At 50.5% G+C, this 57,172-nt stretch overlaps 1 protein-coding gene across 1 annotated transcript; it reads right to left on the bottom strand.

Moving 5' to 3' along the window:
* Nucleotides 1-5,962: 5,962 nt before the first annotated feature.
* On the bottom strand, nt 5,963-53,370 carry PKP1 (plakophilin 1). Its single transcript, XM_038162776.1, has 14 exons — nt 53,022-53,370; nt 45,277-45,377; nt 34,115-34,536; nt 25,835-25,979; nt 23,933-24,140; nt 23,064-23,241; nt 20,840-20,954; nt 19,561-19,716; nt 19,281-19,457; nt 16,788-16,941; nt 16,163-16,349; nt 11,118-11,202; nt 9,651-9,750; nt 5,963-8,647 (listed from the first exon to the last, which is right to left on the bottom strand). The coding sequence occupies exons 1-13, from the start codon at nt 53,221-53,223 to the stop codon at nt 9,679-9,681; spliced, it is 2,202 nt and encodes a 733-aa protein (XP_038018704.1). The 5' UTR covers nt 53,224-53,370; the 3' UTR covers nt 5,963-8,647; nt 9,651-9,678.
* Nucleotides 53,371-57,172: the final 3,802 nt, after the last annotated feature.

The following is a 57,172-nucleotide window of genomic DNA, read 5'->3' as shown; positions in this document are numbered from 1 at the left end:
CGCGCAGGGCGGGGCAGTGTCTCAGCCCCCGGGGGGCTCGCAGGGGCTCGCAGGGGCCCTGCTGCTGCTGCTGCTGCTGCTCTCGGGAGCCTGGGGCGGGCTCCAAGGCCAGAGGGTGCTGGGTGTGGGATCTGCTCCGTGTACCGGGCTGCCACCGCTGCAAATACCGTAAACACTCCCTGAGACATCTCCTCCTGCTCCCTCTCACCTGGCTCCTCTTCTGCTTTGGCACGTCCTGCGGGAAATAATTTGTGTGACTTCTGGCTTACCCTTGGGAAAAAAAAAAAGAAAGATATTTGGGAGAGGCACAGCTAGTTTCTCATTGCACAGCCAAGAATGACTGAAGCCATTTAAGAGATGTGCTGCTGCCTGGGAAATCCAAGGTCCCACTGAAATCCTGCCAGTGACCCTGCTCCAATGATCCTTTCCAGTGTCTTTCTCCCTCCTGGCTGCGTCTCCTCCCCTGGAGGGAAACAGGAATCAATTTTCAACTCAAAGGCGCCCAGAAAATCTCCAATTTTTCCCTTTACATTTTTTGAGCATTTCTTTCAGCCCTGGGAAAATCAGTGGGACTGATTTTCCTGTTCTGCTGGGAGAGATCCTCGTTGATTGAAGCAGGAGTTACTTGTACTGGGAGAGAAGGAGGCTTCCTGGAGAAAGAGTAAAAAACATTGGGAAGAAGGCACTGAGATGCACAAAGCAAATCTCTGCTTCCCTTCACTAGACAGCAAAGGCTGGGACATCTACCACACTGAAACTTGGCCTGGGGACCCAAAAGCAGTGACAGGGACTGCCTGAGCTCAGCTCTCTCAGTAAGATTCTTACCTTGTGAGGCTCTCTGTGGAGACAAGTGCCAGGGAATGTCAGGAGCAACTCTCCTTCTCTGGAAAAGTATTTGGGTTTTGCAGTGCCAGGAACATCCAATAGATTTATGACCTTTGAAAATTTACGCCTGCTTTTTTTCCCATGGCATTCCCTTGTGAGGCCAAACCCACCTTGGACATGAGAGGATTCTTCCCTGCTGCCTGGCCCAGGGGTTTTGGCTGCTTTGCTCCTCCTCTGCAGAAATGCAGCCAGTGCAGGGCCCCTGCAGGCTCTGCACCCCCACAGTACTGAACTCTGCCACTGCTGCAGGACCTGTACTCAGCTCTGGCCTCCTCCCACCTTTGGGATACCCCAGGTCTCATCCAGGAGCTGAAATATTTGCTTCCTAAAGATGCCTGTCAGCAGTTCTAGCTTCCCAATGGTAATATCCCTGGTATCCTGTAAGGATTCCTGCAGTGCTCTTTTTGTGCTGAAACACTTTCTTGGTCTCCATCAGCTGGGATGATGAGGCTGGGAGCACCACGGATCTCATTTCTGCACCAGGGATCTCATCTCATTTCTGCCACCACATCCAGGAGGGGTTAAGAGGGAGGTAATTACATCAAAACCTCTCATCAAAGCCTTTTCTGCATGAGAGGATCAAGCTGCAGAGGGTTGGGATGAGAGTCTTGAGAAGCATTCCTGGGGCTTGGGAGTAGATGCTGCATCCTGACAAACTGCTCTTAGTTTTTTTTATCTGGGAAATGTTGCTCTGGGTGTCACTGCTGCCCCCACCCTGATGGAGACTCAGGCTCAGTTTTCCACATCCCAGCAATGCAGAGGAGAGATTTCCTGCTGCTGGAGGAAAGGGACATGGCCCTGTGCTTGGGATACTTCCTGGAGCTCCCTCAAAAGGCTCTCCTGAGACAAAGACAAGCTTAGGAAACACCAAAAAAGCACCCAAGACCAATCTGGGATCTGTAACACCTTCTGTGCAAGATCCAGTCTGCAAGGCTGGGTGACTGTGGGAGAGGCACAACTGGGGTTGTACAGAGGAGCCCAAAGTCCTGCCTGTTCCAGGGCAGGCAAGCAGGGATTGAGTCCCTGTGGGGCTGCTGCCCTCTCCTGAGCCAGAGGAGCTGCCCTGGGGCTGGGGGTTCTGTGTGCCTGTGCCAAACTCTGGTGCACAGGCACTGTATGGGGCAGGGCCTCCTGCCATGGGCTGCCCGTGGGGCTGTGGCACTGCCATCAGCAGTGTCTGTGTCTGGCCATGGGGCCACAGCACAGCCTGAGCTCAGCGTGATCCCTCCCAGCAGCTGGGGAATGCAGAGGGACTTTACTGATCCACTTTGTCCCAGCAGGAGCTCTGTGTGTCCCTGCAGGGGCTGCTGGTGCTGTGGGGCCCTTGGGGCTGCTCGGGTTTCTGCCCTGGGCTCGGTGCTTCCTGCAGGTGCCCTGCACCGTCCGGGGTGGAATCTGGGCCGTGGAATTCTCTTCCCATGGGAAGCTGGGAAAGTCAGGAGGTTCTGGTGCCTGGGGCCCATGGGATAGAATCCCATGGACCTGAAAATGAAGAGTGGGGTCTGTCCTGAAGCATCACAGGCAGAGAAAAGGATTCAGACTTTGTGCTGTGGGGTGGGAAGGGGCTGTGCCAGGGGCTGCCTGGCTGGTGGGATGAGGCTTTGCTGGTGGAACCCCATGGATTATTTGGGATCCTGGGGCTGTAGGACCTATATGGTTTCCAAGGATTTAGTGCCTGCTCTCTTTGGGATAACAAGTGCTCTGCACCCTGTAGCATCCATTTCATCCCCTGAATCCTGCTGCAAGTCCCGTTACCCGTGAGCTAAATCTCTGTGACTGTCGGACCCAGGATCTGAAGGGACAGCACAGCACAGCTGAATCCCACCTTGCAACCTCCCTGTGCTCTTTGTGTGTGTCCAAAGACTTCCCTATCCAAAAGTGGGCTTTTGTCATGTGTCCACACACAGGATGCAGACCCCAAAAAGACCCAGGGATTTCTTCGGATTCATTTCACCTGCTGCACATCGACACAGATCCAAGCATGTGGTGGTGTGTTGGCTCCACTGCCCTTCTCCAGTGTCCAGGGAGCTACTCAGGAATGGTCAGGAAGACTCACCTGCGTTCCTTGTAGACACTCCAGATTGGGTAGAAGGCAACTCCCAGCCTGTCATTGATCTGACCTTAGATGTGACTTCAGGTGGGATTCATGCCTGAAGAAGCTGCAGACTGGATATCCCCAGCTGGTGATGTTTGTGATGTCAAATTTAATCCTCCCTAGGACTGCTGGATGTGCTGCTCCCTAATGGGCTTTTATAAAACAATTACTTATGTACCACATCCAAGGCCAGTTACAAACACTGCTGCTGTGCCAGGGCCAGGAGCAGTCTGAGTGATCGCAGCTGAAATGCAATTAGGCTTTGAAGGGCTGTTGGGTCCACCCAAAGCTGGTTTGGACATTTGAGTTGGGGTGCTTCCTTTGTGCTTAATCCTTTAGTGCTCACCCTTCAGCAGTCTGAGCAGAGCAGCAGAGGGTGCTCCTGGAAAGCAGCTCTGAGCCATGTGCAGGGAGTGGCACCTGTCCCTTGTCCCTTGCATGGGCTCATAGAATGTGCCCAGCCTGTCTGATGTGCTGCAAATCCTCTGTTCATGAGATCCTGGCAGTGGTAGAGGATTATTCCTCAGCCTTGCCTTGAGTAAATACCAAACACAGCTCAGAGCTGAGCTCATTCCCCTTTGCCAGGTGTCTGCTTTGAAAAGTCTCCTGAAGGAGATCAAGAGGTGCTGCTTCCTTATTCCATGTGTGAGGCTGTTCCAGTGCTTGCACACCCCAGTGCTCCTCAGCCCTGGGAGTACAAAGTCCTTTGTTCAGCCTGCACTTCAACTCTCCCCGTGTGCGCTGGGCTCTTGTTCCTGCAGGGCCTGATGGAAAGACCAAATCCTTTGAGGTTGTCACTAGCAATTCCATGGAGCAGGCTGGCAGTCCCTAAAGGGTGCAGATGCATCTTCCAGTTTGGTCCTGATTAGCAGGAAAAGTCTGGGCTCAACAAAAACCACTTTATATCCACCAGCACGGGCTCATCCTCCAAAACAGGAACTTAGAGGGAGATGCTTTTAAAGGGAAAAGGAAAGGGAGAGTTAAAGTTTCAGGCAAGGTGGGCTGCATTCATCATCCTGAAGCTCAGTCCAGCACATCCCAGCAGTGAGGAATTCCCTGAGGAACAGAGTCCAGCACATCCCAGCAGTGAGGAATTCCCTGAGGAACAGGAGAAGGCAGCTGGCCTGGGTAAGCAGCAAGAGAAGGAAGTACTAGCAGGTGTTTTTCAAACAGCTGAAGACAAAAATAGGAAAGGCTTCAAAAGCTCTTCCAAGTTCAACATAAACTACAGTAAACCTGCCAAAAGCAGTTGAAGGAACAACCAGCTGGAGTCAGAAGAATGAGCTAAAAAGTCAGAGCATCTCCCAGTAGAGGGGAAGGACCTGCCAGGAGATTGGGGGATCAGTGGGTATCAGAAGAAGGAGCACTCAGGAAGGAGAGGAGCAGAGAGGAGCAGATATTTACCTTTTCCAGTTTGTGATGCCTGTGAAAAATGGGGAGGATTCCTACAAGCTGCCATACCTGATACATCAGTGACATTCCTGAGGGTGGAGGAATGTCTGTGGAATTTTGGGGAGCTAGAGACCAGGAAAGAAAGGGAGGTAAATGACAGACAAACATCAGCACAGTGAAATGTTGTGATACAGTGGGGTGAAATAATCTTTTCTTTTGAGAGATGGGTGTGGAGGTGACTCCATGGACCATTCATGGCCAGCCCATCCCAATGACAGCTCAACAAAAGCTTCCAAGGGAATCAGGTATGGGTAGGGATGGAGCAGAGATCAGGAAGGGCTGTGATGTCCCAACACAAGCCTGGGCTCCTCAGCTCAGGAAGGCAATCATTCCATGGGGAAGGGTCCAGAGGAGGTCACTGACTGCCATGAGCTGCTGGCTCTGTGTGAGGAACTTCTCTGAGCTGGGCCTGCCCAGCCTGGCCCAGAGAGAAACTGGGGAGGATCCCCTCACCCTCACCACACCTTTTAAATATCAGAACCACAGAGCTTCAACCACAGCTCAGGTGGGGCAGGTCTAGAAAAAGCGGAGGGGTTTTCCTGGCTACAGCCTTTGGATCCTTTCAGCAATGACACAAATTACACTAATGGTAACTAATTTTCCATGGACTGAAGTCGTGGCTGTGAAAGCGCTTGGGAGAGAAATTCACTGAGGATGAAATAATGGAATCATAGAAGATCCTGGGCTGGGAGGGACCCACAGGGATTGCTGAGTCCAGCTCCTGTCCCTGCACAGACACCCCAACAGTCCCACCCTGTGCATCCCTGGCTGCGCTGTCCAAACACTCCTGGAGCTCTGGCAGCCTCGGGGCCGTGCCCATTCCTGGGGAGCCTGGGCAGGAAATGGGATTTACAGCTTCCTTCCTCCTGTTGGATAAGGCAGATCAGTCCAAGCTGATTCCTCATGCAGGGTAACAGGGTTTTTTCAGACCTTTCAGATCTTTCTTCTTTCCCAATACTGGCAAAACAACCAAAATAAAACCATCCAAACCAGAAAGCTTGAAGAAATTTTAGCAATTTTTATTGATTTGAACTTTTCCAATGAAGCAAATACATACAGTACAGCCAAAACAAAACTCCGAGACATTTTTCTCACATACCTATATCTTACAGAATACACTGTAGAGCTATGGACTGGTAAGGCTGAGTTGGTCTCACACTGGTGTGTGTTCAGAAAGGAATGAAACTGCCTTTGACTTGTCCATGAGGCTTCTGAAATGCTGGGGTGGGATTGTACACACACAAAATAAACAAAGCATTTATAAGGAAATAGACCAAAAAAGCTCTGCTGTGCCCAGGATAGTTAGGGTGGTGTTTATTTACATGGCTGGGTGTCCAACTGCTCCTGCTGCTGGCCACACTCCTTCCTCCTCAGGAATTCTCCATCCCTGTGCCACAGACCTGCCCTGTCCCTGTCCTGGGGGTGTGCCCTACCCTGGCTCTTCAAGGAGCAAGGAACAGGAAACCAGCTCATCAGAGAGGATGTCACAGTTAAAATCATGCCTTAAAAAACCCCTCCCCAGAATGAAAACAGCATTAATTTATGTTGGAGAGAACCTCACTGGGCTCCCAGAATAGCTGGTTATGAGCAACACCAGTTACTCCAATGTCTGAATTTCCCTTCACTTCTCAGAGTTGGGCATCAAAGTCACTTCACTGACTTGGGTGGAGTCTGGTGTCCAGATTTTAAAGAGAGACTGGGAGGAAAATAGAGGGTATCAGAGAATTTCCCAGGGAAGATCCAGCTGAAGAACAGCCCTGGAATGGCAGAATGGTTGTAATTTCTGCAGCCCAGGCTCTCCTGAGTGGGCTCTGCCCTGAGGTTTGCAAGCAGTGACAAACTGCATCCTAAAAACAGCTCAGTGGGAGGAACCTCTCAGGTGTGCCCAGCTCAGGGCAGGGACAACATCCCAGCCAGGTGAGGTTGCTCAGGGCTGAAGTTGCCCAGTCACGTTTGGAAGAGCTTTGAGAAAGGAGACAGATTTTATTTTTAGCATTTGTTAGCTTTTAAAAAACCCCTGTAATAAAAAAAAAAACCTGTAACAATGTTTTTTTGTAATAAAATTTATGTGAATGATGAATCTGTCTCCTGGAGTCCAATACTCACTAATGAAATCTCCAGCACCTGTAAATTTAATTGTGAGTTGATGATCATAATGTTGTGGCTCTTTGTGTCTTGCATTAGGGGAGAAAGCAGCCGCACTGTTTTAAAATAAAGCCTAAATCAAAGCCAAATTAGAGTGAATTTCCTCAATATTTCATAATTCCATGTTGTAGTTCTGTTTCCCCAATTAGTTTTCCAGAGGAAAACAATTGCTCCCAGGACTTGTGTTGGATATGTCATTACAGATTAAACCTGAATGCAAAATTGCACAGAACCCTTTACACCCAAACTGAACCAACCCTGTGGTTGCTGCAGCCCTTGGGGACATCCACAGATGGGTCTTGCCTAAAGCATTTCCAACATTTTGCATCTGGGAATCCACATGCAGCAAGGAAACTGCTGGAAGGGCTTTGCCCACAGACTGGGGCTCTTTGCTCTGCTTAAACCCTGCTGGAACACTTCTGTCCAACTGGATTCTCCTGGTTCTGCCTCTCCACTTCAAAGGGGCTTTTTTTCCTTTCTCATTTGGCTGCAGCTCAGCACAGAAAGCTCCTGCCTGAACGCGGGCAAAGAGTGGCTGCTCAGTAAAGTGCACAAGATGAAGCCACCCTTTGTAGCCCAAGAGGAAAACCAGCTGGAAATGACCTCTCCCTGTGGGCAGGAGCTCCCTGTGCTCCAAAGGGGGACCAGCAAGTGCCACCTGCAGCAAAGCAAACCTGAACTTCACAGGGGGTTCTTTAGTGGGCACAGATCACCCCATGGATGTGAACTGAATATCCTGAGTCCCACCAATTTATGAGCCTGACACTTAAAATGAGACTACTTTTCTATTTCCAGGCTCATAATCCATCCTTGCCAAGCACCTCCTGTGTCCCTGATGTTTGAAAAAGAGGGCCCTGTGCCCCTGCACCCTTTGAGGAATAATAACCAGCACAGGCAGCAAAGACAGCCTCAGCTGCTCCTTCCCTGTGAGTCTGAGCTGTGTCCCCTCCATGGGAAGGATATTTTTCTTCTGGAGAGAGGAAGGTTGTGAGAATTGGGTTGCTCTGAAATGAGCTCAGCAGTCCCTCATCACAGCCTCAGCATCACAGGCAGATGAATGCAATTCAAGAACCCGAGAAATAAAACATTTCCAAACCTGACATCACACAAGTGCTCACATTCCTTTGCACATCAGTACCAGTTCTTTACATTGATCAATAAAAACAAAATATTATTTAAGAGGACACATCCATCCCTTCTTTCATTCCTGTGGCAGTCAATGATTCCAGGGGGAAAACACCTGCCACGTCCTGCTCAGCTTCTCAAATGCCACCTGTGTTCAGGCACAGTCAGGAACTGGAATTGCTTTGGTGCTCAGAATGGACCAGGAGCTGGGAATGTTCAAGCTCTGCAGCTGTGTCCCAATTGTCCTCTCACAAACAGCTTCAGGGAAGGGTGATGGAGGCCTAGGAGTGAATCTGCAGGTATCAATTTGCTTCTTGAGATAAAGAGTTCATGTGACAGGAAAGAAAACGTTAACAGTTATCAGAGAAAAATCCTAAGCAGAGAAGAAGACCTTGTTCATAACTGTTAGGAATAACCAGCCTTGGAAAGAAGAGTATCCTTGTGTGTATCTGTTAATAATGGACAGATGCAAAGGGGGAACTTGACCTAAATTGACTTTTTATGTGTTTGTGGGTAAAACCACGTTGTGACAAATTTTTAGCATGGCAGTATTTGGTGCATGGATAGGGTGAAGTTGGAATAAAATCCTGCAAGGGGTTAAACTGCACAATCACCCTGACTTTGGGTGGAAAACAGGGGACTAAGCTGGAGGAAGATCCTGCTCCCCACGTGTGCTCTGTGTGCTGCCTGCACATACCTCTACATCACACCCAGAGTTACACAGACACACTCTTGGCAAAAAAATAATTATTGACATCGAGAAAGTATATAAAAGTCCCTTCTCCCCCCTAAAAAGAAGAAAATGCTTAAAAATATCAGTGTCATCCACATGAAATCCACGTTTGGTTTGCTTTACAGTTGAGTTGAACTCAGAAACTCTCTACATCTTTAACATCCTCAGGAATCAAAGTGTTGCTCTTCCTGGACATGAACCAACTCCAAATTCTGAAATGGAAAAAACATAAAACAAAGAAAAAGCAAAACCCCAGATAATTAAAGCGTTCAAGAGATCTTTTCATTACAGTAAATCCCAACTTTTAATCTTTTCTCTGAACCTGGCTGCAGTTTCTCAGCTGCACATAGCTTTTCACCCTGGACTTCCACCCTCCTCAGAGTCCCAGTGAAAATATCCCCACAGAGCAAGAAGTGAAATCCATTCCTGGGCAGAGGGAAGGAGGGGCTTTGGCACTGTTTTCTCTTGGTTTGATCACAAGGACCATGCAGGGGAAGGGAGCAAGTAATTCCCTCTGCATAATCTCAGACACTATCCAAGAGACCTCTGGTATTTTCAAAGTGCTTAAAGCTTTTCCCTTCAGTGGGAATCATGAGTGAAAAGTGCCTGATGGGTTAAATCCTCATTCCTCCCTGAATACAAACCCGTACCGAGGCCCTGGAAATTCTGCCCATGGTTTCTCTTCCCTGGATTCTCTATTGGGATTTTTGGTTGACAGAACGTGGTTCTCAACTCTGACCTGAGGCTGACAGGCAGGTTAAGGGCTCAAACAATTGCTAAGGCTAATGGCTGAAGCCATGGATGTGCTGGAATTCACTGCACTTTACTGGCACTGTCTGGATAACACTGCTCAAAGTTCAGGAATGAGGGCAGTGCCAGGGAGAACCCCAGGAAGAGCCTCACCTGTGAGGGTTTGGAAAAATGCACTGAATCAGTGATTGCTTGGCAAAGGAAGGAGAGGCACATTCGAGCCCAGCAGCTTTGTCTGTCCTGTGACATCTGTGCTGAGCATCTCCAAAATCCACAGCTGGGCAGTGGGGGCAACATCTGCCCTGGGCCCAGGGACAGCACAGCCTCTGACCTCTCACAGAAACAGACTGGGCTGGGAAAATTTGGGATGAAAATCTCACAAACACACTTTTAGGGTGATCAAAAGTAGCAACAATCTCAAAGGATTCTTGTGTCCCAAATCCACCACAGGGGCCATGTTCTCACCTGCAGGCTGAATGTGCATGGAGAGGCTCTAAAATCTGGAGGAGAGCGTCCTGAAGGTCGTTCCAGCTAAAGATCCCATCATGTTCTTGTCAAACCCTTGCTAAAAAAGCAGAAACATGAAGTGCAGTGAGTACATATCAGTTTCTACACTGAGAGCAGTAACTGAGCAAAGTGTGCTTCATCCTCAGCCAACCTCCTCTGTCAGCCCTCTGGGTACCTTTGTCACCTTTACTGATGAACTCCACAGAATCATAGAACTATGGGATAGTTTGGGTTAAAGGGACCTTAAAGCTCATCTCATTCCACCCCATGCCATGGGCAGGGACTCCTTCCTCTAGACCAGGTTGCTTTTCCTTGCATTGCCTTCCATCAACCCAGAGCTGGACTCCTCCAGGTTTTTGGAGGAAACTTTTATTGAATCATTCACTGACTATTGTTTCATTGGGTTCCTCATCCTGAAAAAAGAGCAGAAGTCTTCACATGGTGCACGTACCCCTGCAGACTCCCATCCTTTTCCCCTGACAGGTACCTATGGAACAAAGGTGTATGTGAACACCAGAGTGACTCAGTCACACCAAAATGAGCTGGCACGGGCCGTGAGCAGAGCCTGGCACAAAACTACCCCAGCTCCTGTGCAGAAAGCCCTCACTGTCAATATGGGAACAGACTTAGGATGCTCTGCTTTTGCCTCCAGGTGCTCCCCTTTGTAGGGCTCCCTTCTTCTCTTTAATTTGGCCCTGTACTCTCTGCAGGTGCTGCTGCTTTTGAGTTGGAAAAACCCAGCTTGTTTAAAGAAAGTCACTGGGAGCAGGAGCTGAGAATTTGGAGCAGCTGGAGCTAGGGGCTGGAGTGGGGAGCTGGAGCTGGGAATTGGGAGCAGCTGGAGCTGGGAATTGGGAGCAGCTGGAGCTAGGAGGTGGAGCTGGGAGGTGGAGTTGGCTCAGTGCCTGTTAGGCTCTGCACTTTCCCAGCTTCTGTTGCAGGGAGTAAAACAAATCCCAAATACTCCTTTCTTGGTTTGAAAGCTTACTCTGACTGCAGGGGGATGTAACCACAGGGCAGGCCTATGGACACAGAAGAAAACGGGGGGAAAGAGAGGAGGGACCTTGCCAGGCACCTGCTGGGACCCGATGGACTGCAGTGAAGGGAATCCCCTAAATGAGGGTGAGACACCCAGCGTGTCCCAGCCCAGAGGGAGGGGGCTGTGCTGGGGAGCATTCCAGCACCATCTCCAGGGAGGAAGGTGTCTAACACAGGCATGACACCATCTGCTTTGTCCCCAGAGTGAGTCCCAGCAGTGTCCCCCTGCCACCTGCTCAGATCCCAGGCAGGTGCCCACGTGCCCCAGGCTCCTCCTGGGCCCTGCCCTGCTCGCTGCTGGATCAGGGCCTTTACCAGCTCCCCACTTCAGCAGGTGAACAACCCAGGGCTTTTCCTGAATCCCAGAAGCAGAAGTGTTGTCTTTACCTGCTTGAGCACACTCTGGAGCTCCCTGTTGGACCAAAGGTCTGTCAGGAGAAGTCGAGCAGCTTCAGCTGCTTTTGGACAGGAGCTGGGAAGGTGAAAGCAACAGGAGGATTATGGCAGGCACAGAGCAGCATCCCACAGACACGGCTGACCAGCTGGGACAAACCCAACTCCAACTGGGAGCCTGGCTAGCCATGAACAGACTGTCAGTAACACCCTCCTGCTCTCTCAGCAATGTCGTGTGACAACTGTCACCAGAGCAGGGCAATTGAAAGAGAGGGGAGGATCTGAGTGGGCAAATGAGCATAAAACTGAGCTGAGTCTGAAATTTGAGAGAGGGAAAGAGAAGGGAAATAGTGCCAGCCCTTTGCTGGAGTCTGCAGGGACAGCATGGGTGGATCTCCTGGAAGGGGGCAGAGCAGCGGGCTTGGAGCTGCCTGGAGAGGACGAGGGATGGGAGCCTTTGCAATAACAACATCTGCAAACAGCCCAGAGCCCTTACTCAGCACAAGGAAACAGATACCTGCTCACGTAACAGCTCGAAACCGTGAGTCATTGCAGGACCTTTTATAATTTTGGAACATTTCATACCTAGATATCCCCTCCCTTCTGGCTCCCATTGCTGCTCCTGATCTCCTGGGCCTCCTTCTGGCTGTGGGAGACTCCTGCTCTGGGTTCAGGGCAGCAGCCCCAGCCTGTCCCACCCAGGATGATAGAGAGGAACAGGACCAAGCTCAGGGCCCTTCCTGTCTGATACAGCTCCACAAAACCTTGTGCCCTCAAAAACAGTACTCAAAACAGTCCCCAAAAGTCTAAAAGAAATGGAAACAATCGATCATGAGGGACCTGGGACATCAACTCCACACTTGGAGTGTGGGAGGACAGAGATGGAACCACATCCAGTAAATTTTGAGGCATTTCTCTGACATACACAGCAGCAGTTACCAAAGAAATGATGGAGTTTAACTTGGTCATAAATTTCAAAGGTGTTGTGCAGCTCCTAGTGTTGTGTGGAGGGCTGGAGAACAGCTAGTAATTCCTGAGCAGTGCTTTGGGACAGAAAAAACAGGTATTACTGCCAAATCTCTTCTGTAGTTATAAGCACACTGTGCTCTGTCACCAGAATGACAATGTTTTAAAACACTTTGCCTGAAATGTTGTCTGTGGCTGAAAAGCCATTAAATCCCTACAAACCCAAGGGTAGCTGTGATCAGACAGGCAGAGCACAAACTGAACTCTCAAGGATTTGTAGTTTCAAGTAGTTTCTCTCTTCCTAAGCCAGAGTAATTCTCTCTTATTTTTGAAAAAAAAAATTACTTCTAATGATGTTAAATATGTACTTTTTGCCACCATGTCTCCAGAGAACACCTCAGAAGTTTTGTATTTTCAAGCCAAATTTACCAGCATCAGTATCTGGGTCATTTATGAATTCAGGCAAAAGAAGTTCTGAACTCTTCATTTGAAGAACTGGCACTGTTTCTTACAGCATTGACTACTATAATTTAGGTATAAAAAGCTCAGTATGGGCTGGTGGAGCTGTGATGCCAACTTCAGTAGGTAAAGCAGCATATCCCAAACAAAATAGTGTGAATGTAGTAGTGGGTAACACAGAGCAGAATATCAAGGACAGCTGATTTGGGGGGAAAATTGCTTAGTAACAAATTGCCTGAAAATCAAAGTTGATTTTAAGTACCATCTGTCTTTTACAAATAGAATTATTCATGAAAAACTGTGGGAAGGCAATGAGGGAGATGTCCCCTGGTGGCAGTGGTAGGAGTCATCCAAAAAGCTACAGACTCAACGAAACAGAAACAAGACACAATCAGAAGGAGATGGTGGGGAATGGGGAGAAACAGAATGGGGACAAAAAAGATAAGAATCTTGTCCACAGATATCAAATAATGGGGAGAAATAATCCTTCCTCAAAGGACAAATGTACAAAGAACTTAAGGTGTGTCACAGAGAATGCCAAGGAATTCCCAGAACAAGTGTTTCTTCAGGATGTAAGAGATTATGAAATTGATATCAAGGTGCAATCTTTGGCAGAAATGGGAAATTGGAAATGTGTGGATAAGAAGAACTCTCTGGCACAGGGAATAATCAAGGGAAGAGCTGAGTTTCTTGAAAGATTAATTTAGGTGAAAGGCTGTGGTGCGATTGAACTGGAAAATAAAACTGAAATAGCAAAAGTGTGAAAAGTGAAGGAACAAAGAGAAACATAAATAAATCCATGATAAAGGGAAAACTGCAAATGTGATGCTCTAAAGCACAAGGAAAGATTTTGGGAAAAGCTTTGAGTGCAGCCAGTAGAATTAATGAGGAGAATTTTAATTTAATAAGTGAAATAATGTTGCTTGAAAATTAGCAGAGAAATGTTTTTCAGACAGCTGGAGAAGAAAAATGAAAAGGAAACCAAACACCCCAATAAATCAGGTCCAGTGGCTTGATTTCCAGAACCATCACCAGAAACTGAAGGAAATATTCAATATTTGGGCAACTTGGATTAAAAATAATGAAGAGTGAAGGAACCCCATTTGACCATGAACTCCATGTCACAGAGGACAGCATCTGCAGGAAACACAGACAATTACTTAATTGGGATGCTCCAGGAAGAAGAAGAAACCACATCCATCAGATAAACTGCTGAACCCTTTCTGCCTTTCTGTCAGAACCCAGCTATGAGAAACATGAGTAGAAAGAAACATGGGAAGGGAGGAGAACGTGGGAAAGGGCAAGATGCATAACTCACTGGTCTGGAACCTGGAGTCTCTTTCTAAAATATTACTCTGAAGCTCTTTGAGCAGGTGGAGCTCCTGGTTTGCAGCTGGTAATGCAGTGAGAGCCCAGCTCAGAAACACAGGGCAGGATCTGTGGGTGGCAGAGGAGACACAGGGAGGGAGCACCCAGACACCAACCCCAGCCTGGGGGTCAGGGAATGTCCACAGAGACCTGAGGCAGATTAACAGTGAAAACTGCAAAGTCCTGACAGGGAGCAGGGTGTCCCTGGGTCCTCCCTGGCGACTGGGGCACCCCTGAGCCCCCTGTGCCCCTCATTTCTGCTGCCTGTGGTGCTGGGAAGGAGGAGGTTGATGATGTGGGACTCACCACATTCAGAACCACAGTGGGGACCTGGGGGCTTCAGCCAGCCCCCAGGAGAGGTGGAGATTTATTGATTTCCACTGGGGAGGGGGAGGCTCTTTCTGATGTAGGACTGGACAAATTCCACCCTTACTTTTCTTGTTTATCTTCACAGGCAACATGTGACACTGGGAAAATTTCACCTTGGGACCCAGCAAGAGTCAAAAGTCCCTCCAACATCTGCTCTCCTGGAACAGCCTGAAATAATACAGCTTGGACAAGTCAGATTAGTCCTGGGTGGAAATCGTTCTCTTTTTCTTTTTCCCTAGGAAGTGAACAGCATAAAAATCTTTGGGGACAAAAATGAATAATGGAGGCAAAGGAAAAACTCAAGTTTTGGACATTGTAAGAACTGGGGAGTTTCTCAGGAGGACTTTGTGATCCAGGCAGGAGTGGAGACATCTCCAGAGTTTGGTAACTCCTCACAGTCCAGTGACTCACCTCCAAGAAAGCTCATCCCCAGCAGCCAAGGCAATTAAAGTGTTCCCAGCCCAGGTTGTGCAAGGCTGTGCTGGAGCAGCAAATTACTGAGCACTGGTCTGAGGAGCCACAGCAGGCCTTCAGCACGAGTAAATACCGTTCAAAATAACGAGGGTTTAGAAGAGGGCTGGGTTTAATGGTAATTGGGCTCCTTGGAGAGTGGAAGCAAGCAAAAGCAGCAAATAGAGCAATGCTACTTGGCCCAGGCTCAAACTAAACAAGGAGGCCCCGTGTAATGACAGAGAGTGTCTCTGCCATGGAACAAGAGGTGGATTGGAATAACTTTATCGAAGGATGATGAAGGCATGCAAATGGATTTTCACAACAGAAAACAATGGGTTACTTGTCTAAGGAATTTTAAAACAAAGACAGATGGCAGGAGAAATGAAAGCCTAGGAAGGAGAGAACATGGTCAAAGATAAGGGAAGTTTAACACCAGTTTGGCCAGAAATGGACACAGAACTTGGCAAGGCTTGACAGGCTTGTGCTGCAGGGAATATGGATAACAGGACAGAATTCCTACCACCAAACCCCAAACCAAGTCCTAAAATAGAAAGAGGTAAAATATGATCAGCTGGTGTAAAATACAGGAGTAGACCAGGGAGGTACCTAAAATAATTCCTGTCTATGTTCCCCCAGAGTTGCATCTTGAGGAAGATGTTTCAACTAAAAGAAGAACAGATTTGCGCATAAAAGTTAAGCACAATCCTTGTGTATCTGCAGTGTTGAACCTCAGACCTGACCTTCATGACAAGGTTTGAGGGAAGCCCAGGAATCAGGAAGTCACTGACATCCCCTGTTCTGAGGGCTGGAATTTTTCAGAGATCAGAGAACCCCAGATGAGTTTGAGTTGGAAGGGACCTTAAATATCATCCAGTCCCACCCCCTGCCATGGCAGGGACACCTTCCACCAGCCCAGGTTGCTCCAAGCCCCATCCAACTTGGCTTTGGACACTTCCAGGGATGGAGCAGCCGCAGCTTCCCTGGACAACCTGTGCCAGGGCCTCCCCACTGTCATGGGGAAGAATTTATTAATAATATCCAGTATAAATGTCTCCTCTTTTAGTTGAAAACCATTCCTGCTTGTCCTATCTGCTTGTCACTATCTGCTTGTATAAAAACTCACTTCTTTTTCTCATAAGCTCTGTAAGTACTATTTTAAAAAGGCTTTAGGATGTTGGTGCTTCAGTTCTTTTTAGAATTTCCTAAAATTCAGCCAGAAAGTCTCCAGAGGCCCTTTTGCAAATCCCACCCTGGATGGCTCCTGCCTGTTTCCAAGAAAACAGCGCTGAGGATTTCTGCCCACCAACACACCCAGTTCCTTTATTAGGAAGGAATAATGCTCTACTCTGGCTCCAAAGGGTGCTGGGAAGGCTTTGGGGTCAGTCTGGCTCTGTCCCTGACCCTACCTCATGCCCCACACTCACCCATTCCGGCACAGGCTCACTACATTATTTAGCAAGTTGCTGGACAGGTAAGACTTTCCCAGGTGGGGGTTGGACATGATGAGGTTCCTCAGAGTGTAACAAGCTGATGTCATGATCTCCCCATAGCTGCTGGTGTTTCCAGACTGGAACGACAGGAGACGGGACACATCTGGGAGCACCTGGTGAGCTAAAGAGGTGGAGGAATGTTCCAATCAACAATTAAACACAATCTGGCACAAGTGAATGATGCTGTATGTGTTAACACCAAGCAGAGTTATCTCTGCAGGGAGGCACTGGAAGTGTTGGACAGCAATGGCATCATTGTCATGAGTGGATCTTCCCAAGACAAAACAAGGTCTGCAGGCCTTTGGAAGGGCAGTGTTGTTGGCCACAGACACCGAAGTCCAACTCAGTTCCCAAAACACTGTCACCCTCATGGTCCTGCAGGTTTGTCACTGTCCATAAAGCACAGCATGTGTCACACAGCACTGGTGCCTGTCCTTGGGGCCAGTGGGAATGACACTGCTCTGCCCAGTTCTGGAGCATGGCTAAGTCTCCTTATGGGGCTTACTGGGCAGATCCCACAGAGCAGAAAGCTGCAATCCAGCACGGGGGAAGGACTTACCCATGGTTTTGTGGAGCACAGGATGCCTGGACATGTTGCTCAGCAGAGAGGCCCCAGAGCGAACAACCTCGGAGCTGTTGGACTGGAGCAGCCGAGCGATGCGGGGCAGCCCCTTCTCCTTCAGCCCAATCAACTGGCTCATGGCATTGGACATCTGAGGGACAACAGAGGTGTCCATGACTTACAGTGCCAGGGGGAAACAGCTGGGATGATGGTCAGGCCTGGAGGAATGTGACTGTACCAGAAAATGAGCACTGTACAATCCTTTCTCCTGCTGCCATAATCCTCCTTACTTCTGTGAGTTTTACCTCTCTTCCCCACAGTTATGGGAGCCTGGAGAAAAGGAGGCTCTGAGAGGACCTTCTGGCTCCCCTCAACTCCCTGACAGGAGGGTACAGCCAGCAGGGGGTTGGGCCCTGTTCCCAGAGAACAAGGGACAGAACAAGGGGAAATGATCTCAAGCTACCCCAGGAGAGGTTTAGATTGGATACTGGGGAAAATTCTTCACTAAAGCAGTTGCCAAGCAGTGGCACAACTGGCCAGGGCAGTGGTGGAGTCACCATCCCTGGCAATGTTCAAAAAGTACATGGATGGGGCACTTGGGGACATGGGTCAGTGGTGAACATGGGTGAACAGCTGGACTTAGTGATATTAGCGGGCTTTTCCAAGCTTAATGATTCCATTATTCTGTGATATTTGAAAAGTCAGCTTCTCATCTGCTGTGATGCAGCTGGTGCTGTTCTCAGGAGTCCCAGTGGAGCAGCTGATCACACAACTGACATTCCAAAATCTGGAGAAGCTTTGCTTTCATGTCCACATTGTCCTTGCCCTTCACAACTCCCTGGCTGCTCCCTGTCCTGGCACTTCACAGCTCCCTGCCATGCCACAATGGGCTGTTGGGGAGCAGAAACAGATAATGGATGCCTTTAAGAAACAGTCTGAGGACCAAAAATACTCATCTCAGATGTGATCTTGTGCTTGTAAATGCAGGAGGTCTCAGGATGCAGCCAGAGCAGAGGAGCTCAAGCACATCTCCTGAGTAAACTGCCCTTATTGAGAGAGCTTAAACTGAACTTCTCAGCTGCCCCGCCAGAAAGGCTGCTGGAGACACATGTCCATCAGCAGTGAGATGGGAGTGGAGAGAAGGGTCTGGAAAACATGTGCCCTGTTCCTCATTCATACCAGCAGGAGTGGGGTGTGTAAAGCAGTTGAAGGATATTCAGAGCCATCCTCTATCAGCTAAATGATTACAGCAAGCTCCATAAGCTCATCCCCAGATTCACTTTCCATCAAATGACAGCAAACTCAGCAACTCCAGCTCTGAGCTGGAATGAGACCCTTGAGGGGAGGAGCCACTTCTGCACACCCAGACAAATTTCAGCCATTCCATGCCAGGAGGCTGAATTAAGTTGCTCCAGCACTGTCAGAGATGGGTTTCTTTGTTTGTCCCTTGTGCAATATTGTTGATTGCTGAAATTTTGTTTCCCTTGGAGCACAGAACTCCAGCCTCATTTCCCTGACCAGCTCTGCCCATACGTGACAGCCTCTCTCCACCTTCTGGTTCGTGGCACTGCTTAGTTAAATTGCCAAAAGTCAAGGTTCCCAATTATTTAGCATGGAAATCGTTGTGACAAAAGAAGATCAGAGCTGGCGCACGTTAATGCCATCCCAGCAGGGAAGGCTCTGAGTGAATCACCCGTGTCTCTGGGTGGGACACTCCCCACACGTGACACGCCTCTCCTACCTATGGAATCATTATCTCTTTATCTCCCCATCCATCTTATTCAAATTGGGATTGATGGAGTTGGGCACAAACAGACAAGTCAAGGGCTGTCCCAGGGGAGGCAGCCTGCGAGGACGTGCCCAGGGCAGTGACGTGGGCCTGCAGAGCCGCGGTTGTGACGCGTCCCTCAGGGTGCCACGGCATCACCCAGCCCCTGGCACCACCTCGCTGCCGTGCCCACGGGTCAGGACATCTGTCACAGCTATTTTACAGGTAGCTCTGAGGTGTGGACAAGCCACAATCCACAGCACAACCCACCCTGTCATTAGAGCCACCTCCCCTTGAAGCACATGCACGGGCAGTGGCTCAGCCCTTCTCCCATCGCTCGTCACATCTGGCTACAGGTGCACATCTGGGCTCACCCTCACTCCTGCCCTGGGGGAGGGTGCCAAGACCAGCAGCTGCTGGCAGTGTGACCAACAGACTGGGGAAACTTGGAAACCCAGTGTATGGGTCTGGGATAGATCCCTGGGATGCTGGCTGTAGCTCCCCATGAGACCCTGAGTTTGGAGTTAGTATCGCACTGGATCAAACACTATGGAGAGACTGGCTGTGGTGCCCTGAGGTTTAAGGAGGACATTTTCCTTTTTGGCTGAGAAGTGATGATGATCAGTGACCTTAGAGGTCTTCCCAACCTTACTGACTCTCTGATTCCATGGAAGTGCTGACACATTTGGGTGCACACATGTGGAGGGGCGGGAAGCTCTTACCAGCCCTCGGCTCGCAGTGAGGTTCTGCAGAGCTCCAGCACAAGCTTCCAGGGTGGCATCCTTCTTGCTCTGATCCATCAGGGACAGGTAGGTGCGGATGGCATCTGAGTGGTAGAGCCAGCTGGGGCCTTTGGGTTTGAAATCCTCCTCGGGAAGGGGAACCCCGTACTCATCATTCTGCAAAGACATGAGAAACAGGGACTTCAGATCCTGCTCTTCCTTTGCAGCCCCTGCCTGGGGCTGAACATCACATTCCCAATCCCTTTGCAGCACATCCTACCTCCATTTTCCCACTCCTGCTGTTGAAGCAGCCTGTGAGAGTTTTGTCCATGTAAACACTCCGGGCCATGTGGTTGAGCTGGGTGTATTTGTTGGGAACTTCAGCATCCAGGCGGTAGGAGAGGTTGTGCAGGATGCAGATGCAGTTCTCCACAGACTGCATCACCCCCAGAAGACAAATGCAAACATCACATTAGGCAGAAAACTATGGAGCACCAGAGAGGACATGGACTGGGCCCTAATTAGCTTTTTAGCACTACAGATGGTCTTTAGCCTTGTTCAGGGAGCAAGGGATTGGAGGGAAGGAGGGGGAATAGATGTGAAGGAAGGATCTCAGTGAGCTGCTGACCCAGAAAACCTTGGGAGGTCTCACTTGCCACAGACAAGTTGGAAAACAGGAAAAGAGAGTGTGAGAGTGGTTGGATCAAACCATGAAATTTCGAACCTTGAAATGCCCCTCTCACCAGGGGTAACTTCCAATGACTCTCTCTGAGTCACAGCTACAGATCAGGTGACACTTTTTACCAAGAACAGGCTTTAAGCCTCCTTTCCCTGGATGCCGTAGTGCCCAATGGGAAGAGCAAGAGAGAATTTTGGTTGGATACCCATAACCAACACCAGAACCTGTGACTACCTTTCCAAAGAGCTGTGTTTTGTGTGTGCTGCTTGAAAGGGGCTTCCTGCAAAAGCCATCCTCAAAAGAGGGTTTGCTCAATCCAGAGAGAATTCAAAATAACTTAGGTAACTTTGAGGGTTACATCTGAAAGGTGTCTACAAACACTTTTTTGTCCAAGGCAAGTGCTGTTCACACACAGCCATCAGTTACAATCAGGGGACTGGCAGAGAGATGCCAACTCCTGGTTTCCTGCTGAACATGGTGCCAAGCTGGGGATTATACACTTGAGTCCTGCTGGACGGCAAGATGTGGGGGTAAAGAGCAAGAGATGGAGATTAGGATGCTGGAAGGGGGAAGGGGAAGGGGAAGGGGAAGGGGAAGGGGAAGGGGAAGGGGAAGGGAAGTATTCTGGGGGCTCAGGAGCCAAAGTATTTTCCTCTGTTCCTCTGTGTTTGTTAAAAGAAAATTTTAAAGCCCAGCTCTACTTCAGGCTCAGAGGCCCAAGGACTTACAACCTTCCACCAGATCCCACTGGGGCTTGGAAGGACAAGAGCAGCCAGAGAGGCTACCTGCCTCTTGCGTTTGTTGGAAAAGAATTTTGAGGCATTCCCAGGGTTGCAGTTGTTAACTGTGGGGCTGGACAGCCCAGGGCAGCAGCTGGTACCTTGTCATCAGGGCGGCTGGAGGCCACACAGTTCTGGGTGTAAGTCATGACAGAGTCGATCAGGCCAGGGTAATTCCTCATGGTCTGGCGCCCCATGTCTGCAGAGCTCAGGTTCCTGAGGAAGCAATCGAGGAGCATGGCAGGGGACAAAGAGGAGAGAGGGTGAGTTGGGCTCTGTTCTGGCTATGGTTGTCACTGAATTGGGGGATTTTTTGGCAGGTTCAGCAAGGCTGAAGAACTGCTCCTGTTCTGGAGGCCTTTGGTGGAACTGCACAGCTCTCTTGTTGCTCCTTGGGACTGATTTCGTCTGGAACATGTCCTGCAAGGAGCTCTGCACAGAAGACACCCTCCTAGGTGTCTTCTATGTCCTAGTCACCAGCAGGAGGTTGCCTCAGAGGCTCTGCATGTGCCACTACACAGACACTGTCTCCTGAGCGGAGTTTCCAAAGGGAAGACTGGCTAAAGACTATCTGGGCTTGTTGTGATCATCAGGAAGGTGCATAGGGTTGTAAGCACAGACCTACCCAGGGTCAGCAGCAATGCCTGTGTGGGAAATGGGCTGGAAATGCTGGAGAGCAGCAATGAGAGCAGTCCCTTTTGCCAGAGGGACTGACCCATCTGTGAGGTCAAAATGGGTTCCTGGACACCAGCAGCTGTCAGGACAGGGGAGTTTTTTCCAGTAACAGGATATGGGTTTTGTTGTTTTGCTCTGGTTTTTTCCCCCCTTTTTATTGCCTTATAGCTTGCAAATGAAAAACAAAGAGAGGTTGGCAGTGGTTGTGAGATATTCACTGCAGGCGTTCCAGAACTGGATCTGATGTTCACTGTGATTTGCAGCCTCCTCATTAACATGTATTCATCTGCAATCCAGAAATGCTTGAGCAGCAATGGCTCAGGCCCAGGGCAAACCCAGGGCTGTTCTCATCCCTGTGTTCTGATGTGGCAGGGCAGTGACTCAGAGTAGTCGTGGCTCAGCCCTTGGAGCAGGGGCTCTGGATCCAACTCCCAGCTTCCCTCACTCTCCCTGCTCCCCAGTCCTGCTCCCTCAGGCCTCTGGAGCTCCCTTGCTGACCTGCAGCTGCCAGTCTTCCTTGGGATGTTGGGCACTGCTGCCACAGGCTGGGATCAGTTTCAGAAGGTACAGCCTACCTCCAATTAAACTCCACAGGGCTTTTACAAGCTGTTGCCATTGTCTTTCCCTCATTTTAATGGAATATTTTATGGTGTTGGTAGGCTGGGATGGCTTTAAAGAAGAGCAGCTCATACCCACCATACCCCACACATCCCGAGCCACAGCTGCTTGTGGAGCTGCCTTCCAGGACAGGCAAGGAGGGAGCAGCACTCCCTATCTCCCAGACACGGTTCCCAGCCACAGAAGCTGATGGTATCAGGTCTCCAAAGGCCCTGCCATGATCAGCCTCTCGTTTCATAAGCAGCTCCAGCTCCTGCGAGCTGCATGTCTGGGAAGGGCGCGGCTGGTGCTGCCTCCCTCGGGGAGAGCTTCCCTTGATGAAAGCACCTCATTATACAGGGCAGGTTTTTTGCCCCACTTGTTCCCATTGAGACAAGGAGTTCATATCCAACTGGAGGAGGAAAGTAGGAGAAACAGCAAGTCGGGGCGAAGATCCTCTACAAAAGGACTCTGGTTTCCCGTGAACAAAATAAACTACTCTGGGCTCAGTCTGCGCCTCCTGTTTCATAGCTGAGTCTCCAGATGAAATGAGTTACAAAAAGTCCAGGAAAATGGGACTGTTCTGCACTAAAACAGTTATCAAAAGAAGTGGGAAAATGCTTGTTTTCCCTACATACAGAATTCTGTCTTTTTGTCACCTAAACCCTAAATCTGTTTGTTATCTCTGGAAGCGTCAAAACTCTAAAGGCAAAGTCTGTCCAGTTTCCTGATCTGAGCTAAACACTGATGGGTTTCATTAGTGCACAAAACAACTTCCATTTTTTTTGAGAAGAAACTCAGTAAGAACAAAATTATTAAAATAAAGAAAACTACTAGAAAATCTACTAGAAAAGCTACTAGAAAGCTACTAGAAAAGTATTTTACATGAAATTTTTTCTGCACCTTCTCTTAGTCAAGAAAACTTTCTCAAGGAGAATTTTTCATTAACGCAATTGTAATGAGCATGAATTCAGCTCATTGTGAGAGGATTTAGATGGCTTCAGCTTTTGCCCACAGACACAAGCTACAGTCAGTCCCTGCCTGGTGACTCACCTCAAACACCCTGTGGCATTGAAGAACACTTCTGGGTCGATAATTTCTCGTGTCCTGTTGCAGCTGCCATCAGACCAGCCCGAGAAAGGGATGATAACACAGTCTGTCAGCACAGGCAGAGCCTCCTGTATCAACTCTTCTTTTAGTTCATCAGTGGAGGAGAGGTTCCAGAGCAGTCCTAGGAAGGACATGGGACACAAACTCAAGCACAAGGTCATGTGCATTAGGAACTTTGTTTAGCTTGGGTGATTCCAGCACCAAAATCCTTCTTCCCTTCACCACTCTGAGCTGAGGGCGCAGAGGCTGCCTGAAACCTCGGTCCCTGTCCACCTCTATGGGAGACAGGCAGGATGGGTCCACATGGAGGTGGGCATTTAAGCATCCTTCCTCCTCCTAAAATTGCTGTTTATTGCTATTAGGTTGCAGGGGACAGCATCTCTCCAGGGATCTTGGAAAGGGTTGCACATAAAATTTGGGACACAGCTGAGGGTGACCTGCACCAAAAAACTCCTATCAACTCCTCAGGCAAAGGTGAGGCACCAAGGAGAGAACCCAGCCAACCCCCTACTGCTGGGGTTGGCAGCTCCCTTGGCCCTCCCTGGTAACAGCACAGAGGCCACGGTGCAGGGCGGCGTGGGAATGGCAGGGTAACCATAACTGGGAGGGATCTGGGGCAGGTGCTTCGCCAACAGGCACTGATGAAGTGAGGAATCCTTATAGAACATGGAAGGGCCAGGACCTCCTCTGCTTTCTGATTTAGGTCACCCTTTGGTGCAAGAGGAGCAGAAGACCCCCTCTCTGTGCTAGGGTAGCACCAGGGCTGCGGACCCCAGGCAAGGGAACTTCATGGCTGAGTGGACTCAGGGTACCTGTGAGCTGTTTCTGAATTTCAGTGTTCCCTGTCCTGCGGAGGAGGCTCACACACTCCCTGATCCCGTTCTGCCGCCGGGTTTCAATCTTGTTGGTGGGGTTCTTGAACACCAGGTTCCGGAGGGCTCCGGCTGCTGCCCGCTGCACGTTCTGGTTCTGGCTGCGGAGCAGCTCCACAAGCTTGGCAATGCCCCCCAGCCGATAGACCTGGACAGGAGAGACATGGGACAGACAGAGGACATGAGCATGGGGCACCAGGAGAGACATGGGACAGACATGGGACATAAGCATGTCACCAGAACAGACACAGGCCATCAGCACAGAGCACAGGACTCTGTTGGGACAGGGACACCCAGCACTGCCCCAGCAGTGCCAGGGGTCAGCCCATCCTGGGGGACCTGAAGAAGCAGAGCTGCCAGGGAACGAGGACCAGAGATGACAAGTCTGGTTCAGGCTGTGGGTCACGAGCACAGAGCTCCTGGACTGGAGGTTGGAGCCAAAAGCCTAAACTGCAGGAGTGGCTGTCTGTGAATAATGGCCATGGACAGAGTCCTTTGCTGATGGAAATGTGCTCCTGCAAACTTTCACCCACCTTCACAGTCTGCACCGAGTGGAAATGCTGCCTTGCCTATGTGCAGAGGCCATTTATAGCCATCTAATGACATGCTGCGGTCATTTATCTGCATCATGAGATCACAGGCTGAGCTCAGAGGGATGGTCATGGCCAGTGTCACCACCCTCGAGGTCAGCCACAGGCAGTGGAGGGAGCCCAGCCCTGCAGGACACCACGCACAGCACACGGAACTTTGAAGGCGAATCCCTGCAGCTGAGCTCGCTAAATGCTGAGCGTTCCCTCTGTGGGATGTGCTCTGCAGGGCCGTGATCCCGCCCGGAGCCCGTCCTGCCACAAACACCCCCTCGGCTGAGGGCTGCTGACAATGGGCAATGAACGAGCACCTTTTGGGAGGGAAGGAAAACAAGCGTGTGCTGGGATGAGTCACCGACCTGCTCTGGCATATCTTCCTGGGAAGGATGGGATGGCCCAGTGCTCAGAGAGGGTTTGCAACGGTAACAAAGGGTGTGGCCACCCCACAATGGGCCACCTGAACGTGGGCTGGGCACCTGCACTCATCCAGGCACAACCAGGGCACAGGGGCACAGCCCCACACCAGGCCAGCGCTTCCAGCTCCACTGTTGTGCCAGGACAGGGAAAGCCACTTCTAAAGGGTTGGCATGTCAGTAAATCCAGGGTGGGGATAAACTTTGGTGACATCCTTGCCGCAGCAGATCCATCCTTCAGTCTGCCTCCTTTGCTGTATGTTGGCAAAGGAATTGAGGAGTAAGAGCATCAGAAAAATAACCTGTGCTATAAGAAGGGCTTCTCTGTGGTCAGGTATTACAAAATCACAGAGGGGTTTGGGTGGGAAAGGACCTTAAAACTCATCCTGTCCCACACCCTGCCATGGGCACGGACACCTTCCACTATCCCAGGGTGCTCCAAGCGCTGCCCAACCTGCCTTGGACACTTCCAGGATGGGGCAGCCAGCATTATGGATGTGGAACTGGGTGCAGTTGTCCCCAGGAGAGGACATTGGACGGCAGCTTCCACACTGTCAAACCCTATCACCCTGTGCCAGGGCAGCTCGTGGTGACAACAGGAACAGTCTCCCTATTACCCAGAAACTATTCCAGGCGCTAAATCCCGACCAACTGCTGTTGTGAGAAAGTGGCCATCGATAGCTGAAATATCTAATTAATTTATACCTGAGCCTGACTAAAGAGGTATAGAACACCCTCATGAAAACCAAGGGAACCTATGAATCCTTGGCACTAAGGAAAACCAGTCCCATTCCTCTCTTGTGCCATCAGGCCCGGTGTGGCCCTGGTAGGAGTCTGCTCACCTCTTGCTTGGCAGACTCATCCTGGAAGCAGGTGTGCTGCAGGTAGTAAGCCCCCATGGCCTGGTACTTGTCATCAGAGGAGCACAGGAGCTGGATGGCCTTCTGGATGGTCATGGTGCCAGCATCAATCTCGTCACCACAGATCCTGTGTCAAAGAGAAACACGAAACTGTGTGGGTGCTCAGCCAAGTCAGCACTGGGAGTTATTGGGAAGGAATCAATGATAAAATGTTATCACATTGCAACACAGACCACACAGTGCACCTCTAGTGGATTTCTCTGTCTCAAAAAAAGATGGTAAAAGATGGAAAAGACACAGTGAAGAGCATTAAGGGTAATAAATGCCAGATCCAGTCTATCCACAAGCAAAGGAGACAGAAAATGAAAGCTGGGCTGAGGTAGTGGATGTCTGATCATGTCTGATCATAGAAGTTTAATGAACAGAGACCCAGTTCACTGTTCCCCAAAAAAAGGAGTGAGTGGACTGGAGTGAAACCATCTGCCAGGTCATGAGAACAAGGTAGCACAGGCAGGTGGTTTTCCCATAGCATGGGATTCTTTGATGTGAGAGGTGGTGGAAGCAGAAATATGAGCGCAGTTGATGGTCTTGGGAAGCTCAAGCAGATCCCTCAGGAAAAGGCCTGTCTGGAGTGATGGGATGGACAAATAGGTAGTTTATAAAATGCTAATAATAGCTCTGAGACATCCTGCTCCCAGGGGATGTTCACACTGGCTGTCTCCAAGCTCTTATAAAAGCTGAGCACTGTCATTGTCCCTGTTAGAGGTAAAGAATGTGCCTGCAACTCAAGAGGAAGGATATGAATTCTTCTGGCTTGTGGCAGGACTGGACCCTCAGGAGAAATACAAACATCAGGATGTTCTCCCACTTGTTTAGAAATGTGAAGGTCCTGCTCTTCTTGGCTTGTTCTTATTCAGTACCATCTGTGATGTTTTAACCACATAGAATCAGAAAAGGGTCCAAACTTTCAGGGGGGTTTGAACTGCAAAGCTTGTTTGTGCTTCCAGTCATAGAAATTAATGTAATTAATCTCAGCACCCTTGCAGCTGAATCCTGCAAAGGCTGCACAGGGATCTCAGCTCATGGCAGTAGTGGCTGCATTAATTTGCAAAGTCCAGGACTGAGGAGAGTCAAACCCAAACTCCTGCTTGGTTTTACTGTCAGCAGTGACAGGATACAAATGAGAAAGGCTTCATTAGCAGTGGATGGAATCCAAAAGTATGAGGGCTTTCCCAGGCCAGTGAATTTGTGGCTGTGCCTGGCTGATGATGTTCCCTGGGACTGATGGGGAGTTTCACCTGGAGGTCAGGAAATCAGTCCCTGATTGAACCACATTTATTTATACACATTTTTGCTACATGTCATACCAGGAGTGACTCTGTAGAGGGGCTGCTCATCTTCAGACAGTGCCACAGATCAACAGAACAGTGATTTTTTATAAGTTCTTTAAATGAGCCCATTACATTTGAAGTGTTAAATTTCACCAAAGACCGTAGCACTTCCAGGCATGGGATGGACAGAGTTGCTTTGACTGTGCCAAAGGAATGTAAAGAATAAAGGTCTGGAAAGGACATCTGGTCACCACCAGCAGCACTTACAGTGAGGTAAAACATTTATCCTTATGAATCTAAGGGCTCCCTTCCACACAGCAGAGCAGGGAATAATATGCACAGTTCAACAGGGAATTTCACACAAAAGGCAGCATGAAGGACTTTGGTCTCCACTGCCCTCACTGCCATAAAGTTACACTCAGCCTGCATCACTCATTCAAGCACCTGGAGTCAGTGGAGTCAGTGGAAAGAAATCAGTGCTTCCAAAAACCACCTTTCCTTTGTGTCTTGGACATTTTTCCTAGGAAAGGAAGTCCTGCCCTCTGGAGACACCTCTGTCTCTCTTGGTATGCAGGAATGAAAGACAACAGTCTTGGGTTGGACCTTAAGCATTCCATGTCTAAGACTGGGTAAACCTCATTCCACTTTTATTTCTACACTGCAATAAAACATCACTTCTTCATAAGACTTGTCATCAGTTTGAACCTCTGTCAAAACCTGGCACCAAGGAACTTCCATTGAACTTGCAACAAGGAGACGCAAAACTGGAAGGACTAAGTAAACTAGAAATTAAGAAGCCCCAGAAACCCTGGTTGGATCCAGGATGTGATTTTTTCTCAGGTTTTTTTTCACGCTCCTGAGATGATTGAGCTGAGAACTGATGGATCCTACACCAGGGAGAGGCTTCTCCTTTGGAAACTGGGACCTGGACTGGAGGTATGGGAAGAGAGGCAGAATGGTAAAAATACCAGGTCAGTGGCCATGTAATCATAGTGATCTACTTTGCTTTATAATTATTGAATCAAATGCACTTTTTCTGAGACAGAAGGATGTCCACTTGGTCCAGCTGCTCAAGGAAGGCAATTTTCTTCACATCCACTCCATAGAGGGACAAATCCTCCTTCAGCTGGGAAAAAACTGCAGATGCAGGTGCAGTTCTGTGGGAGAAAATGGGGAAGGTTCCCTTTTCTCTGCTGTCTCCTCAGCAGAAATTCACATCATGTCAGCAGTCAGGCTCAGTCACACTGCCTGGGAAGCAGCAGGGATTTCTCCTACCTGAGAATAAAATCACCCTGGCAAAGTCCAGCAAAGGGGAGATTGTTCCTCAGCCAGTCAGGAACAAGGATTGTTCCTCAGCCAGTGGAACAGCCAGTGTTGTTCCCCTGTGGGAACAACAATCTGCTTCAAGACAAACTCTTGAACTGGAGAACTGGATGGACTGAGCCATCTCCAGCCTGGGCAATGTGACTGGTAGGAAGAGCTCCAAAGGTTGGTCTTCCACAAGAAAGAAGCAGACTAGGAAGAGACCTCAGCTAGAAATCATTCAATGGAGACAAAGAAGATCAGATTCTGGAATGGAAGGCAAACAAATACTGAAGAGGATCAGTATCAGAGAAAGGCAATTTCCCTCACATTTCATGAACAGGTTGTTTTGTGTTAATTCCCATCTAAGTTTCCGTCCTGCTTATTAGGGCTACAGGTCCCGAGAGAGGAGGAATGAACAAATTCAATTGTTCATTAATAAAATCAGAGTAGAGACTCTCAAAATTGTGTTCAGCACATCCCAGCATTCTATCCCAAAAAAACCAAACCAAAATGAAGGTGCCTTTCATCGTACTCGGTTCTGCTTTTAACTGTGTGGCTTAACCCTGAAAAATTAATGTTTTGATATTGATCAGCTTTAATTATCCCAAAAGACAAGAAATAGATCAGAAAACACCCTCAGGACCTTTCCTGACTATTTCAACAACTCCTGTTCTTCTCTCTGTTTGCAGTACTGCCAGAGAAGCTGAGCCCAGGAGGGAATGGTTGTTGGGGACACACTGTCCCTGAGCTTCAGGCACAGCACAGAGACTGCAGCAGCTCAGCTGGGCCCAGGTTGGTGTCACCAGAGCCAAATGTGGCACTAAGAAATCCCAAAGGGTTGTCCCGGTCTGTACTGCCCCCTGCACAGCTGTCAGATTCAAGACCTCTGACAGAGCAACTCCAAGATGTTACAGATTCCCAAGTGCCTGGAGAGACACTCACATGGTCTCTAATGAGGTGTTTCAGCCTCCTTTGCCACACTCAGAGAACTCCAAAGGGAAGAGCATCCGCATCTCCCAGTGGGGCAAAGGTAAGTGTGGGTTTGCAGGTGGCCATTAAAGGCTCCTGATCCAGATCAGCAAACAGACAGCCAGGGACTGTCTGCAGACACCCAGCTCACCATTCCATGCTCCTAGAGGAGAACCCCCCCCGCTCTCCAGGGGTGGGATGAGTCTGGGCTCTCAGCCATGTCTCCAGCTCAGACATGTGGCATTCCCTGAGAACAGCAAGAGGTGTTGGCTTTGTTAAAAGGGTAACTCAGGGACCAGTCTCCAATTCCACCCCGTTGGCACTGGGCACCTCAGCTCAGAGAGAGGCATCTCCTGAAGTGGTGTGACCAGCTCAGACCACTGCAGGGCCACAGACACCATGGCCACCACCTTGTCCTGTCTGTGCCATGAGGCCCCTGAAACACAAAGTACAACAGCTCTAAGCAGAACTAATACAATGTCAGTCCTTGGTGGACACAGATTTCTTGTACTTCAGGTTCCAGTTGGAGGGGCACAGAGACTCCAAATTTCCCAGGAGAATTAAACATCCCATTGTTTGTTACTGCTTCTGACCATTGTTCCCTGATGACCAAGCAGGATGTAGAAACTTTAATCCTGAGTGGGCATAAACAGTATCAATAACATCAATAACATTGCAACATGTAATTTAGCCAAAAGCTGCCTGCTCAGGGTGCTACCCTGTCACCTGGAGCATGCTGCAAGTGCCATCCAGCAGACAAAATGGTTAAAAGTGGGCAGATGTGGGTGGTCCCCACCAGCTGCTGAAATCACCAGTGCTGCAGCTTCTAGGGTGAAATACTGCAGCCCTGGGGGATGTCACAAGAGATCAGGAAGGAGAAGGGTTCTGTGAAGAACAGGGACTCCTGAACACCAAGAAAATTCCTCCACTTTTACCAGGCTCCAGAGAGCTGCATTTTGGCAAAACGTGAGTCCTGCTCATTGAGAGCAGCCTTTGGGCAGGAGCCACTGGAACACCCTGAACAGCCCAGGCCAGAGATGCTGAGCTTGGAAATGTTGATCCAGATATGACATAATGATTACCAAGGCTCAAGTCTCTGAGTGAAGAGAAGTATGTCTGGAATCCCAGAATCACTGAGGTTGGAAAAGAGCTCTAAGACCATCGGGTCCACCTGTGGCCAATCCTCACCTTGTCACACAGCCCAGAGCACTCAGTGCCACATCCAAGGTGTTCCTTGGGCACCTCTAGTGATGGGCATTCCTCCACTTCCCTGGGCAGCTCCATCCAATGTTAAACAACACTTTCAGTGAAGAAATTTTTTATGGAAGAAATGGAACAGACATGAGAAGGTCCCTCTCTGCTCACTGAGGCAGGATCATGACAACAGAGCTGGTGGAGAAGAATAAACTGCGTGAGGAGTTTTAAATAGTGTTCAACCTCCCTATCTGGCAAACAGTGCAGAACTCAGATTTCATCACCAGGACCAACAGCATGGGGTGAGTAAACCCTGTGTCATGATTTACTTCATAAGGGAATCATAGAATGGCTTTTCCTGACAAACAGTTCAGTGTTACACTGCTCAGCAGGCAGTTGGAAGAAAGGGGCTTTGGTCAGAGCTGCTGCTGTAAGAGGGAGGACTCTGAGGGATATCAGTCATCAGAGACAGCTCTTCCCTGTCTCATTCATGTCAAAGCCAGTTCAATAAATGGCAGCAATCACATAATCAAGAAGAGTGGAAATTAAATAACTTTGTCAGCAAATGCAGAGGGACTGCTCAGCACAGTTTGACAGTTATTGCACACTCAGAATTTTGATACCTGCACACTGCTCCTGCCACCTCAGTGACCCATTTTTCCTCTCACATCATCCAGGGAGACCAGATCCACAGCAGAGGATGACTGAGAAGCACCACTCTGGAGCCAGTCCATGGGTATTACAGAGTTTTGTATCACAGACAGACCCAGTGGAGCACAGGTCCCACTGCAATCCCTCTCACAACAATGGAAATCTCCCCATGGATCACCTCAGAAAACATGGAAAACATCCAGCCCTCCCCTAGCTCTTGCAGGCTGTTGGCAAACCTGCGACAAGACATCCAACAGATCCCAAAACAGGAGATCTGCAGCACAAAAACTGAACACAGTATTATCCATGGCACAAGGGCACAAATTGCACCTGGAGAATGACCAGAATGGAAGGACAGAGCCCCAAACTGGGAACTGGCAGCAGCTGTGACCCAGCTGAGCCCTGTCCCTGCATGTGGAGGTTGATAATGGGGTACCTACAAGCAAAGCTCTCTTTACTCATCATCGGGGGTGCCAAGGGAAGACTGAAATCTCTAGGTGGAGAATCCTCCAGACAAAACAGCCCTACATAGCAAGGAGAGCCCAGACATGTTCGTGACTCACCTCAGAAGCCCCTTCCCAACAAGAGCACAGTGAGAGCAAGGCCAACAGTGCCCTGCAAGACACTTCTGAGGGCTAAGAGTCATCCAAAAGAGTAATTTTTCCAAAAAGGACAACTTTGTATGTCGCCAAAGCTTTAAGGACAGTTGCTCTCAACCTCCTCCCCTCTGAGCAGAACTCCTGTACCAGGTGCCCCCTGCACCAGCCCAGCTCTGCAGAGCTTCAGGCAGAGCAGGGGCTGTGCCACAGCCACATCAGATTCACCCAGGGGACACAGCCCCAGCTGAGCCCACAACTCAAAGCCCAACTTGGAGCCCAACTTGGAGCCTGAGGTTCCCACAGCAGAACCAGTTCTGCCAGATGAGCCGTGCCCCAAGCCAGGAGTGTGTAAATGGAGCCACTCCCTAACCAAGGGCAACCAGAGCTGGAGAGGATCCCTCTCAAAACAGCAGCCCTTCGCTCAGAAAATGCCATCATTCTCCAAGTGACCTTTTCAAAGCCATGTCCAAGCCCCTGAGCATGGCTTTGGTCAGAGCCTGCCAGGACTAATTGCTCCAAAGCTGTGTCCTCCCTAGGAGTAGGCAGCTGCAGCCCTGAGTTCAGGCATTCTGCCATCCTCCCCACTACACTTTTCTGCTCTTCAGTGAGAAATTCCCTAGAACAGATCACTTCCAGTTTGTGCAACATCTCTGGATCCTGTTCCAGAGGATTTACAGAGCTGCTGACACCAGCAAGCCAAGGCCACCAGTGCTCTGGGCGGGCCAGGGCTAATTTGGCATGTGTCAAACATGGAGTAACTGGGCACATGGGCAGCCAAGGGCTCACGATAACATTCTAATGGGGCAGTGATGTTTCTTGGCATCCATGCTCTGGGAAATACCCTCCCGCTCAATCCCAAAGGAGGGAGGCTTAGCCAGAGTAACCTGGGACATTCAGATGCGGAAAAGGGCACAGTCTGGCTAATGCTGCTGAAAGGGAAGGGGATTTTCTCAGTATCTCCATCATTCTTTGGGGCAACAACTCAACAGTTTCAAACCTTTGCTGGGAGTTCTGACAAGGTCTATGAACCCTGATAAACAGTCACACACATCCTGCAGTGGGAAATTTCTCCTTGGGACCAGGGACCACCAGGAATGAGTTTAGGAGCTTTCACTGTTTGTGTGACAAAATTCCCCCTCTGTCAGGGAGTTGTGAGAGCTTCTGGGCTGGTGCACAGCAAGTCCTGCGTGATGGTGATGCAGCACAGGAAGTGCAGTAGCCCTGGGAACTCTTGTGGAAGCTGTAACCCCTCCTTCTCCAGCTTTCACTGCAATGTTTTGCAGTTCAAAACATGCAAACCATGGTCTTCCAAGACTGTGGTTTGTGCAGGCCAAGTCTCTCCCAAGACTGCAACAGAACATGGTTGGTTCTCCAGAGCTGGAGGTAGCACAGGACATTGGAGCAGCGTTCAGTCACCACCCAAACCAGGTGATTGTCAGTGGAAACTCTGCTGCATTCATAGGTACATCCTTGGGAGGGTCTGAGCTCACTGCTGTGTTTTACAACCCCTGTGCTTGTAGGCAACATCTACAAGAAGGGATCCGATGCTCAAACATGATGGACCATCCTCCACCCTTATATATTTCCTATCCCAAATGGGACTGGATGCTCTGGACAGGAAAGAATTGAACAGCTTCCACTGGCTCCTCTTTCCTGGTTAGTCAGATTATTCCAATTAGAATATTTATTTCAATTTATGACTCAGTTTTTTTCTGGAACCAAAATCAAACCTTTTGGGCAAATGAAGCAGCAGCTGGGTGGAGAGAAGAGAGGGAAACACCACTGCTTAGCAGGCTCTCAGCTCTGCTCTGAGTCAGACCCTCAGGAACTGACTCCTTCCAAGACAGGTTCTTTTGGGTAAGTTTTCTGCCAGGCTGAAGCAGCAGGACAGCCAGGAGAGACACCCTGACTGCACACCAGGCCTTCTGCTCTTCACCTCCCCATCCTCGTATCATTGTGGGTTAATGTCACCACAGACACTGAGGGATTGTGTTGCCCAATATCACAGAGCTACAGCAGAGATATCTGCACTGAGCCAGTCCTATCAGTTCCCCTCCACAGCCCAGGAAATTAAATAAAGCCCTTAAGAGTGACTCATCTGACCCACTTTGCTGCAGGATTTGCTGGTGAGAGCTCTCCAGCAGCTCAGGTGCCCGGCTCTGGTGGACAGAGCTCCCAGCACTGCCCACACTCCCTCAGGGTCAGACACTTACTTGGAGCTGGACTGGGCCTGTCCATAGACCCCGTCCTGCCTGCAGCTCATCACGGGCTGGGCATAGACCACGTCGGGCTTGTTGCTCGAGGGGCAGGACAGGGCCCGCGCTGGAACTTTTTTACTGGTCCTGCTGGTTCCCTGCTGGGTGCTGCAGCTGCTGTAGATGCTCTGGCGGTTGAGGGTGGCCTTGTGCTCGGCCCGGCCGCCGCCGTGGGCCTTGCGCAGGGTGCCGCGGGGTGGCTCGCAGTAGAGGTCGGGCTCGCTGCGGCTGCTCTTGATGTTCTGAACGAAGCAGTAGTCGCTGCCGGCCCGGGGGCTGCACAGGGCCTTGCCGTGGGCCCGGCTGGCCCAGCCCTCCATCTGGCTGTAGGAGCTGTAGCGCCGGCTCTCCACATCCCGCTTCAGCGTCCCGTTGTAGAGCTGCCAAACGGCAAACACAGCGTTAGAGCTGAGCTGAGTTCAGCGCCACCGGGCCCATCTGCCCATCACTGCTTTTTTGTGCCCAAAACTGATGGGAGGATATCTAACCTGCAGCCCTCACAAAGGAGCCAAACCCCACCTGGGTATCAGGGACACTGAGGGATCAGGATGTCGGATCCAGGAGCTTTAAAGTAGAACTGAAAGCTGAAATGTGACTCTGGCAACAGAGAAAGTGCTTTATTCCCAACACACAGGGTCTAACCCACCCTGTAACCACAGGAGCTCACTGCATCTCTCTCACCATCATGGAGCTTGATGCCCCATTATGACCTTCCAGCAGTCCCTGCTCTTATTTTTAATTTCCTTATGCTCTTTTCTTCCCCTCCCATCTATTAGTTCCTTAGAAAGGGAGTAAAGGGAGTGAAAAATGAGTAAGAAGGGATTCTTGAATCTTGTTTCTTGTGCCAAGAAACAAGTGGAGACAATGAATATCTGCTTACGAATTACAAGGTGTGTAGTATCTGCTCAGATAATGGGATGCTCTGGGAACAATGGGGAATATGCAATAAAAACTGAGATGACTAAGACAGGAAGTAAAGAAGAAAGGATAAAAGATGGTAAAATAAACCATCTACAATTAGCAAAACAAAAAGATGGCTTTAGCTGCCCTGCTGTCAGTTCAAAATGCCTTCACCACTTCATCAGAAGTCCTCCAGATTTGCATCAAGTTTGCCACACCAGGATTGTATTCAATCTTCTTCTGCAATGTTAAACCTTTGGGATGTCAGTGCTGGCTTGTGGGAGCCTGCAGGGTTATGTCCAAATGCGAGACAACTCATTCAGGTGTGTACTCCAGAAAGGAAATTTAACTGTTTTAGGGCTGTTTGCCCCATGACACTGAGTCTGTGCTCTGCATCCCCTCAGCAGTCTGGCAAGGAGATCTCCAAGACATATAGCAAACAGGGATAAAAAGAACTAAGGAATAAAACTGCCTTCCCCATCTCTCTTTGATTATCCTGGGAAAGCTCATCCATGGTCTCCTGTTGGATCAAAGTGGTTTTTTCTCATCCAACTCTAAGCAGTGGCACTTTGGGTGCTGCTTTCTGCAAAGGCCACCCAAGGGTCCCTTTGGCTGGGAGAGAAAAGTCAACACTGGCTCCTCCTAATAGTTTCCTTGGAACTGTGAAAAGCCTGTGCCTGGTGTAATAGTTCATGTCACTGAAAAAAAATTTCCATATTTCCTAACCTAGAAACATGTGATGGAGAAATGGGAATCCTCTGCCGGCTCACACTGAGTCCCTCAGCTCTGCCCTAACTCCATCCCAGCCCCAGCACACTCAGCATCATTCCTGCCTCCAACACTCCGCAGAATTGTCATTATGTTAATTAATGAAGCTAAATATTTCCATTAACAAACTGGTCTTCAGGAATGCAGGGAATCCTCTTGGCTGTGTCCCAGAGAGCTGCAGAGGTAACGGCTGAAGCCCTTCCCAAGGGGCTCCCTGACACCACCTGGGTGGGACTAAACCCTTTAGTCCAGCTCTGCTGATGCCCGGATCACTGTTATTTGAGTAGTTTTCAGACTTTCAGATGTGCATCTAAACAGGTGAATTGCTGTAAGGGAACAAAAGGGGAGCAGCTTCTCTCTGTGCCTTCTCCAGAGCACAGAGAACAAACCTGGCGCTGAGTGGGGTAGGGGCAGACTTGGAGCCTCCTGCAGAGCTCCCGGGGTTTGGAAGGACAGGTTGCAGGTGAAAAGAAGAGCCAGGGTGAGGCACATCACAGTAGAATGTGATGAGTCTTGGGGGCTCTCTGGCAGTGGGACAAGCCCTCTGCTGCCCAGGATAAAATCCAGGATGGCCACATACACAGGCTCTCTCCATCCCAGGTTTGCTTGGGATGCAGCACACACACAGCAACAGCAAAGTGACCTTCCATGAAGTCATGATCTACCATATATGTCCTTCTGAGGTGATATCATCCTCATTTCAATTTATTTTCCTGGGTTCAGAAACCCTGGAGACAGTGAGGGATGGACGGGGCTGCAGCGGGAAGGTGCAGGGTGGACTTTGTGCTCAGTGGAGCTGCTGGCAGCAGCCGCAGGACAGAGAGCAGCTTGTCAGATGTGAGCCCTGCTGGTTTTCTTTATGAGTCAGTTTAAGCTGGGATTATTCTGTAGGGCTGTCAGAAGCTTGGCAGAGCTGCAGAGCCCGTGGGCATCTGCTGAAACCGACTCAGGAAGCCTGGAAGAGGAACTCGTTGTTTATCTAAAGCTGGGATTTGCTCTGCGGTGCACTCACTGAGGGGAGGGGGGAGTCTCTGTTTACTGAGACAGAATCATGGCTTCTCGATTTCCTGCTGGGTTTTGGAGTGGCCGTAGCACTGTCCTCCTCCTTGGCAGCCCTGAGACGGGTGAAGCTGTTTGCAAAGACACCTTTCTGCAACACTGGAGCCCTGGACTGCAAGTCCGAGCAGGTCCCGGCAGGGCGGGGGAGCCTTTTGCAAACTCATGGGAAAATCGTTCCCGTGTGATGTGAAGCTCATTACCAAAGGCAGTCCAGGACTTTTATTGCTGATTCTACCAGATGCTTGGCTGAGCCCATTTTAATCTCTTTCAAGTGGCACGGACCTAATTGGTATCTTAGAATTCCTTTTTGCAGCAGAAGCCTGATCCAACGGCTCCAGATTGATGAGGATTCTCCTGCCAGCTCCAATGGACCTCAGACCTTGAGCCTATGAATCCCTGCATGACCAGGGCTGACCTGACCTCTTCCTATTCCTGGCAAAGCTTCCCCCCACTAAAACCTAAATCCCTGTGTTGGATGCTGATCCAGCTAAGTCAGGGACTGTCACTTCTAGCACTGGAGCAAATGTGGACAAGGGAATGGAATTCCCTGCAGCCATCAGTGAGACAGGATGCCCAGCAAGGAAGAAGGGAAGCATTCTTTGTCTGGAGAGATGCCATCTCTGAGGGGGAAGGTGTCACACAATCTGTGGTTTAAAGAGCCACCTTACAACAGCTCCCAACTTCTGCTGATGCCACTCTGGGTGCAGGGAGCTCTCCCTGTGCAGAAGAGCAGCAGTGAAAGGAAAGAATCAATCTCTGGCTTTCAGACCTCAGCAGTGCCCAGATTTCCTAATGCCATGAATTGCATCTGCCCACTGCCCATGGGTGTGTGCATGATGTGCCATCCATACCTCTGCCCTTTAGGAGTGTGGGGAAATGCTGGGAAAGACCAGGAAGTCCCTCACGGTGGGGTGGAGACAGAAGGCAGTGATTCCCTCTGCACTGCAGGATCTGGGAAGCATTTTGAAGGGCTCAGGCTGCCACTGAGGCTTCTCCCCACAGGAGCTGAGAAGTTGGGACAGCTTGGAAGATGTCTTCTTCCATCACACAACTCCCTGGATTGCCAAGGAGCAGCCTAGAAAATCATCCACATCCTGGGCTCATCCCTCAGTGTGGGCTGCAGGGAGGGAGAGGATTCTCCCATTTACTCTGCTCTTGTGACACCCCACTTGGAATACTCTGCACAGTTCTGGTTCTCTGATCATGAGGACATGGAACTGTTGGAGCAAGTCCAGAGGAAGCCACCAAGCTGATAAGGGGACTGGAGCAATTCCCCAGCGGAGACAGGCTGGGACAGCTGGGAATGTTCAGCCTGAAAAAAAGAAGGTTGTGTGGAAACCTCACAGCACCTTCCAGGATCTGAAGGGGCTACAGGGAAGATAGAGAGGGATCTTTCATCAGTAACTGGAGTGACAAGACAAGGGGAATGGCTTCAAACTGCCAGAGGGCAGCGTTAGATGGGATTTTGGGGAGAAATTTTTTCCTCTGGAGGTGGGGAGGTCCTGTCACAGGTTGCCCAGAGAAGCTGTGGCTGCCTCTGGATCCCTGGAAGTGCCCAAGGCCAGGCTGGATAGGGCTTGGAGCAACCTGGGATACTGGAAGATGTCTCTGCCTATGGCAGGGGGAGGAATAAGATGATCTCTAGGGTCCCTTCCAACCCAAACCCTTCTGCAACCCTATGATCCCACGATTCTGATTCCAGCCATTCCATCAGGGCCTGGTAGTCCCCTGTGGCTTTAGGATGCAGGAGGATGCTCAGGTGCAGCCAGGCCACCTGACATTCTGAACTTCAGCAAGAACTTCTCCTCCCCACTGTGAAATGAGTGTGTCTGCGTGAGGCCAGGCCTTAGGAGCTGTTCATTCAGTCAGACAGGGAAGGCAGGAAGGAAGGAAAGGCACTGGAGATGAGCACTGGCGGCACTGCTGCTCCTGTCAGGCCCAGGGAGGAAGTGCTCCCTGGCAGCAGCACAGACCTGCCTTTAAATTAATGAGCATTTGTGGATCTCCAGTTCTCAGCCTGCAGTATGTGCTTGGAACAAAAACTGGAATATCCAACACATGAGACAGGTAAATAAACATCTTTAACCTCTTATTTCAACTGGAATAAAAGTGGTTCTAGAGAGAAAGTCAAAATGGCATTTTCCCAGCCATCAGCCATGAGTCCTTTTTCAGTTTTTTCTTCCATAAACCCTTTTGCTTGGCAGGAAAAGTCTCTGTCCTCCCTCTAGTTTCCAGAGAAGCAGAAGCACGGAGCAAGGTGCATCAGCCCAGGAATGGCACTTGGATCCAGCTCTGCCTTCCCATGTCAGAGCCCTCCCCGAGAACTGGGTGGTTCTGATTCTGCATCTGAGGACGCCATCAGTTCATTACCTGCCTGGATTTTTTTCCCTTGCAATTTGTTTGTTTCTAGAGCTGCAGACAGAGAAGTGAGGGCTCCGTATAAACACGTCAGGAGCAGGTTTCTCCCAGGCTGGAGGGCAAAGCACAGGAGATGCAACCTGAGCAGGTCCCACCCTGAGTGCTGGGTGGGGAGAGCTCCTCACGCTCCTTGCGAAACCCTCTGAGTGCTGCTCCCTCCATGGCAGGGAGAAAAATTGCAAAACCAGCAAATACATTGTTTACCTATTTCTGAAATGCTTCTTCCCACCTCTCCCAGGAGCTGCCTTTCCCTATGAATTTTTGTCTCTTTTTTCTCATTCAGCTGAGATTTAGGTCTTGCTGGTTCCGTTTGTTCTGGCCGAGGAAGGCAGTGTACAACTTGCTGTTCCAAAGCCTAAAGCCTCATGCAAACCTCCCAGAGACACCAGGCTCTGACCAAGCAATGATGTGCAGTGACTCTAAATCTTTGTTTTCTCTAGCAAGATTATCCAAACCACTCTCTTTTGTGGTTCTTTTAAGCTTGGATGCATTGTCACAACAAACAACAAATTTTGACCTGAAATCCTGATGGAACAAAGCTCCCACTGACAATGAGAGGTTTTGTCCGAAGAGGCAAAGGCAGGCAGGAACAACAGTGACCACCTCTTGTTCAGGTAATGCTCTTCAGAGAGAAAGCTCTGACACTTCATCCCACAGAGGATTTTTGGTTAAAAATATTCCTGCAGTCTCTGGTGCAGAGGGATCACCGGTGTATGTTTCTCATTAGTGCCATAACGGATGTAATTACTACAGATAACTGCTTTAATCCAGCACCACCAGACCAGCCAAATATTCCTTGGTCTGGGAGCATGGCTGCTCCTAGAGCCATTGTTAAAGTAACACCTGGGCACCCCTGGAGGAGAGACACTGAGGGGCTGGAGCTTGTCCAGGTAAGGGAACAGAGCTGCGGAAGGGTCTGGAGCACCAGGAAGGGCTGAGGGAGCTGGGAAAGGCGCTCAGCCTGGAGAAAAGAAGGCTTGGGGGGGACCTTGTGGCTCTGCACAACTCCCTGACAGAAGGGGGTAGCCTGGGGGGGTTGGGCTCTGGTCCCAGGGAACAGGTACAGGACAGGAGGAAATGGCATCAAGTTGTGCCAGGGGAATTTCAGGTTGGACATCAGGAGGAGTTTCTTCATGGAAATGGTTGTTAAACATTGGAATGGTCAGCCCAGGGCAGCGGTGTGGTCACTGTCCCTGGAGGTGTTCAAGAAATGACTGGACCCTGCACTCAGTGGTGATGGGTCAAAGATTGGACTCGATCTTAGAGGTCTTGTCCAACCTCAGTGATCCTGTGATTCTGTGAAAGCCCCAGAGCAGCTCTGTGGGGATAAGGATCTGCTGGAGACAGGACACATCTGAGATTCCCTCCCCAGCACATCCAGGGGGTGTTTTCCTTCGCTGGGGGCAGTGCTGGGGGGACACACTGGACACATCATGTGGGGGATTTCCTTCTTGTGGAAGCAGCAGCATGGAGAGCCAGGTGGGCTCTGTACCTTGTCCTGGTGCTGCCTCATCCTGGTCATGCTGCAGGACCTGGGAATGCCCCGACTCCCTGTCAGTGATGGACCTGCCAACCCAGCAGAGCCAGGCAAGAGTTGGGTGGGAACTGAGCCTCAGAAGTCTTTGCTGGTGGAACCCCACGTGCTGCCCTCCATGTGTTTAGGATTTGGTTGTGCCTCTCCAAAGCTGTACCTGCAGTTGGGGTGAGCACCAAGGTCCCTGCAACCCATGGATCACCTGACTGTGGCTGTTGCTTTGCAACACTGCTGGAGAGACTCCATTTTTTGGGGTGAACTGAGCTGTCAGAGACAAGGGTGTGGCTCATGCTGAGGCTTCTGCCATGACTGCAGCGCTCTAGGTGCCCAGTCTAGCTTCCTTCATTCTCCCCCGGGTTTGTCTGTGTAAATGGTGGTCACCACTGACCCTCCTGTGGGACCTGAAGTGTTGCTCACACCAGGACACAGTTCCTGAGGCTGGAGGGCTTTGGCAACTGCTGGACACTCACAGCTCACAGTGGCAATAGGGTGACAAATATCTCTAAGGCTCCACAGCACCTGGGTTGAGGTATCACCCTGACACAGAGGGGTTTGCAGTCACGGATCCCCCCGTTACTGCATCCCAGTGTGGTATCCGAGCAGAGGAATTCCTAAAGGAATTCTCATCCTTGAGAGCTGTGCCAGCCCCTGACACATGAGCTAAGGAAATGCTGCAGCCAGGAGCAAACCCACTGTCCTCCAAGTGCCTCCTGGAGAGGCCCCACTGGCTCAGTGTTCCTTGCACTGGCAGTGAGAAGGTGCTCACTGGGGACAGCAATGCTGTAAATGAGGCAGCCCACAAGGGGAATTAACAGAAAAGAATGTAATTTGTAATAATGGGTGAATCGGAGAGTTTAATCCAAAGTGTCAGAAACAAAGAATTACGGAATCATCAAATTAGAAAAGCCCTCAAAGATTAAAGAGTTCAATCATTAACCCAACACTGCCACATTCACCCTGAACCATGTCCTCAAGAGCCACATCCACAAGCTGTTGAATGCTACTAGGGCTGGGGACTCCACCACTGCTCTGGGCAGCCCGTTCCAAACTGACTGATCCAGAAAGAGCTCTTCCTCCAGATCCATCATTTCTCTTACTCTAATATTTGAATATCAGTCTCACAAGATTGGGAAGAAAACACAAAAGTGAAAAGTTTGACATTTCCAGAAAGACACAAAACATGACAAAAGGAGGAAGTCAGGGATATCAGCTTTTAAGAGCTGTGGATGGGACAGGACACCTTTAGTGTCACCATCTGAGGCAGTGCCTTAGATCAGGGCACTTCAAGAGCAGTGTCTCAGGTGCAGGTGCTGTGGAGCAGCACCCTGGAAATGGATTTCCTGCTGCACCTTTTTAACTCCAGGGGGACTGGGAGTCAGTCATTCCCTCAGTACTACACTGGGTCACTTCCCTGAAGTATCTGCCTGTGCACCTCAAAGGACTTTGCCACTTTTCAGACACATTCACCAGCTCCAGCTGGAAATAAGTCCAGCAATTTTGCCTTCAAAAATAGATTTGCTTTATCTTTGTTTTCACATCTTACAACCCAGGAATTACAAACAGGAAACATTTTTTAGGAAGCCCAGAGCCTGCACAGACTTCAAACAGGTCTGTGACAAAAGCTGAAGTTATCCCAAGCTGGAGGCTAGTGGCGGATGTGTGGAACCTTTAATACTGTCTGGAAAAGGCAGAATGGAGGAGGCTGCTCAGTGTGGTTGGGGAGTCTGGTGTCTGTTGAGCTCCTTAAGCACATTTAAGCTTGAGGTTATGTGTTCCAAAGTGCCAGTGGCCCCTGGGACTGCTTGCCTCTGACTGCAGTCATCTCCCTGTGCGCTCATCTCCCTGCTCCATCCAGCTCCAGTGGCAGGAGATAGGGATCCAGGGGGGCTGATTCATCCTGACCTGACAGATCTCCCAGGTGGAGGAGATGAATCACTGCCCCTACTTCTGCCTTTGTTGGCCAGGGGAGGAGTCAGACAACTTGTCAGGACTAAATGGCTGATTCTCAGATAGACTCAGGTAAGACAAAGTTTACTGTGAATCCTTTTAGCTGAGGTAACCCAGATCCTGAAGACCTTTATCAAAAATATTTAGAATTAAAGACTTGCATGACACCTAAATTTGGAGAAAGACCTTTCCTCCTCAGTAAGTGCAGAGGAGTCTCAGAGAACAGACAGAGCTGCCTAAGTCCCCAGTGAGCCTGAAGGGACTGAACTGTTGCGTCCACAGGACTCTGGTGTCTAATGGAGGTCCTGAACTTCATCACCTTCATCACCACCTTCCAGCTGTTCCCCAGAAACACCAACACTGCTGACTGAAACTCCCAGCAGCCAGTGGCATGCCCACCTACCCAGCATTTGTCCAGCTGCCATAATGATTGGGAACAAGATCAGGAACTAACAACAGGAAACAATAACCCTCACACCAGCAGCAGGAGCTGCAGCAGCACCTTACCAGCATGAGCAGAGCCAGGCCTTGGCTTCCTCCCTCTTTAACAAAAAAACCCATCTACAAACCCTTAGAATGGCTGAAACAGAGCAATTTTGCTTGGACAAAGCACAACAAACTCTATTCAGGAATCACAATAGGCAAACAGCAACATATCATCAAAACAAAACGTCCCAGTTGTTTGAGTTGTGAAGCTCGGATGCTCCAGCTCTGCCTTGGGAACTGCCTCAGTTGCATTTTTCTAGTGGCCACAAAAACTCTGCCTGTTTACCATGGCTGGACCCTCTGCAGGGCTCCACCACTGTCTTAGGGATAGAGACAGGACACATGGATGGATGGACCGGCGCTCTGACCCATTATAGAATCCCAGAATCCCAGAATGGTTTGGGCTGGAAGGGCACACAAAGCCCATCTCATTCCACTCACTTTCCACCAGCCCAGGCTGCTCCAAGCCCTGTCCAACCTGACCTTGGACACTTCCAGGCAGGGGGCAGCCACAGCTTCTCTGGGCAACCTGTGCCAGGGCCTCATCTCTCTATCACAGGGAAGAATTTCTTCCATCCCTCTCAGGGAAGAAAATCCCATCTAACATTGCCCTCTGGCAGTTTGAAGCCATTCCCCTTGTCCTGTCACTCCATCCCTTGAAATACTCTCTCTTCATCTTTCCTGCAGCTCCTTCAGGTACTGCAAGGCCACAGTACGGTCACCCCAAAGCTTCTTTTCTCCAAGCTGAACAATCCCAAATCTCCCACTGTTTCCTCACAGCAGAATTCCCCATCCCCTCAATCCACTTGGTGCCTCCTCCGAACAAACTTTTCCCATCTGGAGGCAGGAGTCCCCTAGCTGGGATTTAACCAGCACAGGAAAGTACACTGGAATGGGCCAAGAGACAGGCTGGAAATAAACATTTCAAAGACACCCCAGTGCTCCCAGTTTTCCTACTGAACACCCAGTGATACAAACTCATCAAGTGACACCCCTGCCTTGAAGCCATCATGCTACAACAAGGCCATGAGGAAAGACCCAGGTAAATCCTTCTGAAGCTGAGGAATGCTGGTGCTCTGAACAAACAGAGGATCTGGCAGCCACCAGGAAAAGCTGCAGCCCTGTCTGTGTGCTTGGAGCCACCAAAACCTTTCCTGGTTCAAGCCTTTGATGGCTGACACGGAGCTGCTTTACAGTCCCAGGGTGGTTGAAAGGAGTCCTTTGCTTTTCTCATATTCAAATCCCAGATCTGTGAATTGCTCCTTTCTACTTTAGAGCTGATGAAAAGCAGGGAACAGCAGAACACAGGCCTGATATGGAGGGGCAACATGAGCACTAGTTGTCCCAGTGGACTGTGGAGTGGTTTGGAGCTATTCCCTGTGTACCTGGGGTCTGTCACCAAGGAGCAGGAGCTCTGTGGGATGTCCAGACTCACACTGCACAAAGACAGGTACCATCTCACCTGTGCTTTTTCTGGAAATCTGCAATATTTTTTTTTAATCACTGTGGAAGAACTGGACCCACTTTTTTTGCAAGCACAGAGAATATCAGGGAAAGGGCTGCAGTAGCACTGAGGTTGGGAACAGCAGCACAGCAGTTCTAATGCAAATCCCCCGATCCACATTCCCCAGCCACATTCATGTCATTCACAGCCATGTTTTGGTGCACAGGAACAAAGATGGGAACTCCTGGATGTGCTCCAGACTCAAACTGAGCTGTGATAGTCTGAACCCAACCCTGATCCCTCAGGCAACTTCCAAACTCTTGTGCCATTGAATATCAACCTACAAATCCAAACTAATCTTGTTTACTCTAAAATCCCCACATAAAACAGCTGTGGGGCCCTCGGTCCTCCTCCTCCACTGCACTGAATCCCTTTCTAGGAGAGCCAGGATCCCCTTCAGGCGAGTTTCTGAAGCACTGTGACCTCCCTACATGACTTTGAGATGTTCTTCCTGTCCAGGGGACCTCAGACCATGCCACAATCCCAGATCAAGGAGTGTCTTACCGGGTATCCCCAGCTGCTGTTCCCTGTCTGGGTTTTGGTGTAGTAGCTGCCCCGGGATGTCCCGTAGCCATAACCATCAGCTAAACCATCGTACATGGAACCTGCAAATGGAAAAGGCATGGTCAGCATGAGAAAGCATTCCTAGGAGAAAGCATTCCCAGGAGAAAGAATTTCCAGCAGGTCCCTTTCAGAGCACAAAGCTTTTTTTAACAGCAAGATTAGTTACGGAAAAGTGATGGTTATAAATCTTAACAGGAACATAGGGAATACAGGCAGCAAGGGGAGTACCTGTCACCGCTGGGAACTCCAGCCCTCACACCACACACCCCCTAGACCTCCCCAAGGTTTGCAGCACAAAACACCAAGTGCCATAAAACCTAAAGCAAATAAGCAGAAAGGGTCAGAGATGGGGACAGTGTCTGACATCATGGAATCACAGAATCCCAGAATGGTTTGGGTTGGACCTTAAAGCTCACCCAGGTCCACACTTGCCACGGCAGGGACACTTTCCAGTATCCCAGGCTGCTGCAAGCTCCTTCCAACCTGGCCTTGGGCACTCCGAGGCATGGGGCAGCCACAGCTTCTTTAGGCAACCTGGGCCAGGGCCTCACCACCCTCACAGGGAGGAATTCTTTTCCAATATCCCATCTAACTCTTCCCTCTGACAGTGGGAAGCCATTTCCCCTTGTTCTGTCCCTTCAGGCCTTGTAAATAATCTCTCTCCATGTTTTCTGTCAGCTCCTTCAGGTACTGGAAGGCCACAATTAGGTCACCCCAAAGCTTCTCTTCTCTAAGGCTGAACAATCCCAGTTCTCTCAGCCTTTCCTCACAGGCAAGGAGCTCCTTTCCTCAACTTGATGGCCTCCTGGCTGTAGCATGAAAGGAACCTGATGATATTTTGTGCTACATGTCCCAGAATGTCTGGCCATAGAAGACTTGTAGTAAATACAATTTCTCTCTCTGAAGGCAAAACCCACCCATGACCCTTTCACCAGTCCACTCCATGTCTGAATCCTACCAATCCCATCAGCACGAGCAGCCTGAGAAAGGCTTGCTAAAATCAATCAATGGTCACTAACAAACAGCATGGATAAAGGATGATCCAGTCTATTTAACACCTGGGGATATAAAACAGTCAAATACGACACAACCTGGTTGCACTCTTTTAATTCCAGCCTAAAAGATCACTTACTGTGTCTATACTTTCTTTTCCTGAAAATGTATAGAGCTCCATCATTACTTTTGGGATGCTAGAGGAATAAATGAGACTGGATCTCAGATATGTTTTTTAAAGATACAAGTATCTTGGATCAGGAGGAACCCATCAGCCATTTTTCCCATTTCTCAGTGCTTTAACCAGAGTTTGGATTTACCTACCCCTGCCCTTCCAAGAGCTCTCCCAGCAGTCTGTGGCACTGCAACCTTTGGATCCCTCCTAAAATATTTTACTCAATGCCACGTTCATCACTACAAGACAAATGAAGTGAATCATTCTCTTTCCACAATGGAATTCCCTTAAGCCCCTCTGGATGGTCCAAAGGAGTTTAGGGTGATTTCAGTTTCATTTTCAGAAGTGCTCAATAATTGTGGCATCCCAGGTCCCGTTATGAGGAAGTGCAAACCCTACACTTCAATTAACTTCCAGAGGAAGCTCTGAATGTCTAACAAAGTACAAAATCAGGACTTACCTGTCCTAACTTATGCACCTAAACTGGTGGGTAATGTCAGAAATATCCTAATCTCTGTGATTGTTTGATAAGACTCATCTCTGAGATAAACTGGATAAGCTCGACCACAAAGGCCCTGGAGCCACTCAGGTCTCCTCCAGCCACTGATGCTTGGAATAAACCTTATTTATTGCCCTGCCTGAGGCACCCAGAACCTGTTATGGTGATTTGGTTTGTGGCTAAAAATTCTTGCATTTTCTCAGGAAGATGATTCCTGTGGATGTGGTGTAAATAATGAGATTTGCTTTCTATTGTCAGCAGGACTGCACCTAGAGAACATCCCTGGATGGAGAACAGGCAACAGCCAGCTTGGCTCCCAGCCCTGCCCCTGTGCAGGAATCCATAGGAGCTCCTTTTCTGTAGTCTGGAGACTCGGTGGGCACTGCTCCTCACCCAGATCTCCCCAGCCCCAAGTGCCTCAAGCACATAAAGCTGCACAGAACTTGCAGATAAGACAAGGAAGTGGCCATGGAAATGCAACAGGAGATTCAGTCATGTCCTTCACCTTGTGCTCCCTCTCCACCCTGGGATTTCCTTTCAACTCCACGTCAGGACATCAGTGTTGGGCCTCAGCAGCAGCAAGGCAGTGCTGGAAGTGGTGAGTTCGGGCCAGGTAATTCCCCAGGACACAGAGTTATCTGATAACCATAATTCTGAGTATGAAGGTAAAGCCATTCCATTATAATTTCCTGGGAATTCCTTCTTCAAATCAGCCTCTTGTTCTCTGTAAAAATTCTATAACTGTAGGTGTGAGCAGCTGGAGCATTTTCCTGAGTGAGCAGCTGTAAAAAGGGGTTCTGTGCCTGACTTACAGGTCCCTCTGACCAGTCTTGCCTGGGGACCACACTTTTCCTTTCAGGATCTGTTCCTGCCATGCACTCCAGACTTTGGGGTTAGAGCAAGGAGATACCCAAATTAAGCCAGTTTAGGCACATCTGTAACTTTCTTCAATAAATTCATTGCTTCATGGCCAAATTCAGGAGATCAGGCAGTTGGTTCAAGTTTATGTTCTCCAGCAGGGAAGGGTTGCCTTCACCTCCCAGAACTTGTACATAAGAGCTTATAAACACAGAATTACACAGAACCTCAAACATTCAAGGCATGTTGAAGTCACCCTGCTGGTTGGAGAATATGTTTCTCCTGCCACCATTCAACTGGGATTTATTGCTTGGAGAGCTCAGTCTTGAGGCCAGGAAGAACCTGGGGATTTTCTGGTGGAGGTGGCTGAAGAAAACCTGATCTTTGCGCAGGTTTTGGACACTCCTCTGCTTGGTTCATCTTGACAGCCAACTTGACAGCCACTATCCCCAGCCCCCAGGAACAGGAAGGAGATCCTTCTTTTCAAACACCTCAAGAGTAAAGACCACACAGCCTGGTCACAGGTCCTTGGAATTTGGGATAAACCCAGGCAATCACAAAAGACCATTTGTGCCAGGGTGGGAATGCTCTTAGTAGCAGATGCCCCTCTCATGCTTTTTTCTGGCTATGTCCACAGGTCTGTGTCCCAGCTGCTGTTACCCAAGCAGCTGTTTAGGTCCCTGAAGGGCCCATGTGCACTTGGGGCAAACACACAGAGTCAGTAACACAGAACCACGGAATCACAGAACCACTGAGGCTGGAAAAGTCCTCTAAGATCAGAGTCCAGCCATTTCCCCAGCACTGCCACGTTAACCACTAACCCATGTCCAAAGTGCCACATCCACACATCTTTTGAACATTCCCAGGGATGGTGACCCCACCACTGCCCAGGGCCTGACCATCCTTTCTATGAAACACTTTTTCCCCAAATACAACCTGAACCTCCCCTGGAGCAGCCTGAGGCCGTTTCCTCTCCTCCTGTCCCTGTTCCCTGGGAGCAGAGCCCAACCCCCCCCCCCCTTCCCCCCCTTCCCCCCTGGCTGTCCCCTCCTGTCAGGGAGTTGTGCAGAGCCAGAAGGTCCCCCCTGAGCCCTCTTTTCTCCAGGCTGAGCCCCTTTCCCAGCTCCCTCAGCTTTTCCTCATGACACAGCACCCTCAACAGCTGGGACAGATCTGGAAAGATGTGGCAGAACCACACAAATGAGGTGCAGCCTCTCACTGACCATGTGGGCAGAAAACAACCCTGAAGGCTGCTGAGATTTCCCCCTCCCCAAATTAGCATTCCCCCATGACATCTCCTTTAAAATTAGACATTTTAAAATCTCTTTTATCTTCAGTGGGACAAGTCACAAAGGTAAAATTCAATTACAGCAGATAAGAAGTGCAAGACCTTGCAGTGCATCTCTGTGAGCCCCCACTACACTGCTCCCACTGTCCTCATCCCCTTCTCCATCCCTGTTATCCATTATAGCAGAGCAAACTGAGGCTGCCATCAAACCCAGTGTAGCTGTTCTTGATGAGTTATTTCCTTTCCTCAAGGGCAGCTCTCCTCTCTAGCAGATGGCCCTGCTGGCAGGAGGAGAGCTGTGTTCCATTTTCCCAAAGCCAGCCGGACACACAGAGCCAATGTGGAGATTGTGGAAAAGGATGTCTGTTAATAAATATTAATCTGTGGCAGGGAAAGGCAAGACAAGAACCAGTCACCGGCAGTGCAGGCTAGGCAAGTTAAATCATAAACTATGCACGGCTTTAAACAATAAGGATGATTAAACATAGGAAAAACACAGGGAGAGCAGAGGCCTGTGGGAGGCACAAAGCAAAGCCTGGGTGCCTTCTAGAAGAAAAGTGTCAGTGAAATCCCAGACATGGAGATTCCTGCAGGAATGACAAAACTCCAGTTCTGCCTTCTGGCCTATGAGCTAATGGCGAAATTTTTTTGTATCCCAATAATTTAAGATTTGTGGAAGAGTGGAACCTCTCACTGAATCGTCTCACGCTGGGGGAAGTTAGAGAAGTCTTCAAAAGGCTTTTTATCCCCCAAATCTCATCTTCCCTTCACATCAGAGTCCTGATCCCCACCAAAGCTAGATGGGGTCCCATCAGACCTTGGTGAAATTACTCTCCTCTTAGCCACAGCTAGCACAGAAACTCCTCAAACCCAGCTCAGCCACAGGACAGTTGGATCTGACACCCCATGGATGTGTCTCCTCAGTGACAAATCACTGGCAGAACTTTCCTTTAGCCAGAGGACTTTGCAGAGCAGAGCTGATAGCTACAAGGAGCTGGTTCAGCTTGGCCTTGGCCTAGCCTTTTCCTCTGCCATGCTACTGAATTAATTTTCCCTGGAAATGTGCATTACTCACAAATTCAGGGGGACCCATCTAATTTGGTATTGCCATGGGAAGAAGGACAGATAAGACCCAACCCCCAAGGAGGACAGATCCCACAGAGCCCACATATCCCAGATTCCAAAGCCACCCGTGGGAACAGCTGTAGATGCTGTGCTGAGCCAATCCCCACTGGATTCAGGAGTATTCTGCTGGCAGCAGTTTTCTGCTCACTGTCCCATCCCAGTGCACACCAGTTTGGGCCCACATTGGCCACCTTGCCCTGGGGGACACCAGATCTCCAAAGCGGCCACAGCACCTTGACCTGCTGGACTCCAAATCACCAACTCATTTACGGTTCCATCAATCACTGGGATAGTGAGGGAGTGTGTGCTCCCCCCTAAAGGAACTCCAGTGGTGGGACACAACACTCCCACCCTGCTGTGTGCGTGAGGGTTCCATGTCCATGTTCTCCATCCTACACACACCAGGACACGGTTCCTGTAGGTGGGGGAAACTCTGGGCCCTGCTCCAGCCCCAGCTCAAACCACAGCTCCAAACACAGCAACAAACCTGGATGTGGCCCAACAGCTGCCCAGCCCCACTCTGGGACTGTCTGGGAGCAGAGGAAACAAAGCACTCAGGCACTTGTCAGGGGGCTTTGGGAATTCCCCAGCTTGTGCTGCCTCTGAGAAACATCTCTGAGAAATCCCAGGGGATGCAGGGAGTTGAAGCTGGATGAGGGTTTGGGCAGGCAGAATCCATGCTTAACAGACCCACATAGCCTCTTTGTAGAAAAAACTAATCTTCCTCATCAGGGCTGCCCACTTGATCTTTGGGCAAGAGCAGTAAAACCCAACACCTGAAAGCTGAGCCTGACCCACTCCAACACTAACCAGGAGACAGCCCTGGGAACAAACAGCAACTTCTCACCCTTCTGGGATTCCATCCAGGAATGCACTGGGATGAATCAGCCCCCAGAACCTTTGCTGGCCAACCACCCCCGGGGGGAACGAGGGGAAGGGGGGCCTGGGCCCTGTACTTGGAGGCAACTCCTGGGAGTGCGATGTGACTCAGCTTTCCTGGGACACAGAAACCAAAGCTGCACATCTCCACGCAATTCCCATCCCCAGACATTCCCCAAACTGTCTGGAGGAGGGGTTTAGCTTGTTGAGCAGAAACTGGCAATTTGAGAATGTGCTATTTTTTTTTTCCTTTCCCAGAGGTTTCACCTGGGCTCCTCTCCAAGCTGGATAATCCCCCTCTGCCTCCCTTCCTTCCTGCCTCTGGATCCCTCTGCCCACTTCCCTCTCCATCCAGAGCCCCTCAGCTCAGCCTGCTTTTTTTATTTTGTCAGGTCTGTCACTGTAACACCTTAAGCAATAAACCCTCTGGAGGTGGGGGGAGATTCCCATCTTCCACTTTGGTGGCAGAGGAAAGCTCTCCTTGCCCCGGCCCCCCCTCACCTGTTGGAGTCTGTGTCGACAAAAACAGAAGAAGCAGGGATTTGTTCCTGGCAGAGCCCATTGCTCTGGAGATGCACCATTTCCTCTGTTCCAGCAACTGCAATTCCCAGAGCAGGGATGGCTCCCAAGGAAGCACCACCTCCACACTCCCCCCAGCAGCCTACAGCCATCCAGCTTCTCTTGCTAATCCAGCCCCAAACATGTCTCTGGACCATGGCAGCTCATCAGCACAGGATTCAGTCTCACAATGCAGTTTGGAAGAGCTGCTGGACAAGGCACAGCTCCCAAAGGAGGTACTGGGGCCTGGCCCAGCTCACCCAGGAACCCCCTCCATGCTGCTCACTCCAGACTCAGCTGAATGCTCAGTCCCAGCTCCAGCACCCCAATGGCCCCAAAGCCTCGGGATTTCCTCTCCCTTGTGGCCTCAGCCAGGCCAGAGCTCTGTGGCTGCTGGAAAAAGCACCTCCAAGAGCCAGGAGGTTTTGCACAGAGGTTGTCACAACCCTCTGGGTTTGCAGCTTCCAGCTGGGAAATGCTGGGCTTTACCTCCAGATTAGCTTTCTCCAGACACAAGGATGGCAGAGAGAACCATTTGCCAAGCCTTGATCCAAAGAGGAGGGGGTTCCAGTGGGACACCTGACTGCAGGACTCAGCTGATTGTTTCTGTGGCACATACTCAGCGCACAGAGGTGGAGCGGCCGCCTGGACCCCAACACAGGCAAAGCGGAGGGGGCTGTGAAACACCCCCACCAACCAATATCAGGGACACTTATCCCAACACATCTCCTTCCTACCACTCCCATCGGGGTCCCAGAGACTCCACACTTCTCCGCCTGCAAATGGGAGATGTGTTGGGAGTTCCAGAGGTGAATCCTGAGCTGAGGTTTGTGTCCCATGTGTGGGCACAGCCTCCTGCTCTGCACCTACCCAGCGCTCAGGAACAGCAAAGCCCCAGTCCACAGCAGGGTGGAGGAGGAGCACTGTCAGCTTTGCCATCCACGGGAGGGGGTGGCGGGGAATTCCAGCCACGGGGGCACTTGCAGAGGAAGGATTTGCAAAACCGGACAGCTACTCCAGCTTTAGAGCCAGGGAAAAATTGGTTATAGCGCACACTGGAATGTCCAAGTGCCTCAGGGATGTGGAGCAGAGCAGCACTCCACGGGATCAGTTCCAGCCAGGAAGGAGTTGATGCTTCCAGCTCTGTGCCTTGTCCTAAACCCTTCCATCCAGTGCAGGAGATCTTGGCACCACCTGCCTGAGGTGAGCCAGGAGAGAAGCAAAGCAATCTGTCCCCACTCCACAAACCCCACCAAAGCACCCCGAGCACCAGCCCTGCCCCGGAGGGCTCCCTCGCCGCGGGACTTTACCTCGGTTTGAGTGGCCCACGCTTGACGACACCGACGACTTTTGCTTCTGCCTCTTGACCGTCATCATCACCTGCTCCTGTACGCGCTGCTTGCCCGTGCCCTTGGTTTTCAGCTTGTGGTCCGAGGGCAGGGCCAGCGTGGAGCTGGCCTGGTCCTGGAAGCACTCGTAGGCCAGCGCCGTTTTCAGCGGGGAGTGGAGCATGGCTGGAGGCCGCGGGCACGGGGCTGCACTTGGCTCGCACGGACAACACGGGGCCACCGAACACCGTCTGTGCTGGGCTTAGTCCCCCGAACCCCTCCTTGCCATACGTCCCCTGGCCCAGGGTGTCTCAGGGCTGCTGCTCGCAGCTCGGCTCCCCGGCGTGTGAGCAGTCACACCCTCTGCCAGACTGGATATACAGCCCTGCCCGCACACACCCACGCCTCCCCGCCAGCCCCGGCACCCCCGAGCCGCTGCGGGGCCTGCCCGGCCCCGAGCCTGCCCCCAGCCCCTGCCCAGCCCCCGGGCCGGCCACGGCGGTGCTGGTGAGCGGGGTGGGGGGCTCGAGGGCCCGGCATGGGCACTGAGAGGGCTCTGGGTAGGAAACAGTGCTCCCCGGGGGCTGGAGCATCTCCCTCACGGCTCCTCTTGGGTTCCAGTATTTCCCTCAGTCCCAACTGCATCAGCCCCAGGTCTCAGTGCCGAGGTGGCCCTGCCTGCAGGAGCAACGCTGCCCACAGTGCCCGTTCAGATCCGAACTCTGCAAGCGCTGGTTGCAAATCCACCCCTCCAAGCCCAGGAATGTGGAATTCCTGCAGAACACCAGCTCCAGGGGTCAGAGAGGGTCCTGATGAGGTCCCCTGGAGACTCAGGGACATCCTCCCCGAGGGTGTCCCACTTGTCTGAGGGATAGGCCTATGCAGAAATCAGGGCACAGCTGAGGCAATCTTTGCACACAGCTTGGGGTAGCGGGGAGGAAAAGAGGAAATTTAGCAAGAAGAGGAGATAAAATGGCTGTGCAAGAAATGACACGCCAGGCTATGAATGAGAGCAGAGAGCTCTCCCTCTGCCAAGCCACACTGCAGCAACTCGTTTGCAGAGAACCGAGCACCTCGCTGCTGGTGTGACCAGTTTCAGGTCACAGCAAGTGCTGACAAAGCTCCTGCCAAGCCACAGGAGAAAAGGAACAGTCCCCATCAGGAAGGAGGCTGAGGAGAGGATGCCCAGGGTAGAGGCTTCCTGGGTGCCCCAGGACCAGGACCTGGATGCTTGTGCCAACACTCAGAGAAGCAGAGCCCTTCGTGATGCCAGATGGATCAGCTGTGGGAGAAAGGATGTGTGGAGTTTCTCTCCAGTGAGAATCAGCAGTGCCCAGGATCTGACCTGATGCTTTCACTCCCATCCATCAGGTTTTGTGTTCCCCTGGTGGTTTGTGTCCACCTTTCATGTTTTGTAGGAACAAGAGCAGCATCAGAAAGCACAGAGCAGGCTCCTGGGAAAGATAAGCTCTGTGCACTGTCCTTTTCCATGCTCCAGGATGCTCCTCCCATGAAACCCTGGAGTAGAAAGCCAGGTTTTGTCAACATGATACAGGAGTAGAGCAACTGGAGGGTATTTATTTGCCTTTGGTCCCCTCTCCCCACCTTTCTTGACACCTCACCAAGGGATGCAGAGGCTTTACTCTGTTCCATCATCCAACCAGCAGGACTTTTAGACCATGCCCAGGCAAGGTCAGCCTGGAGGAGGGTGGGTGCTGCCCAGGGCTGGGTGGGTGATGCCCAGTGGGATGAGTGGATGGAGTGGATGGGGTGAGTGGGTGCCCTCCTTTCCTGCTGCTCCCGAGCATTTCCCAGGGGTGGGGATCAGGCCATGCTGTCCCGGTGCAGGCAGGAGCAGCGCAGCAGTGCCCGGCTGTTGTTTTCCCCTGCCCTACTTGTTTCTCCTGAAAGCTCGATATCGATGCCAAGCAGTGTTTTCGAAAATCAATGACAGGCTGTCAGCGTCAGGTGGCTCCTGCACAACAAAGTGCCAGCTCTCGCAAACCTGTAATGTCACTTGGCCCGGGGCGAGGAACAGCCCTGTCCCTGTCCCCGCGGGAGAGCTGCGTGTTTATCGCATCCCGTCACTGCACTCTGGCATCTCCCGGTTTCATAACTAGCCCAAATTGCTGAGCTGGGCTGCGGAGCTGCGGAGAGGGAGCTCAGGGAGGCTTTCAGGAAACAATGGTTTCTTGGGGCGAGTTCGCACGGTTTAGCCCAAGGGGGAGAATCTCCCGGGATTCTGCAACAGATTCCAAACCCGTATCTGGAAGAGCAAAAGATGCTTAAACGAAGGTTTTTATTGCAGTTCGATGCAAACTGCGTTCTGGTATCGGGGCGGGGGTGTTCCTGAGCGGGGCACGGGAGCATCATGCCAGCGCAGCCCCGGCGCAGCAGCAGCAGCAGCAGCAGCAGCAGAGCTTTCATCCAGCAGGGCCCCGAGCAAATTCCCTGTCTGCCTTTGTGTCTGGAGCTCACGGGCACAGCGGGCAGGGCTGAAAGGGACGCAAAGCCGCGCCGAATTCGAGGTGCGATGGGCAGGGGTCGGAGGGTTAATGAAATCAGTGTCATTAAGGACGTGGGCGCTGGTCTGGGGGCTCGGGGGTCCCGGCGCTGCCCGAGCGCGGCGAGCAGCGCATGGCGAGGCTGTGACTCACGCTCCGCACCCACTCCGGGACACGCCCTGTGCATCTGGGCTCTTCAAAGCATTTTTGTGAGAGTTCCTGGGATTCCTGCCAGCTGCCTGATCGCAATCAAAGCGCTCGCTGGCCCAATGCTGCTCCCAGAGAGGCGCAGGTTGCCTGTTCAAACTTGTCGGGCGCTCCTGAGCTGGAAGTGTCCGTCTGAGGCGCGCTCGAATTCTGCTGGGGGAAATAATTGTCCCCAACCCTAGTGTCAGGAAGTCCAGCTTTTGGGGGTTACTTCAGCACCGGGGGTTGATCCTTCCTTCGGACAGGTGATCGCCAGGAGGGGCAGAGGTGCAGGTGCTGGGAATTCTTGTCTTTCCCAGGATAATGCCATTTTCTGTGCAGTGACTCATCCTCGCCCAAGCACAGCTGAGGCTTTCCAGAGCCTGGCAAGGTTCTGCAGGAGGGAACCTGCTCTTCAGACTTGCACACCTTGGTTTCACTCTGCCTGCCTTGAATGTGCCTCTTTTGTGGGACCAGAAAGCACTATAGGAAGGGAGCAGATGGAGAGCTCAGACCCAACAGAGTAACAGGATACAGCTGGAAAGGAACGTGGAGCTGCCACGGTGAGGAAAGCCAGGCAGAAGCCTGCTAAGACTTGTGGCAAGGCTGCTCTTGAGCAAAACCTCCCCTCCACTCCTTGCATACGTGTGGCACTGAGAGGTTTTTGGGGTGGTGCTGTGGGAGGACAAGAAGGCAACAGTGCCAGGCAGGTCATCATTGGCAAAGCAGGGACACTTCTCCAGCCCCAGAGATCTCCCAGTGTGCATGGGAGCTTGGAAAGAAAGGAAAACCCTGATTTCTCCCCAAAACAAAAGGATGCATCAGGCAGAGCAGCTGCAACCAGCCAGCTGAAAGCCTGAGCTGCATAAGGGAGATAAAAGACCCGAGAACATCACTGAGGTGTTCCCTGACAGAAACACAGTGGAATGTGTGAGTTAGGAAGGGCTGCCCCTCTGCCCAAAGCAGGGCTGAACCAAGGCAGGACCCAGTTGCTCCAGATGTTGTCCAGTGGAGGTTTGATGGAGATTCCACAGCCTCTCAGCCTCTCTCCCAGTATTTGACTGTCCTCATAGTAAATTGTTTTTCAGGTATCTAAAAGGAATTTCCCATGTCCCAGCTTGTTCCTGTTGCCTCTCCTCTCCCCATGCACCTCAGAAGGTGTGACTCCACCTTCACAGAATCCCAGAATGGATTGATTGACTTGGAACTGACCTCAAAGCTCATCCTGTTCCACCCCCTGCTATAGGCAAGGACACCTTCCAGTATCCCAGGTTGCTTCAGGCCCCATCCAACCTGGCCTTGGCCAGGGATGGGGCAGCAGGGCAGTCCCTAATGATTTTAATGGAATTACCTGTGTATTCCAACGTCAGTAGCTGCAGTGTCTGTAAAGCTCCTTGGCGCCACAGAAGGGGTGAGCCTCCTCTGCAGCCTTGGCAGCTTGCA

Source organism: Motacilla alba, chromosome 26 (assembly GCF_015832195.1).
Source record: "Motacilla alba alba isolate MOTALB_02 chromosome 26, Motacilla_alba_V1.0_pri, whole genome shotgun sequence".
NCBI lineage: Eukaryota > Metazoa > Chordata > Aves > Passeriformes > Motacillidae > Motacilla > Motacilla alba.
The sequence above is the reverse complement of the archived record's forward strand: the minus strand, read 5'-3'. Positions and strand labels throughout refer to the sequence as shown.

Excerpts from the sequence above, each read along its gene's own strand:
- PKP1 (XM_038162776.1), bottom strand. The coding sequence starts at position 53,223 with ATGCTCCACTCCCCGCTGAAAACGGCGCTGGCCTACGAGTGCTTCCAG. Across the intron at positions 25,980-34,114 it reads CAGGCCCAGTCCAGCTCCAA|GATCTGTGGTGACGAGATTG; the intron begins GTAAGTGTCTGA and ends TCTTTGACACAG. Across the intron at positions 19,717-20,839 it reads CCAGCCGCCCTGATGACAAG|TCTGTGGAGAACTGCATCTG; the intron begins GTACCAGCTGCT and ends GGGGTGATGCAG.